Source organism: Amblyraja radiata, chromosome 22 (genome assembly GCF_010909765.2).
Source record: "Amblyraja radiata isolate CabotCenter1 chromosome 22, sAmbRad1.1.pri, whole genome shotgun sequence".
In the NCBI taxonomy this organism is placed as follows: Eukaryota; Metazoa; Chordata; class Chondrichthyes; order Rajiformes; family Rajidae; genus Amblyraja; species Amblyraja radiata.
This window is the reverse complement of record NC_045977.1, coordinates 34,788,314-34,855,430: the sequence shown is the minus strand read 5'-3', so window position 1 is coordinate 34,855,430 and position 67,117 is coordinate 34,788,314. Positions and strand designations below refer to the sequence as shown.

Here is a 67,117-nt window from a genome sequence, read left to right as displayed (position 1 = left end):
ACTTATCCCCAACCAGTCTGAAGAAGGGTCTCGACCCGAAACGTCTCCCATTCCTTCTCTCCAGAGATGCTATCGTTGACCCATTATAAGGAGGTCTGTAATAATGCAGGTAGACTGTATATTAAATACACAGCATGCAGTGAGGGTTTATCAGTGGCAGCGGAGTGGTTAAACCATCCTAAATAATGCTGGCCACTTCTCCATCTGACATTTGTGTTTTGTTGAAGTCAGTTTTCACAATTACCTTTCACATTGGTGTCACAAAGAACTGTGTGGGGATGGTGACAGTGATCCAACAGGAACTAAATCACTATCTTGATGTGAAGCTTTAGCCTTTAGAGAGACAGTGCAGAAACAGGCCCTTCGGCCAACCGAGTCCGCGCCGACCAACAATCACCCCGTACACGAACACTGTCCTACACACTAGGGACAGTTTACAGTTTTACCGAGGCAATCAACCCACAACCTTGTAATGCCCCTGTCCCACTTAGGAAACCTGAACGGAAACCTCTGGAGACTTTGCGCCCCACCCAAGGTTTCCGTGCGGTTCCCGGAGGTTGCAGGTGGTTGCCAGAGGTTGCAGGTAGTGGAAGCAGGTAGGGAGGCTGACAAAAACCTCCGGGAACCGCACGGAAACCTTGGGTGGGGCGCAAAGTCTCCGGAGGTTTCCGTTCAGGCTTCCTAAGTGGGACAGGGGCATAACTCTTTGGAGTGTGGGAAGAAACCGGAGCACCTGGGGAAAACCCACGCAGTCGCGGGGAGAACGTAGAAACTCTGTATAGACAGCACCCATAGTCGGAAGCGAACTTGGGTCTCTGGTGCTGGAAGGCAGCAGCTCTACCGCTGCGCCACCGTGCCCCCCAAAGCAGTGAAGTAGTTCTACTAAATGCACAATTGGTGGCCACAATCTATGACTCGATTCACCTGGAAATGTGATGAAGGGCCATTAATTTTATTTTTAGTGCCACCTTTCACAACCGCTGCGCTGTTGCATTTACATTACGAATATGTTACTGACTGTAAACTAATTTCTTGAACCGAGATACAGGACATGACTTGGGCTGTGAGCAACCTTCCTAATACACAATGATTAAAAGAACATGACCTAACTCCCAGATATGAAGAGAAGTGGTAGGCCAAATATAAACAATTCCAATAGAAATAAGATAACCTCTTGTTGTCTGAGTGATGTTGCAATATTCGTTTTTTAATATATGTTGTATATTAAAATGCTTCTGAATGTCATTCACTAATTTACTCATGTTGGAAAATATGGCTCTAACTGTATGTAAGATTTCATTTTTAAGATCTTTTTGCCTACAAGTGCAGTCTTGTAATTTAAATTATTTATTCTTTACATAAGCGATTATCATTTTGTTATTACAGTTTTACATAAAAAGCACTATGAAATAATATTCAAAACTGAGCATGTTGCAAGATCATAGACTTTCTCCCATGCTACCATTTAGGATGTGTTTCACCTACAGTATGTCGTTGAAGAAACCAAAAAGGCACTTTATGATTAAAATATTAATCGAATAACTATTTATTCATGCAGTGTATATTAAATTTGATTATTGTAGGTTAATTTTGAAAGGTTAAGCATGTTCTGGACCTGTAACATATAGGAATTTCAACTCTTCTCACTTCCATGTTCAGTAGCAATTATTCCATGTCTTATTTAATGGATAGTTTTTTCTTTATTTGTGATTTCAACATAGGTAAATAAATACGAGAAGTGATAACAGCCCTAAGTATTGGATGGCAATGTTTTTAATCTTTGTATTTATCATATTTTTAAAAGTATATGTTATTGCTTGCATGGACGATATCTCATGACACAAAGTGAAAATAGGTATTCCAGGCAGCCACATTAGACAGGCATATAGATGTGTAGGGAATTGATGGGTATGGATCATGCATAGACAGATGAGATTAGTTTATCTTGGCATCATGTTCTGCATGGTGGTTGTGGGCCGAAGGGCTTGTTCCTGTGCTGTACTGTTCCATGTTTAGTTATGATTAGTTTAGTTTAGAGGTACAGCACGGAAATAGGCCCTTCGGCCCACCGAGTCCGGGCCAACCAGCGATCCCCGCACATTAACACTATCATACACAAGGGACAATTTTTATATATACCACCAAGCCAATTAACCTACAAACCAGTACGTCGTCTTTGGTGTGTGGGAGGAAACCGAAGTTCTCGGGGAAAACCCACGCGATCACGGGGAGAACGTACAAACTCCGTACAGACAGCACCCGTAACTAGGATGGAGCCTGCGTCGCTAGCATTGTAAGGCAGCAACTCCACCGTGCAGTATATATATATACACAGTAATAGTATATATTCATAATCAGGAGAGAGGATCCAACTGGATATACTTTGTGACCTGTAAATGTCCTACCAATCTGGTGGCATTCTCATGCCCATTTTATTCCACTGCACTTAATTCCACACTCAGATTTTTTTCTGGTAAGTTCTGTGTTATCGTGCTATTATCTATTATCATGTGTTATCAAACTAATATCCTGCAATTTATTGTCGCGTGTACCAAAGATACAGTGAAATATTTTTTTACATTTAGAACAGTTTGATTATTACCGTACACAAAGACAATCGCATATAAAGTGCCCCTTGCTTGGTAATAGCCCACTGAGTCCATGTGCAATAGTTACCAGATTTTGGCATCATTTTGCACAGTCCAGGGTATGATATTTTAGTTCTCGAGCTACTACCTGCTGTTGGCCAATATATTCTTGCGGGGATGAGATTCCGCCCTCACCCTTCTAAACACCACCGGGTACAGGCCCAGTAACGTCAAACGCTCATCATATGTTAACTCAATCATCTCTGGGATCATTCTCGTAAACCTCATCTGGACCCTTTCCAATGGCAGTAGGTGTCCAATAATCCCTGCGCTTGCTCATTACTAATGGCTGCACTCTCACAATACTTCCATTCTGAATTGTTTAGCTTAGTTTAGAGATTCAGCGTGGAAACAGGCCTTTCGGCCCACTAGGTCCGCGCCGACCAGCGATTCCTGCATATTACCACTACCCTACACACACACACACACACACACAAGGGACAATTTTTACATTTGCCAATTAACCTACAAACCTGTACGTCTTTGGAGCGTGGGAGGAAACCAAAGATCTCGGAGAAAACCAACGCAGGTCACGGGGAGAACGTACAAACTCCGTACAGACAGCACCTGTAGTCAGGATCGAACCCGGGTCTCCAGCGCTGCAAGCGCTGTAAGGCAGCAACTCTACCGCTGCGCCACCATGCCGCCACTGTGTTCATGTGTGCTGTGTTCAGATCCCTCTAGGGATTCAGCTGAGTTTTATGGCCATAAAGGCATGATTTAGTTTCAAATTATTGTTGTGTGATTTGCTGAAAGCCGATATTAGTATATTAGGATGTTCTTTTAAGTAGGAGATGAGGATAATTTTTTTTTCGTCAGAGGGTGGTAAATCTGTGGATTTTTTTGACACAGAAGGCTGTGGAGGCCAAGTCAGTGGATATTTTTAAGGCAGAGATAGATAGATTGTTGATTAGTACAGGTGTCAGAAGTTATGGGGAGAAGGCAGAAGAATGGGATTAGGAGGGAGAGATAGATCAGCCATGATTGAATGGCGCAGTAGACTTGAAGGGCCGAATGGCCTAATTCTACTCCAATCACTTATAAACTTACGAAACCTGCATCTGGGAGTTCTTTGCTTCTACATAGTTGTACTTCTTCAGTGTATACTTAAAGTGAACATACAGATTTTCTTTTAAACCTTAGTGGTTTGGGGGTAGGGAGTATCATGGCAGTGCTGTAAAAACACTATACCATCCAATATACAATCAGATTAAAGTTCAAGGTAAAAGAAGTTTAAAAGAAAGTAAAATGTTCAAAAGACGTAATATTGTTATCTGGCCTTTTAATTAAATAAATGGAAATTGGAATATTTGGATCGTTATCTCTCCCAGCCAATCTGACCCAGAAGGTCAGACTTAGAGCAGGTTATCCACTAATTTGAATGAATTTACACAAAGTCAACTGTGAGAGTTCTTTGCATTTTTTATGGTGATAAGGGTTATGATGGTCACAGCTGGCTGATTGGGTGTTGAAAGACTTTCATGACGTTTATGAGAGGCTGTGCGCCAAGGCAAATACTTGCCTGTTTCGTGTTTAGTTTAGCTTCAAAGATACAGCGCGGAAACAGGCCCTTCAGCCCACTTAGTCCGTGCCGACCAGCGGTCCCACACTACACTAGCACTATCTACACACACTAGAGATAATTTACAGAAGCCAATTAACCTACAAACCTGCACCTCATTGTAATGTGGGAGGAAACCGAAGCACCTGGAGAAAGCCCACATGGTCGCGAGGAGAACGTACGAACTCCGTACAGACAGCACCTGTAGTCAGGATCGAACCCAGGTCTCTGACGCTGTAAGGCAGCAACTCTACCGCTGTGCCACTGTGCCACTCAGTGACTACCACTAATCCAAAGGCTTGCTGAGAAATTTCCCTGTTTTGTTATCTTGCCCAAAATGACACATGCTAGTAGTTTAGAAATAGTTTTGTGTTGAAACCCCAAAATAGAGCATTTTCACCAGAAATCCATGAGAGGAGCTGATTTGGCCCATCTAGTCCATGCCACCCCAAATTACCTATTTATAGATAATATTGGTAACAATTTGGGCTCCAAAGGGATGGTTGCAACAACATAGACCATCTGTCTCCATCTACACTATAGATCACGCTATACTGATGCAGGTATCACTGGGCTGGAATTCATAGAACTGATCACTCATTGAAACCTCAGTAATTCTCAGCTAACAGAATCAAGGTCACCCAGTCATTCCCTCTTTTCCCTGTTCCCATTGGGCAAAAGATACAAAAATCTTGACAGCACACACTAACGGACTCAGGAACAGTTTCTTCCTCTCTATTGTCTGGCTTCTGTACAGTCCTTCCATAAGCTGGGATGTCGTCCTGATCTTCCAACCTACCTCAATGCGAACATAGCACTTTTTCTCTGGAACTGTTACACCACAGTGCTGAGAAACTATATGTTCTGCACTCTGGTATTTTTCTCTTTGCTCTTCCTGTCGTACATGTGTATGGCTTGGGCTTGATATATTGTATTATCTGATCTGGCTTGCCACCCAGTTCACTCCCAACACGTTTCTCGCTGTACCTCAGTACTGGTGACAATAATACACCGATGTACTAATACACCTCTACACTGCTGAACAGGTGAGTCTTACGGAGTAACTGGCAAATCCCCACTCTGACCCGTTATATAGAATACAACACCAGGGTCAATGTTGCTGGGAATATCCCACATTAAGGCTGGGAAATCACCTCACTAACCCAATGCCAAGTGCGAACCAGAGCAAGATGCGAGACCCATTGATAAAATATGTCTTCTAACCTGCAAACGTGGCACGCCAAATGGAATGTTTATTCATTATTTGGCCACAGTTTCCTAAATGTCAGAGACTCAGGTATAGAAACATAGATAGAAACATAGAAAATAGATGCAGGAGGAGGCCATTCGGCCCTTCGAGCCAGCACCGCCATTCATTGCGATCATGGCTGATCGTCCCCAATCAATAACCCATGCCTGCCTTCTCCCCATATCCCTTGATTCCACTAGCCCCTAGAGCTCTATCTAACTCTCTCTTAAATCCATCCAGTGATTTGGCCTCCACTGCCCTCTGTGGCAGGGAATTCCACAAATTCACAACTCTCAGGGTGAAAAAGTTTTTTCTCACCTCAGTCTTAAATGACCTCCCCTTTATTCTAAGACTGTGGCCCCTGGTTCTGGACCCGCCCATCATTGGGAACATTTTTCCTGCATCTAGCTTGTCCAGTCCTTTTATAATTTTATATGTTTCTATAAGATGCCCCCTCATCCTTCTAAACTCCAGTGAATACAAGCCTAGTCTTTTCAATCTTTCCTCATATGACAGTCCCGCCATCCCAGGGATCAATCTCGTATCTGACGCTGTGAGGCAGTAGTCCTACCAACTGTGTCAATCATTTATATACTGAAATTAAAGTTAGCTGCCTGTTTCTTCACAGGTCCAGCCTAAAAGATATCTTAAAGCAGTAATGAGGGATGGATTAGCTAAAGACTTGCGATTGCCATGGATTCTTATTTTAATATCAAAGTGCAGTGAGTTCTTCAATGTGGACATATCCATGACAGTGGTGAGTCACATACATCAGCCTGAAGAAGGGTCCCAACCTGAAACAACCTCTCACCTATCCAGGGATGCTGTCCAACCTGCTGAGTTACTCCAGCACTTTGTGTCTTTCCATGGTAAACCAGCGTCTCCAGTTGCTTGTTCCTGCACAAAATAATCCCTCTGCTGTTGCGACACTGTATTGCAAGAAAGCTGTATTCAGCATTGCAACGATTAGTTTACCCCTAAAATGCATGTGGAATGCCTTTCACGATTCCTTCCAAACACAAAGACATCAATTTTAAACATGCAATGAGAACGTAAACATTTTGAGTAAACATCAATCAAAATCTTGTTAAGATTTTTTTTAAATGTAAGTCTTAAGGGCCTGTCCCACTTTCACGAACTAATTCTCGACCTTTTTTACTCGTGGACATTTTTCATCAGGCTAGAAAAAACGCCCCGACCTACTTGATGCCACGAGTACCTACGACTAGCATCACGACCTACCTACGACCTCCTATGACCTCCTACGACCTCGTGACGACCATGCTGCGAGTATGAGTCAAGGGCAAACTCGGCAGAGGTCATGAATTAGGTTGTGAGAGTGGGACAGGCCCTTTAGGCTCCTGTCATGAACTTTCAAGACAAAGTCAACCTTTTACATGCAGGGCAGCACAGCAGCGCACCGGTAGAGTTGCTGCCTTACAACGCCAGAGGCGCGGGTTCGATCCTGACTACGGGTGCTGTCTGTACGGAGTTTGCATGTTGTCACTGTGACCATGTGGGGTTCCTTCCATATTCTAAAGACGTGCAGGCTTGTAGGTTAATTGGCTTCTGTAAATTGTCCCTATTATGTATGATATGGGTGATTGTTGGTCGGCGTAGACTCGGTGGGCCGAAGGACCTGTTTCCACGCTATAGCTCTAAACTAAACTAAACACAATGTATTTAAGATTATGAGGAGACACACGAACTGCAGATGCTGGAACCTGGGTTTCAAGGACCTGTTTTTATCATCATCCTGTACTCTAGATCCTACAAATTCCACCAAGAAATGGCCTCTTTGTTCCCTCGCCAGATTAAATGAGGCAAAGGATCAGAAACACCCAATTCACTTAAACGGGGATTCCTGGCTGTGGATGAGGAAACAAAGAGTTTCAAAGATATATATTTTTTAATTTCAGAACAGTTCATTGTTTTTTTTAGTACTTAAATATGTTTTCAACCAACTTGCCTTTTGCACTATTTTTGTTATTGCCCATCAGTTTTAATAGGTTGTAAATCTTTCTGGATGTCAAAGATATTTTAAAACTGGTGAAATCAATTGTTGGTTTTAACACTGGAGAAACTTTGTCCACTGTCAATGGACACAAAAGCTGAAGTAACTCAGCGGGACAGGCGGCATCTCTGGAGAGAAGGCATGGGTGACGTTCAGGTCGAGACCTTTCTTCAAACTCGATACTTGGCCACTGTCAAAGCAGGTAAGGGCTGCTCTTGAGGCAGGAACTCTGCTCTCAGCCATGAGCCATCCAAGGCCAGAAAGAAAACCTGGATCTGGATCCAGTGTGTGTGGGTGTGTGGATGAGAGGGATTGCAAAGCCTGACTCCAGGAGGCAGAGATTCCCTTTGAACCATGTGTTTTTTAGATTGAATTTAGCTTCTAAACAAAAAAAAAGTGAATAGCACTCCACGAATTGTGGGGAACGCACGGTGGCGCAGAGGTAGAGTTGCTGCCTTACAGCGCTAGAGATCCAGGTTCGATCCTGACCACAGGCACTGTCTGTACAGAGTTTGTACGTTCTCCCTGTAACTGCGTGGGTTTGCTCAGGTGCTCCGGTTTCCTCCCACATTCCGAAGACGTGTAGGTTTGTAGGTTAGTTGGCTTCCGTAAATTGTCCCCAGTGTGTGTAGGATGGAACAAGTGTACGGGGTGATCGCTGGTCGGCGCGGACTCAGTGGGCCAAAGGGCCTGTTTCCACGCTGTATCTTTAACCTAAACTAAACTAAAAGTAAATTGTGGTTACAGCTCTGATACCATAACAATACGGGTAGAGCGGGAAATGGATTTAGCTGGAAACAAATTCCAGATGCTGGAACCTTAAGCAAACACAAAGTGTTTATGAAATCCGTCCCCCTTCAACCCCATCCTCCACCACACCCCCCCCCCCCCCCCTCCCCTCATTCTATTCCTCCTCTCTTCCCTGTGCCCCATTTGCATGCATGCTCATTTAATGAATAAGTTTATTGGCCAAGTATGTACACATACAAGTAATTTGCCTTGGTGCTCCGCTCGCAAGTGACAACACGACATACAGTAACAATTAAGAATGACAATATAAAACATTAAACATCAATAATAAAACATTATCGTTTAAACATGTGAATGAAATAAAATACCGGAGCAAAAGGTGGCTACAGACTTTTGGTTATTGAGTAGAGCTACTGCTCGTGGAAAAAAGGGTTTTTTATATCTAGTTGTGGCAGCTTTGACCTATATTCCTTCCTCTGGCTTCATATTTTGCACATCTTCTATCCTCATTTCCTTATCTCACATTTTTTGCCTTTTCATCTGCAGCCTTTGTCCAACCATCTGCCTATCAAAATCTTAAACTCCCCTCAATTGTATCCACCAGACTTTGTCCTGTCTCTCCCTCTCTTGGAGCTCTCTGCCCCCCCCCTCCCCCCCCACCACAATCTGTCTGAAGAAAGGTCCCAACCCAAAATGTTGCCTATTCATGCGCTCCAGAGATGCTACCTGACCCATTGAGTTACTCCAGCATTTTATGTCTTTGATAAACCAGCATCTGCAGTTTCTTTGTTACTACTAGCTTTTGATTGTGATCCTTTCCAATAAACATTTTGAGCCAGTGTTGACGGTACGGGGGCGTAGTTGTAGAGCTACTGCCTTGCAGCGCCAGGGACCCAGGTTCGATCCTGACTACGGGTGCTTTTCCGTACGGATTTGTACGTTCTCCCCCTGACCTGCGCTGGTTTTCCCCGGGTGCTCCGGTTTCCTCCCACACTCCAATGACATACAGGTTTGTAGGTTAATTGGATTGGTATAAATGTAAATTGTCCCTAGTGTGTGTAGGATAGCGTTAGTGTGCGGGGATCGCTGGTCGGTGCGGACTCGGTGGGTCGAAGGGCCTGTGTTCGCGCTGTATCTCTAAACTAAACTAAACGGAACTAAAAGTGTCTATTGTCCTGGTGCTTGACTTCACTTACAATGGTGCGTTCTGTTAGTCGCACCAATGCTTCTTGCAATACATTTGAACTGGCTGGGTATTTTAAATCCTAAACAGTGTCTTTTTTTACATAAATTGTCAGCCTGCTCGTCCCCACGAGTGATGCTATCTCTCTCCACAGCTACTGCCTGACCTGCTGAATATCTCCAACATTTTCTTTACATTGTTTAATTTTTAACTTGACCTGTGATTTGAAAAGACACTATCCCATCTTGACATCCACCAAGTAATATTGATAGATTCGGTAATGTGTATTATTTTTTTTCATTCTTTCCAGTAGCTCAGGATAATCTTCTTTGAAAAGGGCAGTCTTCACTTTCCATTTAGATCAGTGCACTTTGCTTTACCATATGGCTGTTGTGATCGCTTTATGCTTTCACGAAGCTTTGGTTACCAAATTTGCCGTTTTAGTATTATTCATCAGTTGCGATTTTCATTTTGAGTTGATGTGTAGTTAGTGAGGTTTAGTTTAGAGATACAGCAGAGAAACAGGCCCTTCGGCCCAGCGAGTCCACTCTGACCATTATTTACCGTTCACCCAGTTCTGTTATCCCACTTTCACATCTACTGTCTACACTCCAGGGGTCATTTCCAGAACCAATTATCCTACAAACCTGCATGTTGTTTTTTGAGATGTGGGAGGAAACCGGAGCACCCCAAGGAAACCCACGTGGTCACAGGGAGAACATGCTAACTCCACACAGACAGCACCTGAGGTCAGTATTGAACACAACTATTCGGCGCTGTGAGGCAGTAGACTTTAGACTTTTGAGGCACCGCGTAGAAACATGCCCTTTAGAAACATAGAAAATTGGTGTAGGAATAGCCCATTCAGCCCGTCGAGCCAGCACTACCATTCAATATGATCATGGCTGATCATCGAAAACCAGTACCATGTTCCTGCTTTCTCCCCATATCCCTTGATTCTGTAGCCCAAAGAGCTGTATCTAACTCTCTCTTGAAAACATCCAGTGAATTGGCGTCCACTGCCATCTGTGGCAGAGAATTCCACAGATTCACAACTCTCTGGCTGAAAAAGTTTTTCCTCATCTCAGCCTTAGATGGCCTTCCCCTTATATTTAAACTGTGACCACTGGTTCTGGACCCCCGACACGGGAACATTTTTCCTTCATCTAGCCTGTCCAATCCCTTAAAAATGTTTTATGTTTCTATAAGATCCTCTCTGTTCCTTCTAAATTCCAGTGAATATAAGCCCAGTCGACCCATTCTTTTGGCCCACGAGTCCTTGCCACTCAGCGATCATCCCATGTATCGGCACTACCCTATACACTAGCGACAATTTACAACTTTCAGAAGCCAATTAATATACAATCCTGTACGTCTTTGAAGTGTGGGAGGAAACCCGGAGCAAACTTCTGGAGAAAACCCACGAGGCCACAGGGAGAACGTACAAACTCTGTACAGACAACACCTTTAGTCTGATTGAACTTGGGTCTCTGGCGCTGCAAGGCAGGAGTTCTACTGCTGCGCCACTGTGCCGCCCGACCAGCTGCGATAACTATTCATAAACTAAAAGTTAGCTGATGGTATTTATACTGTTTATTCACAGGTCCAGCTCAATAATGTCTGAATGCTTTAATGAATGACGAATTAGCTGAAGACTTGCAATTGCCATGGATTCATGCTTTAATATCAAAGTGCAGTGACTTCATCAACGTGGATATATCCATGACAGTAGTGAGCCTATATACTCCAGGACTCCCTTGCTCGCTAATTCGAGTGCATTCCAAAATTCCCATTCTCGGATTTGATAGCTGTACGACGGTTGCAATTAGATTTTGGTGTTCTCAATAAGAAAGGGGAAAATATACGCAGGCTATTTTGTTTTAAACAAAATATTCTAACAGCACACTGGTGCACAGTAGATCTGCTGACCTCACAGTGCCAGAGATCCGGGTTCGATCCTGACCCCAGGTGCTGTCTGTGTGGAGTTTGCACGTTCTCCCTGTGACCGAGTGGCATTCCTTAGGTTGGTCCCACATCTCAAAGATGTGCAGGTTTATGGGTTAATTGGGGAAAGATTCCAACAACTGCAGTTCCCTGTGTCTCCACTCACCTATTTTATCAACCTCATTTCAGATTTAAATATTTAATTCTCTGTGACCACACACTGTGACTCTGTCAACCCACACGTTTGAAGCACGTGGGAGGAGACCTGAATTCCCACAGAAAACCCACACCGTCACAGCAATAACATGCAAACTTCATATGGACAGAATCAAATCCAGATATTTGGAGCCACAAAGCTGCACTCGACTAACTACACCACTATGCTGCCCCTAAACTCCCCTGTTGACCTCATAGATAACATTCTTATTTTTATACAGCTTTCACAACGAACGTTAGGAGGACGCACAACTTTGTCTTAACAACAACAAAACACCATTAATAAGAATTCTAGACAGTCAGCAAGGTTTCGATTTTCCATTGTAGATCCAGAAGATGCAGGATTTAAATTTGCAATAGTCCTGTTCTGAACTAGCCTAGCACATTGATTGGTAGAAGCAAACAACTGCAGATGCTGGTTTACCAAGAAGAGAGACAAAGTGCTGGAGTAAATCAGCGGATCAGGCAGCATCCCTGGAGGACGTGAATGAGTGAAGTTTTGGGTCAGGAGAAGATTTGGATTGAAGAAGAAGGGACAGTAAATCCTGACCTTGAGGTCTCTCGACCTTGAAGGCTCCAAGCCAGTGAGATTTAGTTTAGTTTAGAGATACAGCGCGGAAACAGGCCCTTCGGCCCACCAAGTCCGCACCGACCAGCGATCTCCGCACACTAGCACTATCCTACACACACTAGGGACAATTTACACATACACCAAGTCAATTAACATAACAAACTTGTACGTCTTTGGAGTGTGGGAGGAAACCGAAGATATTGGAGAAAACCCACGCGGTCACGGGGAGAACGTACAAACTCCATACAGGCAGCGCACGTAGTCTGGATCGAACCTGGGTCTCTGCCGCTGCAAGCGCTGTAAGGCAGCAACTCTGCCACTGCCCCACCCTGGAGATGTCTCCAGAGATTCTCCATTTCCAGGGCTTAACGGTAATAAAAGGTAGATATTGAAATGGGCCTGACTTCCCACTGTCACTCCTAGATGGTCATCCTTTCAGTCCCAGGTGGAAAAAAACCCACCTTCCATGTGCCGAAGGAATATGAAACTTATTTCACTGAGTTCAATGTTATTGCTCAGTAACGTACGAAAATGCAGAATCAGGTAATCATGCAGAAAACTGTTAATGAGGTACTTCCATAAACAAATTAGATTCAATAGACAGGCAGAATTGCTTCAAATTTACTTAATTAGACACAAATTGAATTTTGATATGTTTATATTATGCGACATTTGAATTTCAAACAGCAGATAATTGTAAAAGATTATCCTGTCCTTGTGCCTTGGTTATTTCAATAGCATTAGCGCAGAAATTGGAAGATTTTTAGGTGGAAAAGTTTGATAACCCAAGAGAGAACCTAACTGTTTTGTCCCCTCGTTAACTTAAATAGATGGAGAATCAGGAAGGCTCCCACTGAAACCTTCGTAACATATTTTTTTGGTTTGTTTTTGTCAGGGGTTCCAGTTCAATATGGGTCACGGTAACGAGATAATCCATCTCTTTTGCACTGCATTGCTGACAAATCCAATTTCCATTTTAAGAAATGAACGGTGGCACCAGCGGCGCAGCGGTAGAGTTGATGCCTGAGCCCCGGGTTCGATCCTGACTACGGGTGGTGCCTGTACGGAGTTTGTACATTCTCCCCGTGACCTGCGTGGGTTTTCTCCGGGTGCTTCGGTTTCCTCCCACACTCCAAAGACGAGCAGATTTGTAGGTTCATTGGCTTCGGTAAAGATTGTAAATTGTCCCGAGTGTGCGTAGGATAGTGTTAATGTGCGGGGATCGCTGGTCGGTACGGTGGGCCAAAGGCCCCGTTTCCACGCTGTATCTCTAAACTAAACTGAACTAAGATGGAGAATCAGGAAGGCTCCCATTGAAATCTTCCTAACACATTTTTTTTTTTTAAGTTTTTTATTTTGACACAAAAACCAGTTCAAGATGGGTGGCAGAAAGGGGATAATCCATCTCCTTCGCACTACACTGTTGACAAATCCAATTTCCATTTTGAAAATCAACCATTGCTCTCACTCTGAATTATGGTGACTTCCAATCTTGAAGAATTGATTATGATTTAAAATGAGCTTTAAAAAGAATTCCTCTTCCTTTAACCTTAACAAATGTGACTCAGCCTTTTTAGTTGAGTTCAGCTTCGTTTAGAGATACAGCGCGGAAACAGGCCCTTCGGCCCACCTAGTCTGCAAAAACCAGCAAATCCACGCACATTAACACTATTCTATTACGCACTAGGGACTATTTACATTTATGCCAAGCCTATTGACCTACAAACCTGTACGTCTTTGTGTGGGAGGAAACTGAAGATCCCGGAGAAAACCCATGCAGGTCACGGGGAGAATGTACAAACTCCGTACAGACAGCACCCAAAGTCAGGATCGAACCCAGATCTCTGGCGCTGTAAGGCAGAAAATCTTCAGCTGCATCACCGTGTCACCCACGATTAATTGGCTGTTGAAAATGCGAATAATTAAAGATGAAAACAAGACCTTGCATAATTTAATTTTGACATGCCAACGTTATGGATTCTTTTTGAAACAAATTTCTGTGGAAGGGTTTCGGCCCGAAACGTCGTCTATTTCCTTCGCTCCATAGATGCTGCTGCACCCGCTGAGTTTCCCCAGCAATTTTGTGTACATTCTGTGGAAGGATGTTCAAGTAGCCCAGGTGAAGCGTGGTGAAAATGTAACTTGCGTTGTGCAGCGTGTGGGGCAGCAAATGTGTTCAGTTTAGTTTAGTTTATTATCACGTGTATCGAGTACAGTGAAAAGATTTTGTTGCGTGCTAACCAGTCAGCAGAAATACAATATATGATTACAATCGATCCATTTACAGTGTGTATAGATACATGACAGGGGAATAACGTTTAGTGCCGGGTAAAGCCAGCAAAGTCCGATCAAGGATAGTCCAAGGCTCATCAAAGACTTTCCCATCCATGCTGACTTGAGCAATCTGCCCAACATGCGCCTGAAGTCCCGCAAACCCTTCTGGTCTTCCGTAAAATCCCTGGAAGACTTTGACTCCAAGACTGAGTGGCGCAGAGCCTGGAAAGATGCCAACACCAACAACGGAGAGACCATCACAGACCCCACACTGAAACCACCGGGATTTGACCCCCATGGCTAACCCCGAACAGAATCCGCACCCTCCATGCAAGAACAGCCCATCACCTGCATAAGTGGGGGATGACAGACAGCCCTAGGGCTTGTGACTGTGGACATCCAGACCAGACCATCCCACACTTCGTGAATGACTGCCCACTGAGGCTTTTCCCTGGGGGCATCAAAGCCGGCCACATAGTGACTGATGCTGTCCTGGCCTGGATGTCTACCCTTGAGGCTTGGCACGCCATACGCAAGAAGATCAGGGGTAGATATCTGAACTACTATCTACCATCTTTGATAACCCTCAGTCTATCCTTGACCGGACTTTGCTGAGCAAAGACCACAACAATTGCCTGGCAGTCACCAAACTGTTGCAGGAGCAGCAATCTATAATGTCCAGAGGTTTTCCATTAGGATGTGAACGTGTCTGCGCCATTGTTCCCTTGAACTAGGTGCTCATTGATGGCCACATGGTGTCTGCTCTTTAAATGTCATTGTTACTTTTCACATAATAAATAGGTTGCAGCATTGAAGGGAAAGTTCAGAAATATCTTCAAAGAATGTAATGGGATCCAGCTGCTTATATTTTAGTTTGATTTTCAAAACATCTGTGCATCAGATTCCATGCTGCGGATAAATGTCTAAAGTGATTTAGAGATTTAAGGGGAAAAAACACAAATACATTAGCTCTTTGGCCTTACTCACCATCACCGGGTAAGGTCTATTCGCCTTATTCTATAACAATAAAATATATCTTGGTTGTTAATCGCGACACCTCATCATAGAGTTATAGAGTCATAGAGTGATACAGCATGGAAACAAGCCATTCGGCCCAACATATCCCAGCTAGACTAGTCCCACCTGCCAGCATTTGGTCCATATCCCTCCAAACCTGTCCTATCCATGTGCCTGTCTAACTGCTGCTTAAATGTTAAATAGTCCCTGCCTCAACTACACCTCTGGCAGCTTGTTCCATACATCCACCACCCTTTGTGTGAAAAAGTTACCCCCTCAGATTCCCATTAACTCTTTTCCCCTTCACCTTAAACCTATGTCCTTTGGTCCTCGTTTCACCTACTATGGGCAAGAGACTCTGTGCATCTACCCGATCTATTCCCCTCATGATTTTATACACTATAAGATCACCCCTCATCCTCCTGCGTTCCAAGGAATGGAGTCCCAGCCTACTCAACATCTGCCTATAGTCCCGACCCGCTGGTCCTGGCAACATCCTCGTAATGAATCTGAATCCCAAAAAGAAACTATTCCAACAGGAGATATTTCCTCCTGCTACATAAGACAAATGCAAATTAACCTGACCTCATAGAACACTGGAAGATAGACACAAAAATCAGGAGTAACTCCGCTGGTCAGCCAGCACCTCTGGAGAAAAGGAATAGGTGACGTTTTGGGTCGAGACCCTTCTTCATAGAACACTGCACCACCAACCCTCTCCTATTCTGGAAATCTGACAGGAACTAGTTCTTGAGGTAGCACCTCTAACATATAACACAAACAAAAGATGAAGATTTTGGGGCGGAACAGTGGCGCAGCAGCAGAGTTGCTGCCTTACAGCGCCAGGGACCCAGGTTCAATTCTGACTACGGGTGCTGTCTGTACGGAGTTTCTACGTTCTCCATGTGACTGCATGGGCTTACACTGGGCACTCTGTGGAATCCTCTGCCTCAGAGGGTGGTGGATGCCGGTTCTCTGGATACTTTCAAGAGAGAGCTAGATAGGGCTCTTAAAGATAGCGGAGTCAGGAGATTTGGGGAGAAGGCAGGAACGGGGTACTGATTGGGGATGATCAACCATAATCACATTGAATGGCGGTGCTGGCTCGAAGGGCCGAATGGCCTACTTCTGCACCTATTGTCAATTATCTCCAGTTTCCTCCCTCACTCCAAAGACACACAGGCTTGTGGGTTAATTGACTTCTGTAAATTGTCCCTAGTGTGTAGGATAGTGCTAGTATACGGGGTAATCCACAGTCGGCGCAGACTCAGTGGGCCAGCAGGATAATTTGATATTATCACAGTATAACAGATTATCTATTATATCTAATTCACTGCATGAACCAATATCCTACATGATGTGCTTGATGTATCACGGAAACTAATAGTCAAGAGTATTTTATCGTACCGACAATAGAACAATGAAATTCTTACAGACCTGTAAACACAATACTCGTAGATAACACGTAATAAACAAACAAACAATCTATAAATTAATAACCCCAATACCCAATGCAAAAAAAACAAACAAATTAATTAGTGCAACCAAGCCAATCTATTCTGAGGAAGGGTCTCAAACTGAAATGTCACCCATTCCTTCTCTCCAGAGATGCTGCCTTAGTTTGAATTGAATTGAATTTATTTGTCATTCAGACCTTTCGATCTGAACGAAATTTCGTTTCCCTGCAGTCATACATATAATAGTAGTTTAGTTAGTGTTTTGTAGTGTTCAAGAAACTGATGATTGTTGGGAAGAAACTGTTCTTGAATCTGGAGGTCATGGTTTTCCGATTCCTATACCTTCTTCCCCCTGGTAAGTGAATTGAGAGTGTGTCCAGGCTGGTACTTCTTTGACATTGCTGGCTGCCTATTTGAGGCAGTGTGTCTCATAGATGATCCCTTTGATGCTGGGGAGGTAATAGACCTATAGGCCACTGTGAATATTCCAGATGTCATGCAACCCAGAGTCAAGAAAGAGAGAGTTACCACCCTAATCAGTGAAAAACAGGAGATATGACAAAGTCAGATACATTTATCTACTTCGTCAGTCTAAATAGCTGCTTCAAATGTTAGAATAATGAATCATTCAATGGATCTGAATGGTGACTGATACAAAAAAAACACCATACTGAAAACAAAACTCATATTCAAGACAGTTTTTGCCTTCCAGCTATTTAGCTCCAAAACCTTGTGGAATGTGGAAAATGTACTAAATTTTAATAGATCCTTGAATCATCAGATGTCAAAATGTGTTCATTGGGCTCTGCTCCAATGAGTAGATTAAATCAAGTTAGTGCACCATCTAGTGGGGGAATCGTCACACTGCAAGATTGCACAGTATCTAAATGTACAGTTTAGGACTAGACTGAGGTGGACATAGGAACCTAGAAATTGGATCTATTAGTGCATATTTTCATATGCATATATTAGTGCATAAAAGCATTTTTTTTACATTAGTTTGAGGATACAACATGGAAGCAGTCCATGCCGATTCCACACCGACCATTGATCACTGGTTCACACTAGTTCTGTTTTATCCCACTTTCTCATCAACGTTTACACATCGGGGACAATTTACAGAGGCCAATTAACCTTGATTAGTACGGGTGTCAGGGGTTATGGGGTGATGGCAGGAGAATGGGGTTGAGAGGGAAAGATAGATCAAGTGTCGGGTGATCAATGGATAGCTTTAAGGGGCTGTCCCACTGTACGAGATAATTCTAGAGCTCTCCCGAGTTTAAAAAAAATCAAACTCATGGTAAGTACGTAGAATGTACGTAGCAGCTACGTCGGAGCTCGTGGATGTCTTGTAGCGCCTCGTAACGCTAACGGCAGGTACTCGGGAAACGCGGTAACTTGTGAAGTTTTCTCAGCACTGTGAAAAATGTCCACGAGAGCCCCGAGTACCTACGAACGGCTATTACCGTAATTCTCCGAGTTCGAATCAGGGGAAACTCGGGAGAACTCTTGAATCACCTCGTACAGTGGGACAGGCCCTTTACTGGAGATATTTCTGGATATCTTGACACTGATGGGGAGAATTATGTTTGTTCTTACTTGCATTTGTTGTTCTGACATAAACCTCTCCCAAATTATATTAATTCTAGGGCACCACAGAAATGTTTCTGCAGTCAGTATTTCATGCTATGAAAATGAGAGTTTGGAAATGTGTCTGTGTCATTTTCCTGCTGCTGTAATAGCTTTAACAATCTCTCAAACATTGATTCAAAGAACTCAAAAAATTGCATCCATATTTTTTAGTTTAGTTTAATAGATACAGAGCAAAACTAAGCTCTTTGGCCCACCGCACACTAGCACTATCCTGCACACTCGTGACAATTTACAATTTTACCGAAGCCAATTAACCTACAAATCTGTACGTTTTTTGAGTGCGGCAGAAAACCAGAGCTCCCGGGGAAAACCCACACAGTCGCGGGATGTACAAACTTCACACAGCCAACACCCGTAGTCAGGATCGAACCCGGGTCCCTGGTGCTGTGAGGCAGCAACTCTTCCTCTGCGTCACCCAATGAGTTGCAAAATAGCACGAGAGGGTTCTCTGTGTGCGTAACTCTGTTTCAGGAATGGTGTGACTTTGGGGTCAAGTTTGCAGCTATTGTAATTTCCAGCTGACAGCTCTGACCTTAGGAAGTTGTCCATAAATGACAACAAAAACCTCCGTCGAGTGAAGGGAAGGAATGAGTGCACACTATTAATGGTGGGAGGTGACGGGCTCCTCCCAGGGTAACAGAGGAACATCCAGGGAACTCTGAAGAACAGTGCGCAGACGAGGCGGCCTACATGTGCAATGAGCACTTATGTAGCAAATTACCAGACAGTCGGCTGTGAGGCCTTGAATGCACTCTATGAATGTCCACGCTTTTGAGAGTCTTGTACCAAGCCAAAGGATGAATGCAAAATCTACATTCGCCAAAGATTTATGTTTCCCCTCTTTGCCAGTTGAGTTTTTTTTTTGCCGGTGCGATGTTTGAACAGTGTTGTTTGTCGTCAAGAGAGAGATTCAAGAGTGTTTTATTGTCATAAGCCGCAGAAACGGAACATCGCAATTCTTGTCCACAATGGTGATTCTTAAACTGTTCTAAAGCTCCTTCCCCCATTCTATTCTGGACATGGAACACTTTTAAAATATTGTCGTTGCGATTATACTGAAAATACAATGACTACTTGGTGCTTTAAAAGCTCACACAAACAGCAGTCTGATAATAACCAGTTGGGGAACAAGGGGTAAATTTTGCCCAGTACACTGAGGAAAATGTCTTAGCTCTTTAAAACCGCACCAGGGAACCTTTTCCGACCAGCAGCGAAAGCAAACAAGATGTCAGTAATAACATCTTCTTCAAAAGTGACAGTGCACCTCACTTCAGCTCTGCACCAAATTCTCAACCTATACTTTTGCCAATGGTGTCTGGAGTTGGATTTAGATAGGATCATAGCAACAAACAGCATGAAAACAGGCCCTTTGGCCCCCTGAGTCCATACTGTTCCGAAGTCGGAGCACAAGCTCCACCAACTAAGCAAAATGAACCAATTTTACCAAATGAGCCACAGCAGTCGGTAAAAAAAAAAGTTTGACGTTTTTTTTTCATTTATAAATTATTTTAAATGCACCAATGATCATTTTCCAAAGCTGGCCTGTAAATGACCCTCTCAGACGCTGAGTGCAATCAATCACAAGTTGAGTTCTGATTCCTACTTTTTTAAAGTTTCAATGATAATAATAATATATTTTTTAGTGAATTGATACTCAGGCCCCGATATTTGCCGGGAGGGAGTTTAATGTAGTTTTTAGTTTAGGTTAGAGATGTGGCGTGGAAATAGGCTCTTTGGCCCACCGAGTCCGCACCGACCAGCGATCACCGCACACTAACACTGTTCTTCACACGTTAGGGACAATTTTACAATTGTACCAAGCCAATTAACCTACAAACCTGTACGTCTTTGGAAACAGAAACATAGATATTAGGTGCAGGAGGAGGCCATTTGGCCCTTCGAGCCTGCACCGCCATTCATTGTGATCGTGGCTGATCGTCCACAATCAGTAACCCGTGCCTTCCTTCTCCCCATACCCCTTGACTCCGCTTGCCCCTAAAGCTCTATCCAACTCTCTTTTAAATGTGGGAATGTGGGAGGAAACCGAAGATCTTGGAGCAAACCCACATCGGTCACGGGGAGAACGGCCAAACTCCGTACAGACAGCACCCGTAGTCAGGATCGAACAGGGTCTCTGACACTTCTTCCTCTTGTGTTTGAGGCAGCAGACGTCTGCAGCAGGGTGATGCCATCCGGTTCGACAACCGTAGGTGCCCGCCGTAAAAAGGGCGCATGCTCCGGGTTGGCGCCAAGCTGCGGCGCTGCTGCTGTCTCTGTTTGTTGTCGTTCGCCTGGCTGAGGTCAGTTGGCAGGGCTCACCACGGGGAGATCGACAACATGAGCCCCAAGGCAGTAACTCCACCGCTGCGCCTCTGTGTAGCTTAAAATGGAATGCCGTTCAGAGTAAGAAATGCTCAGAAACCCAGTTGGCGGATGTTAAATTTAAATTTTTCCACCAAATGTGCTCTAGAAACATAATTTAAAGACAAAAATGGAACCGGTAACCTCTCCTTAGCAGGACACTCCCAAGCCTTGTATCTGTGTATCACAAGCAAGACATTGGTTGCTTATCAGTGTTGGCAGCTCTCATGAGAAAGACAAGCAGTACTGCCTTACCTTCAAGTGTGCAGCACAGTTTTGGCAACGTTCCAGATGCTTTGCATCTTTTACAGTTCAAAAGATCCATTCCAGACTGCAAGAATACGTGCTGAGGGACGCACTGAAGCTTGGTGCCGCCAACGCAAAGGTTCTGGGGGACAACCACAGCCTAGGGTCCTTCCGCTGCTGGACACTGAGAGACATTGAGATTTATGAGTATGTTGCCAGGACGAGAGGGCCTGAGGGATGCGGAATGGCTGGGCGGGCTAGGACATTTACTCCTTGTGGCTCCAGGAGGCTGAGGGGTGATCTTAAAGAGGTGTGTAGAACCATGAGGGGAACAGATAGGGAGAATGCACAGAGTCTTTGCCCCAGAATAGGGGAATCAAGAGGGAGGAAAAATTTAATAGGAACCTGAGGGGCAACTTTATCACACAGAGCATGGGGGCGTTATGGAATGAGCTGCCAGAAGCAGTAGTTGAGGCAAGTACTATGACAATGTTTAAAAGACATTTGGACAGGTAAATGGATAGGAAAGGTTTAGAAGATTATGGGCTAAACGTGGACAGGCTGGTCGGAGTAGCATAGATGGGCCATCATGGTTGGCATAGGTAGGATGGGCCGAAGGGCCTGTGGTTATGCTGTATCACTTACTCTATTATGTGTCATGAAAAATTATTCACCATGATGTCTTATACAAGTGTGGTGGGAATAAAATGAAATTAGTGCAGGATTAGCATAATTAGGCATCTAATGGATAGCATGGACTCAGTTGGCCGAAAAGGCTCCTAAAAAAACTCGCCCATGCCATCCAAAAAACAGATTTAATGTGCCTTTTTAAGTTCTACATCATCACAAAATTATAATTTTCTTCCAGCTTTAGTAAATGTAAAGCCAGGATCTAAATTATCCTGCCAGTTCAAATGTATTGCAAGCATTTGTGGAACAGATAGAACGCACCATTGTACATGAAATTAAACACTGTGGCAATAAACACTTGTTCAAGATGTTTATTGGAAAATAAACATCACAATAAAAAGCTCATAGTAACAAAGAACTGCAAGTGCTGGTTTACCAAAGAAACGCACAAAATACTGGAGTATTTCAAAGGGTCAGGCAGCATCTCTGGAGAAAATGGATAGATAACGTTTCAGGTCGAGACCCTTTTTCAGAATATCTGAAGAATATCTGAAGAGTCCCAACCTGAAACGTCACCTATCCATGTTCTCCAGGGACGCTGCCTGTCTCGCTGAGTTACTCCAGCACTCCAGGCGGTCACGGTGGCGCAGCGGTAGAGTTGCTGCCTTGCAGCGAATGCAGCGCCGGAGACCCGGGTTCGATCCCGACTACGGGTGCTGTCTGTACGGAGTTTGTACGTTCTCCCCGTGACCTGCGTGGGTTTTCTCCGAAATCTTCGGTTTCCTCCCACACTCCAAAGACGTACAGGATTGTAGGTTAATTGGCTTGGTAAATGTAAAAACTGTCCCTAGTGGGTGTAGGATACTGTTAATGTGCGGGGATGGCTGGTCGGCATGGACCCAGTGGGCCGAAGGGCCTGATTCCACACTATATCTCTAAACTAAACACTGTACGTCTTCTTTTTGAAGAAGGGTTCCGACCTGAAATGTCACCTATCCACGTACCCCAGAGATGCTGCCTGACCCACCGAGCAACTCCAGCATTTTGTGTCTTCCACAATAAGAAGCCTGTAACTACCTTTAATTGTCATGTTGTTCAAATGTAATGCATAAGAGAATCCTGAATTTCCTCAGCATCCAAACTAAGTCTTCAGAGTCTTCTGCTTTGAAGAAAATGACAGATTCTTAAAGATCGTTGAATACCTTGTGACACAAGCAAATGGAATAAAAGGTGAAGATCAACCAGGAGGTTGGAATCTACATCCTGTATGTTTTTACCTGTGCTCACATATTGCAGTAAAGGTCACAGCCTGGAGCACAATTCTGCAACTATTGTCCTCTCTGGTCTCATACAGTCATTTCCACCTGTCAGAACCAAGAGGGCTCCCCCCCCCCCATTCAGATTTCCGCTTGCCGAGACCACATCTGCTGAACTGACTGACAAACAAAATAATGAGAGAAAAAATCTTCACTTTATGTAAAACGCAAAAAGAAAGTATCAAACCAAAACTTCAAAGATAGACACAAAGTGCTGGAGTAATTCAGCGGGTCAGGCAGCATCTCTGGAGTACATGGAGAGGTGATGTTTTACGTCAAAACCCTTCCTCATCTCGACCTGAAACGTCACCTATTCCTTTTCTCCAGAGATGCTGCCTGACCCACAGAGTTACTCCAGCATATTATGTGTCTATCTTACACCACTGCATTCGGCCCTTCGAGCCAGCACCGCCATTCAATGTGATCATGGCTGATCATCCACAATCAGTACCCCGTTCCTGCCTTCTCCCCATATCCCTTGACTCCGCTATCTTTCAGAGCTCTATCTTATTGGGATACGGAAGTCCCAATGAGATCGAGATCGGCTGCCTCACCCGGCCTAGGTGCCACATTTTCGGGGGGACGGTTAGGGGAGGATTTTGTCCAGATTAAAGGGGGGGTGGGGGGGGGGGGGGGGGGGGAATTCCACCTTTACCGGAAGATTAGTGGTAGATCTGTATCAAAAAAACACAGTAACATTCACTTAGCTTACTGTGTAACCAAAGAGACTGCTCGGTGTTGGATGTTATGTTTGCTTTGAAATGCAGTAATCCACTCTCTATAAAGTTGTAGATCAATTTGAAGGCTCTTTGACAACTGTTTTTCTGTTGCCAACAACAAAAAGCCAAAACTACACTCCCTCATTGCTTCATTTGGGGACATTGGTTACAACATTTCAAGTGCTCACTTGGGTCTTGTCCTTTCCTCTGGGAATCACTGATTTATACTGGAGTTCTACATTGTAAGTACTACCTGCATTGTTGTAGTCATAGAGTGTTGTTAGCTTTTTGTCAAATCAAATATGGGCAGTTAGAAGGTAAGGCCTGAATGATTGAATAATGACTGAATAAAGAGGGTAAAATCAAATATTTGGCCTTAACGCTCCAGAAAATGTGCATCATATTTTCTACCAGGGCAGCTTCCAGTCATAGTCATACAGTAATACAGTAAGGAAACTGGCCCTTCGGCCTGACGCCCATGTCAACCAAGATGCCCTATCTACACTAGTCCCACGTACCTGTATCTGGTCCCATATCCTTCTAAACATTTCCTATCCATGTACCTTCTCATGCTGTAATAGTATCTGCCTCAAATACATTTTCCGGCAGCTTGTTTCATATACCCACCTCCCTTTGTGTGAAAAGTAGCCTCTCGGGTTCCTATTAAATCTTTCCTCTCCTCTCACCTTAATTGCTCACCTTTGTCACCTCGCCTTTCCCATCTCAGTCCTAATTGCTATCTGCCCCACTGCATGGAAACAGAATGATCTGACCAAAATGCCCACACGACATTCCCCATCCGGAAGTGGCGGCGCTGCCTGGCAGCTGCGGCTCGCCTGCAATCCGTCTTTCTTTTATTTTGTTGTTGTTTTCTTTTGTCCTGTTTTAGTTAAATGTTAGTTTATTAGGTTGTGTATGTGTGTGTGGGGGGGGGGGGGGGGTGAAACATGGTTTTGGTCTATTCCTTCGGGGGGGTGCGACTTTTTCTTGTTGTATCCCCCTTCTCCGTCTCCGTCTGCGCTGAGGCCTAATGGCGGAGCTGGCAGCCTCCAACTGCGACCGATCTCGAGGCACCGGAGGCAGAGCCAGCCAGGACTTACCAGCGCGAGGCTGGCGACTTCGGGCTGTGGCGGCGTTCCAGCAGCGGCGACCTGAATTCGGGGCTCGGCCGCAGGCCCAGTGGACGACATCGTCAGGAGCTTGCAGGTCACAGGTTGGTGACCTGTTTTTACGGAGCTCCTGCAACTACAGCTGCGTCCGCTGGACTGGAGGGCGGCATCTTCGGCAGCTTCGACCACCCCGGGCCACAGAGCTTGAACCGACCCATTCGTGGAGCTCGGATTCAGCCGCGGGACTGACTTACCATCACCTGGCGGGGTCACAACAACAGAAGCCTGGATCGCCTCAGTGCAGAGGGAGAACAAGGAGGGAAGAGACAGAGACTTTAAGACTTTTGCCTCCATCACAGTGGTGCCTGGTGAACTCACTGTGGTGGATGTTAATTTGTGTTTATTGTGTGTTTTTGTTATTTATTATTACATGTATGACTGCAGGCACGATATTTCATTCAGACCGAAAGGTCTGAATGACAATAAAGGAAATTCAATTAAATTCACTTTTCTCATAGTAGATATAAAGAGATGCCATCAGCATCAGAACGGTATCCCAAAATTTGATGGCCCATCTTTGTTCACCTTTCTGAAACTTTCCTAAGCAGCGGTTTTGGAGAGAATGAAAAACACTGGAGTAAGCTAACTTAAAAATAGCGATTCTTTCCAATGAAAATACCCACACCCGAGAGAGTAGAGACTTTGCAGAAAATGGGCTGCTGGTAAAACTCAGTAGATCAGAGACAAAGCAATTGTTGACATTGTTCCAGATTCCCCCATCCGCAGTCTCGTGCATCTCCATACAGACTTTGCAGGTCTTCCCTAAGGTCTCTGCTATTTGCCACAATCTGAAGAAGGGACCCAACCCAAAATGCCACCTGTCCATGTTCTCCAGAGATACTGCCTGACCCGCTGAGGTACTCCAGCACTTTGTCGATAATTAATGCCACAGTCCTGGTAAATAATCACAGACCTGAAACCTTTGGAACGGGTGTCAGGAGTTATGGGGAGAATGAGGTTAGGAGGCAGAGGTAGAGCATGGCGGAGTAGAATAGATGGGCCGAATGGCCTAATTCTGCTCATATTACATGACCTTATGACCCATTTACTGCCCAACTAACTGAGCTTTTCCAGCATTTTCTGCTTTTGATCACAATGAATGGCGGTGCTGGCTCGAAGGGCCGAATGGCCTACTCCTGCACCTATTTTCTATTTTCTATGTTTCCATGTTTCTATGTTTTTAATCATGGATGTGTATCAGAGGAAGCATCATGCTAGATTGTCCAAAAAAGCTTTTTTTTTTAAATTGTAAACACATTTTTTTTAGTTTTGTGATACAGGGTGGAAACAGTCCCTTCAGCCCACCAAGCCCTCACTGACCGACAATCACTCCGACACTAGTTCTATCCTTCACACTGGGGACAATTTTACAGAAACCAAATAACCTACAGACCTGTGTAAGAAGGAACTGTAGATGCTGGTTTAAACCGAAGATAGACACAAAAAGCTGGAGTAACTCAGCGGGACAGGCAGCATCCCTGGAGAAAAGGAATGGTCGAGACCCTTCTTCAGACTGGGTAGGGATAAGGGAAGCAAGAGATTTAGACGGTGATGTGGAGAGATTAAGAACAACTAATGATATGGAAAGAAGTAACGATGATAAAGAAACTGGCCATTGTTAGCTGTTTGTTGGATGAAAATGAGAAGCTGGTGCGACTTGGGTGGGGGAGGGATAGAGAGAGAAGGATTGCCGGGGCTACCTGAGGTGAGAGAAATCAATATTCATACCACTGGGCTGTAAGTGCCCAAGCGAAATATGAGATGCTGTTCCTCCAATTTGCATTTAGACTCACTCTGACAATGGAGGAGGCCTAGGACAGAAAGGTCTGTGTGGGAAAGGGAAGGAGAATTAAAGTGTCCAGCAACCGGGAGATCAGGTTGGTTCGTGAGGGCAGAGCGAAGGTGTTCCGCGAAACAATCGCCCAGTCTACGTTTGGTCTCGCCGATGTATAAGAGTCCACATCTTGAACAACGGATACAGTAGATGAGGTTGGACAGACCTGCATGCGTTTGGAATGTGGGTGTAAACCAGAGCACTTGGAAAAAACCCATGCAGTCACGGGGAGAACATACAAATTCCATACAGACTGCACCCGTAGTCAGGATCGAACCCGGGTCTCCGGCTCTGTGCCATTCTACTGCCCGAAATATTTTAATTGATGTTATATTCATGAAAGTTTCTGCTTCCTCAGCCTTGGATTAGTCCCGCGGGTAAACAGTTCACATGATTGACATGTCTATTTCAAAATAAGTAATCCTAAACAAATCCTCTCCGATTTTCAGGTACGAAACAGATCAATTATAATGGACTCCTCGTTAGAAATCTCAAAACTCAAAGAAAAGCTACTGCGGACAATGTACAACCTACAGGTTAAGTCGGGGGACACTCTTCAAAAGACAAGTCCACTATTAAACTGCCACAGAGGACTAGGCATGGTCACCGCTCAGCAACTGAATCAGCTGTCGCATGAAGCAACACAGATCTGTCAAGATCTTGAGAATATTGGAAATCTTGTTCGTTTTCGTCAAAATGAGCTCCTGTTTAAGATCGCATACCCATATGGTGATAATTCTAATGGGCCGAGTGGTATCCACTGTGGGCTGGATGGCACCATTTACATTGTCAGTGACAGCTGGCCAAGGGTCCACGTGTTAAAGCAGTCTGGTCAAGTATTCAAATCCGTGTACTGCTTTCAGAACCAGGGAGGAATTAAAGAGCCTTTTCTACCAGAAGACATAACCCTTACCAGGAGTGGAATGGTGGCTGTAACTGACATGGTGGGTGGAGCCATTCGGATCTTCAATCCCCATTCAAACTTCTCCGGTGAATGGATAAGTATTGGGAAAATCGATTGTCCCAAAGGAATTGGTGTGGACCCGTCCGGAAAACTCTTGGTGGCCGACTACACAGCAGGGGAGGTTCACATTTTTGCCATTGATCATGCCTTCAGGCTGCTGAGTACGCAGACCATCACAGGTCTAAGGGGGCCCAGATACGTATGTTCAACATGTGATGAGAAGATAGTGGTGAGTGAAGAATGTGGCGACGTGAAGGTGTATGGGAGGAACCTACAACTCATGTATTCGCTCAGCGTGAAACACCGTCGCCCGTTTGGCAATCCCGCTGGGATATGTGTCGACAATGAAGGGAACATCATGGTAGTGGATGAGCAGAAACGTAACGTCATGCTTTATCCAAAGATTGGATACCCCATCTGCATTGTGTCCGAAGGCCTCAAGAAGCCCACGACCTTGGCTTGCTGGACCAATGGTCAAGTGTTTGTTGTGGATACTGGAGACAACTGTATTAAAGTTTTCAAGTACAGAGTTAATCCATACTACGGTTCAGCAAAAAATTAGATCATTTAGCTATTCTCATAAAAAACAGCAAGCGAAAAGGATGGATAGACAATAACCTGCTTTGGTAATTTGTAGCAACATATGTATGAAAATTATTTCAAATCCCTTTTCAAGACGTTATTAAAAACCAATTGAGATTAAAATATATATATATATATGTATTTTAATATGTGTGTGTGGCACACATTATAACATTAATACATGCATTAAATTTCATGTGAACAAATATCAATGCCAATTCAGAAATTAGCACATCAAATATTTTCTCTGCAGAAATAGTTATAGAATTAATCATACAGTTTAGAAACAGCATATTTAGCCCAACTCATCCCTGCTGGCCAACTTGCAAATGGCCAACTGCAAATTCTAATCCTTTTAAGGCTTACAATAACCTATCTTGAAATGTCCTTAAATGTACTCTATTTTCCAATTCACATTGAATTAAATCACAAAGTCAATTTAATTCTTGAAGTCTATGCATGGTGATCCAAACGCATACCACTGGAGAAACGTAGAAAAAGAACACAAAGTCTTCGAGTAACTCAGCAGATCAGGCAGGATCTCTGGAGAACATGGATAGGTGACGTTTAGGGTCATAGAAATATAGAAAATAGGTGCAGGAGTAGGCCATTCAGCCTTTCGAGCCAGCACCTCCATTCAATATGATCATGGCTGATCATCTAAAATCAGTAGCCCGTTCCTGCTTTCTCCACATATCCCTTGATTCCGTTAGCACTAAGAGCTAAATCTAACTCTCTCTTGAAGACATCCAGTGCATTGGCCTCCACTGCCTTCTGTGGCGGAGAATTCCACAGATTCACAACTCTCTGGGTGAATTTTTTTTCTCTCATCTCAGTCCTAAATGGCCTACCCCTTATTCTTGAACAGTGACCCCTGGTTCTGGACTCCCCGAACATCGGGAACATTTTTCCTGCATTTCCGGGATTGCCAAAGCTGTATCCTGAGATGAGAGTTGGTCTTAGCATCATGTTGAGCACAGACATTGTGGGCCGAAGGGCCTGTTCCTGCGCTGTACTATTCTATATTCTACATATGTTTAAAAGATAAACCTAGTCACTACATATCAACACCAGCAGAAGTAGATTGGCTAGTCATTTACCCCATTCTTTGTATGACATTGCTGCCTGACCTGCTGACCTGCTGAGTTACTACATCCAGCATTTTGTGTCCTTTTGCTGTCTATAAACTCATTGTCACCTTAACCCATATAATAGAAGAGTCTTCACTTCACAAGCATCTCAACCTCAGTCAGTAGTGCCAAGTTGGGCTCATTGCTCTATGCCTTTTAGTTGTTGCAGCAGCAAGCATTATTCTTTTGAGAATAATTTCTACTCGATGCACTACAACGTGATGTACACTAGATGGCAGTATTTATTCACAAATGGAATTAATCCACTTTTAATTTCCATAGGGTAGTAAAATTCCTTTAACTTTCATTAATTTGGAAAATAAACAATTGCTGATGAGTTATTCATTCTAGACCTTATGTATAATATGATTCTTCATCAAGACGAGTTATTTGGAATTTTGAACGGATTAAACCTCTTTTTAGCAAGAAGATTATTTCTAATTTCCAACTATGTTTTCATCAATACTTCTACATTGACCAATCATTTTCCAAACAAAAGCAGCTTGCTAAAAAAAAAAAGCCCCTGTCCCACTTTCCCGAGTTACTCACGAATTCTCCCGAGTTTTCTCCTTGATTCAAACTTGGAGAATGTCCGTAGCATCAGGTAAGTCGGGACGTTTTTACAGCATGTTGAAAAATGTCGAGTAAAAAAAATAGCCCCGAGCTCCGAGTTTGAATCAAGGGGAAAATTCGGGAGAATTGGTGAGTAGCTGGGGAAAGTGGGACAGGGGCTTAACAATGACGTGCGATATGGGTGATACTGAAAACTATTATCGTCAGTTTGAACATTTATTTTCCCCACACCCACGGCCAAAGAACATCCACAGTTAATGCTGCTCAAAATCAACAGCGCAAAACTCATGAATCAGAAAATGTTTTCTTCCAAGCCAGTGAAATGACACAGAAAGCAGCATGATTTTATAAGAGGAAAAAATATATATTAGTTGCAGAGTTTTGTAACGATCCAAGACTTGGTCGTAAAATTTTGACATCTCATCTTGTGTTATCATTTGCTATTCCACACACAAAATAACACCCATTCTATCTACAGCCAGCCCTAACTGCACAATCACCCTAACCCTGATATTAAAAACAGATGTAGATATAATTTCCTGACCAGACGTTATGTGTTTGATAAGACCGCTGCATTTTCAGGCTCAGCTTCCTTCATTTACGAAAGGTAATTGTGCATTCCAATGTCTTTATTACTATAGTCTTTAGTTAATGTATCAGAAACAAGCAGCAGAAATGTTCTGTAATATAATATCTTCAACTTAGTCAATTTGTAATTATTTATGTTTAAGAAGGAACTGCAGATGCTGGGAAAATCGAAGGTAGATAAAAATGCTGGAGAAACTCAGCGGGTGAGGCAGCATCTATGGAGCGAGTCTGGAGTCTGAAGAGGGGTCTCGACCTGAAACGCTCCATAGATGCTGCCTCACCCGCTGAGTTTCTCCAGCATTTTTATCTACCTTCCATTTGTAATTACTTAGATACTTTGCTACATTGCAGGATCAGAGCTGTATTTGGAATCTTCCTCGCACCCCCTTTCGTTAAATTATAGTGGACAATCCATGATAATGTATACTGAGAATAAATCAACTAATTTAAAATTAAATCACTGTTGGCATATGTTGCTTTCTTACGTTTAAGTTAATTTGCATTACCATTCAGCACTTTTTTATTTGACCAGACATTTTCAACAGTGGAATGTTTATTAATACATTGGACTGTTGTTAGTACAGGTCCACCACAAATTTTCCGGCTAATGGTGTTCCGGCAACCTCCTTTAATCCAGATAAAATTACAAGAGCACAATTGAAATCGCCCCGTAAATCTCCCCGAAAATGTGGCACTTGAGGCTGCCGATCTCAACCTCATCGGGTCTTCCACGCCGATCGGCGCGTCGAATTTGCCCCCTGCGGCCGGGGCTTTAGAACTCCAGCCTGGCCAGAGTTGGCAGATCTGTTCTATAGCCGACTTCCGAGGCCAAATTTGCGGCCCCCTGTATCTCGGTCCCCTCTGGAAAAATAAGCAAAATGAAGAGAGATTGGATAGGTTGGGTTGGTCTGGCAAAACGGTTAATACAGCAAGGCTTTAGAACTAAATGTGCCGGAAACTCGGTGGTGGACCTGTACAGAAAAATAAATCTTGTTACTAAGTCAAAGGTTTAAACAAACATGGATTAGATCGGTGAGTTTTCCCTACAGTGGTTCTTTAACTATCAATCTGTGATAGATAGACTTTGAAGTACATATTATTTCTCTGATTTCATAATGGTGAATAATTGACTGATTTAGATTACTTCGCTCTATTCGTTTGACCTTCCCCTTCACAACTCTGTTCTAGAAATTCATGCACAATAGTGCTTTATAGCCTGAGCTGATAACAGAGGCAACTAGGCACCTGGGACTGATGTGTAACGGAACAAACTACGGTACTTCCTCAGCCTACAATGACAGGACATGAGGAAGAAACAGAACAATGATGAAGATGGAAATTGGAAGAATTAGGATTAAAATCGGGCACAGAAAGAGGGAAAGAAAAAATAGAGTGGCAGAGAGGGGAAAAAAAGATAGCAAGGGAAAATAAGCAAAATGAAGAAAGAGTGGATAGGTTGGGCTTATTTTTCTTGTAGTCGAGGCCGAAAAGAGACATGATTAAGGTATATAACATGAGAGCATTGTTCTGAGTAGATAGTAAGACATTTTCCCTAATGCACAGATGTCTACACAGATGGAGGATAGAGGATTAATGTGTGTAGTGAGTGGGAATTTGAGGAAGAGTTATTTTCAACTTTGCGTTGGCAAACTGGAGCACATTGGGTGGTTCAGACAGATACACAATATTTAAGAAACACTTGAATTAATCAGCCAGGATCCAAATGCTGAGGGTAAAGGGATTAATATACAAAGATATTTGATAGTCGACTTAGATATACGTACACAACAAGTGTTCTGTACCTTTTCATATCTCTAGTTTTTCTCTCCCCTGACTCAGTTTGAAGAAGGGTCTTGACCTGAAACGTCACCTATCCTTTACTCCAGAGATGCTGCCTGACCCGCTGGGTTACCCCACCATTTTGTTTCTATATGTAACACAGAAATAGGTTTACTGATTCAGTGGTTCATAGGAAATCTTTGGGTTGCAACTATTTTATGAAAGGGTACAAAATGAACAGGCCATCAAAAATTGCAATTTTAATACCAATGAAGCATAAATATTATTTTATGTTATGGATAACTTGGTCAAAATTTATTTTTTATTCAAGATGCAAGATTCAAGAGAGTTTATTGTCATGTGTCCCAGATAGAACAATGAAATTTTTGTCATAAAATAATATGGAAAATTCTTGTAATAAAATAATATGGAGAATCTTTCCCTAAATTTATTCTTTCAGCTGATCCAGGGGGAACTAAATCGAAAAACATCCAGATAGCCAAAGAAACAGGTGGGGAATGTTGTAGCTGGTAGAGCTGCTACCTCACAAAGCTAGTAACACAGCTTTAATCCTTAATTCCACTGCTATCTATGTGGAGCTTTCTTTGGATGCTGTGGCCTCCAGTTACATCCCCAAGTCATGCAGGTTGGAAGGTTAGTTGCCACTATAGCTTGGCCTTTGTGTGTAGATGAGTTGATGGGAATGTGGGGCAAATATCCATTGACTTAGCTCAGACGACTGTGGAGGTCAAATCAATGGATATATTTAAAGCAGAGATTGACATTCTTGATTAGTAAGGGTATCAGAGGTTATGGGGAGAAGGCAGGAGAATGGGGTTGGGAGGAAAGGATAGATCAGCCATGATTGAATGGCAGAGTAGGCTTGATGGGCCGAATGGCCTAATTCTGCTCCTAGAACTTATACATAGGTTATAGTGCGAATTAGGAAGTGGGATGGCACTGCCCTCTGAGCTGATTTCAACTCAATGGGCCGAATGGCCTCCTCTAACGTACAGACAATAGAATTATCACCTTGATTATTTTCACCCAGAGGGTGTTTGCAACATCAAACGCATCACCTGAGAAAATGATTCAGATACTCTCACATTTAAGAGGAATCTGGATGAGCATTTGAATTGCTAAAGCATATTCATTTGCACAGGGGGACAGGAACGATATCGAGGGATATGGGCCAAAAACAGATTGATAGGACTAGTGTAGATGGGTTGGCATGGGCAAGTTGTGCCGAAGGGCCTGTTTCCGTGTTGTATGATTCTTTGTCTCATAGTAAGCTCTGCACCAAGTGCTGGGGGAAATGGGATCTATGTGTAAAAGCACTTAATAGTTGGCTTGGATTTATACAGCCTGGAGGCTTTCTAAGGATAAACCATTAGTTAGAATGACTACACCTCCTTAGCTCTGTGCCTCTGAGGTAGATCCTCTGCGGTGATGGTTTCTGAAGGTAGTCAACTCTCTTGGTGTCCGAAATGTCTGAAGAAAGTGTCTCGACCCGAAACATCACCCATTCCTTCTCTCCAGAGATGCTGCCTGACCCGCTGAGTTACTCCAGCAATTTGTGTGTCTATCCTCAGTGTAATGTAAACCAGCATCTTACAGTTCCAGCCTACAGAGAGTGAGGGCGAGAGTGGGGGGTTAGAGGGGAGGGGGGGGGGGGTGAGAGAGAGAGAGAGAGAGAGAGAGAGAGAGAGAGAGAAAGGGGGGAGGTAGAGAGAGGGGGGAGGTAGAGAGAGGGGGGGGGTAGAGAGAGGGGGGGATAGAGATTGGGGGGATAGAGAGAGGGGGGGATAGAGAGAGGGGGGGGATAGAGAGAGGGGGGGGGATAGAGAGAGGGGGGGGGATAGAGAGAGGGGGGGGGATAGAGAGAGAGGGGGGTAGAGAGGAGGGGGGGTAGAGAGGAGGGGGTGGGGGTAGAGAGGAGGGGTGGGGAGTAGAGAGGGGGGGTAGAGAGGAGGGATGGGGGGAGAGAGGGGGGATGGGGGTAGAGAGGGGGGGTGGGGGTAGAGAGGAGGGGGTGGGGAGTAGAGAGGGGGGGTTAGAGAGGAGGGATGGGGGGTAGAGAGGGGGGGAGGGGTAGAGAGGAGGGGGGTAGAGAGGAGGGGGTGGGGGTATAGAGGGGGGGGGATAGAGAGGGGGGGAGGGGGTAGAGAGGAGGGGGGTAGAGAGGAGGGGGGTAGAGAGGGGGGGGAGGTAGAGAGGGGGGGGGGAGGGAGAGAGGAGGGGGGGGGGTATAGGGGTAGAGAGGGGGGGGTGGGTAGAGAGGAGGGGGGGGGGGGGAATTGAGCGCTGCCCGGATACTGAGGTCGGGGACGAGGGGGCGGGCGGACGGGGTTCGCGTTGCACCATTTGATGGCGGCGGTGGCGACGATCAGGCCGCGGCCTTAGCGGAGAGGAACGGCCTTCCCGGCTGCAGTCCCCGACACAACCCCGAAGGCGAGAGTCGGCAAGTGACGCCGGCCATCAGCTCCAGGGGGGGGGAGAAGACGCTTCATGTCTCGGCGCCTGTGGCAGCGCCCGGCCCGGGCCGCCCCGTTGCCATAACGACCGGCCTCCCGCCACCAGGGCGGAGCGACCTTCACTCACCCTCCCCCCCCCAACACACACCCCCCACACACACACAGACAGCGCCGGCCGGCCGGGCCCGACAGACCAGACCAGACCAGACCAGACCACTACAAGCCGCAGCCCACGGAGAAGGGAGGTCATGTGGCTGGCGACCTGTCATCTTGTAAGTGGAGGAAGGAACTGTGTGTTGTGTGAAGTTGCTGCTTTATGACAGGTACACAAAAATGCTGGAGAAACTCAGCGGGTGCAGCAGCATCGATGATAGATTGTCACGAAAAACTGGTGGGACTTAGTCACTTACTATTAACACAAGATAGACACACAAAGCTACAGATAAGACTTTGCCTTCCATCACAGTGAGGAGGAGATTCACTGTGATGGATGTTCGTGTAAATTGTGTTGTGCCTTGGTTCTTCTTGTTTGTATGGCTGCAGAAACCAAATTTCGTTTGAACCTCTGGGTTCAAATGACAACAAATAAGTTGTATTGTATTGTATTGTGTTCAGAGGTTATGGGGAGAAGGCAGGAGAATGGGGTTAGGAGGGAGGGAGAGAGAGAGAGATCAGCCAGGATTGAATGTTGGAGTAGAATTGATGGGCCGAATGGCCTAATTCTACTCCTGTTCTTTAAGTTTGTGATATGCAGAGTACTGCCCTGCCGACTACAAAATGCAGAAGGTATGACCTCATGGGACTATTAATGCGGGGGCATCCACTTACAAGGTGGACACGAAAAGCTGGAGTAACTCAGCGGGACAGGCAGCATCTCTGGAGATAAGGAGCAGCCAAAATATGTACTGAACATGCGTCTGAAGAAGGGTCTCGACCCAAAATGTCACACATTCCTTCTCTCCAGAGATGCTGCCTGTCCCCGCTTAGTTAGTCCAGCATTTTTGTGTCTATCTTGTCAGTGGATGCTGCCTTAGTGACCGCGACCAGGATAGGATAAGGGTCTGAAGAATGGTCGCGACCCAAAACATCACCCATTCCTTCTATCCAGCAAGACACATAGTATTGGAGTAACTCAGCAATTAGCTAATCAACAATTAAGCTTGGGTCAGCAATTAGCAATGTTAATAATGCATAAATCATCTTTTAGCTGTCTATATAACTCGTTACCACTTTGCCCACAGCCAACAATAGACCATTGTGGGCTCCACCTTTCCCCCGATCATCGTTGCTGGCTTTGATTGGTCCTTTTGCATATCTTTCACTCATTTATTCTTTGTATCTCTTCATATCTCTAGTTTCCCTCTCCCCTGACTCTCCCCTGAACCAAAACGTCACCCATTCCTTCTCTCCAGAGATACTGTCTGCCTCGCTGAGTTACTGCAGCATTTTGTTCCTATCCATAAATGGTTTAGTTCAATATCCCGGGTACCGAGGTACAGTGAAAAACTTTTGTTGCGTGCTAACCGGTCAACGGAAAGACAATACATGATTACAATTGAGCCATCCACAGTGTACAGATACCTGATAAAGGGGATAACGTGAATAACATTTAGTATAAGGTAAAGTCCGATCAAAAATAGTCTGAAGAAGGGTCTTTACCCGAAACATCGCCTATTTCTTCTCTCCATAGATGCTGCCCCGCCCGCTGTGTTCCTCCAACATTTTTGTCTACCTTCGATTTTTCCAGCATCTGCAGTTCTTTCTTAAACAAAAAATAGTCCGAGGGTCTTCAATGAGGTAGATGGTAGTTCAGGACTGCTCTCTAGTTGTTGGTGGGATGGTTCAGTTGCCTGATAACAGCTGAGAAGAAACTGTCCCAGAATCTGGAGGTGAGCATTTCCACACCTATATCTTTCTGCCCGATGGGAGGGAAAAAGAGGGAGTCCTTGATGACAACATGCTGGAGTAATTCAACAGGTAATGCAACATCTCTGGAGGAAAAAGGATGGGTAACCTATTGGGTCCAGACGAACCGTTCTTCAGACCTATCCGTGTTCTCCACAGATGCTGTCTGACCTACAGAATTACTCCAGCACTTTGTGTCTTTTTTTTATTTGCAAGCCAGCATCTGCAGTTCTTTGTGTCACCACTTCTTTCAGTGTCTTGCTTTTGGCTGGTGATGTTACATAATTTCATAGCCACAAATAAGAATCATCCTCTGAACCATTTCAATGGGGCAATTCCGACTTCTCCAAGTAACAATCTTTTTCTCAATACCAATACACACAGTAATGTTCAGTTAGCTTACTGTGTAAACAAAGAAACTGCTTAAAGTGCTAGTGGTCATGTTTGCTGTGAAATGCAGCATCTACAGTTCCATGTTTCCATTCTGGTCTCTGTATTCCTGGAGAGCCTTGCAGTCGGGTTCAGGTTTATTATTGCTGCATGCACCGAGGGACAGTGAGAAACAGACAGAAGGAACTGCAGACCCAAAGTGCTAGAGTAACTCAGTGGATCAGGCAGCATCTCTAGAGAACTTGGAGAAGCAACTTTTGGGTTGAGACCCATCTTCAGACCTTCTGATCTCGCCTATTCATCTCTTCCATAGGTGCTGCCTGACCCACTGAGTTGCTTTTTTATAAACTATGCAAAGATTTATTTTCCATACTATCTGATCAAATCAGATAATACTATACATAAGAAAACCCAGAAGAAGGGTTTCGGCCCGAAACGTTGCCTATTTCCTTCGCTCCATAGATTCTGCTGCACCCTCTGAGTTTCTCCAGCATTATTGTGTACCCTAATACTATACATAAGATAATTCGACACAGGAGTAGAATTAGGTATTGGACTCATCGAGTCTGTTCTGTCATTCACAAGGCTGATTTTTTTCCCCTCTCAACCCCATTCTCCTGCCTTCTCCTTGTAATCTTTTACTAATCAAGAACATTTCAATCTCCACTTTAAAAACATGACTTGGTCTCCGCACTGTCTGTGGCAATGAATACAGATACGCCACTCTCTGGCTAAATACATTCTTCATCTCGAGTAACGGTACATGAATACAATCAAGCCAAACCCAAGTATAATAGGTAGAGACTCAAGAAAGACACAGATGGCATGATATTGTGTCTCTGCATTGTAGCGTACCAATTTCAGAGAAAATGTCCAATGTCCGCAATGAGGTAGATCGGGACTGTCCCCTAGTTTATGGGAAGGCCGACCGGAAGCCTGAAACAGAGGGGAGGAAACAATAGACAGTCTGTCCTGACAAACTGTTTCTGAGTGGTGATGGGTGCTTTTAAATTTCTCCTCAATGGAAGCAGAAAGAAGAAGGAATGACCAGAGTGGGAAAGATCTTGATTATGTTGGCTGCTCATTCATCCCACGCCAAGTAATACAGTAGCTAACACAGCCTAAGAATGGGTCCAAGGCAGACGTGCTGCAGTAGGAAATCGGTGTTCAGAGAGGTGAAAGGTGAACCTCTTTGGAAAAGCAATAGAAGAATGTTTTCTCTAGCTCTGTCAGACTAATGAAGAGAAGGCAATTTTTGAATAAAATGCTGTATTTGGCAAGAGCAATGGTTTTGGGGTGGTGGGAGGAAACAAATGCATTAATGGTACTTTTTTTAAACAAAGAAGCCTGTAAACTCAAAAGCAGAAACACTCAGCAGATCTGGGAGTGTTGAGAAAGATTTTGATTTTTCAATCCAATAAACTTGTATTTCCTTTTGTCAGTAGGATGTAGGAATGAAAAGATTATTTGGAAAAGGAATGAGAAATTTATCAGAGCTAAATCTTTCCCAACTGGGATGAATTTAGTACATTTGTAAGACTAAAATTGCTAGATGATTTGACATTGGCATCGCTAACAAAGGTTATCTTTGCTCTGTGTACGTACACACAGCGGCACGGATCATTGGATAGCAGACAAGAAAAACTGCCTGAACTGCTTTTCCTTCCCAAGGTATTGAGGCTAATTATATAAATTCCTGCTGCCCTCTAAAGACTTGTTCCACGTTTTGTTGGAAAGTAAGTCGGTAAGGAAACACGGCAATTTAATTGTGATTATTCAATAGAATGTTCTTCATTCATTCCGGCACGGTAGTGCAGCGGTAGAGTTGCTGCTTTACAGCACCAGAAACCGGGATTCAATCCTGATTAAGGGTGCTGTCTGTTTGTATGTTCTCTCTATGACCGTGTGGGTTTTCTCTGAGTGCGCCGGTTTGCTCCCACACTCAAAAGACGCACAGGTTTGTAGGTTAATTGGCGTCGGTAAAATTGTAATTTTTCCCTATGGTTGCGGATAGTGCTGGTGTATGGGTTGATCGATGGTTGGAGCAGACTCGGTGGGCTGAATGGCCTGTTTCCATGCTGCATCTCTAAAGTAAATTCTAGACTGAAGTGTTTGTTGAAGACTGGTATTTACATTGAAGACTTGTGTTTCGGTTTCATCAACTTCTCTGATTGTGCCTTTGTTCTATTTCACAGACACAGAGTGAAGAATTTGTGAAATCATAACATGGTTATCAAGGTGTTTTTTCCAAGTTGCTGCCCAGAAGCAGAGAGTGGCCTGCTGTTAGGTCGCTGGATTCCAGAGCAGAATGCTGCCGTGGTCCTGGCAATTATTCACTACCCTTTCATCCCTGGGCAAGTGAAGCAGTATCTCGAGCAGATTAAGAACGAGACTACGGTAAACGTCTCTGTGCTTGGATCCTGGAGCAGTCACAGTTCTCGGACAAAGGACAACATTGACCAGTTTCTGCAAGATCTGAGCTCCATCTTTCCGCATGATTTCTGGTTCCAGCTAACGCAGGAGAAAGAAAGCAGATCAGTATTCAAATGTCACGTGGTTCAACAATGCGACAGCAAGAACGACAAGGAAAATGTTATCTTAATCCACTACGATCAACGCAAGGTTATGCTGTCAAAGTTACATGATGTAGATTCTAAAAGCATCGGGTGCAACCACAACACTGGAGAGGAGGGAGAAGCAATTACCTCGGATTTTGCTGCAATTTTTGATATTGTCGCTAAATGCGAACTTTTGTTTATGATTGACAAATATGATGAAACTCCAATCAAATTTACTCACTGGCAGTCTGAAGGACGAGAGACTAGTATTATTGTGGAACTTGCAAAGCAAGCATCGGTGCCTGTGTGTATGGTCCTTTTGTTCCTGGTGACTTTTGTGTTGAATATCTGCAAAAGCAGGTAATTGATGTTAGAAAATTGGGTAACAAAACAATTACTATTCTTACAAACCTATTTTCCATATGAAACAAGACTAAAATAGTTTGTATTGCAGACTTTTGGAAGAATAAGGAATAGATTTGTTCAACCTTTGCACATTGGATTTGGTGCATAGGCTTTGCCAGGCAGCTACTATATTAAAGGTTTACTTACAAAATGCCCCTGGAGGTGTAGGGTGTACTGGCATGAACTGAAGGTGAAGGGTCTATTATTCATATGTTATTTTTGTTCCTTATGAAAGCGAATTGTAGCTTCTATATTTATCTCACTAGTGAAACTAGAATAAGCAGTGTTGTTTACAGTGAGAATGAAGGTTTAGCAAAACATAAAAACATTAAACCATTTTCAACCATATTTCATCTAAAACAGCGATGAATGCAAATATAGCATCCTTTTTCTAATAGAATTTTTTTTTTAATGTGGTGCTTGACAGGGATACCAAGGTACAAATTCCAAAATTGGAGAAAGGGAGAAATTTGTGGTAAATCAGGGAAGGTTTTACCTTGCACTTCATGTACTATGGCTAATCTACTTAAGATGTGACTGTTTCTCTCATTGCCCAAAATAAAAGATCTTGAGGCTTAAGGTGCCACTTGATGGCAGAGTGGTGCAGCTGGTAGATCCTGACCTTGAGTGCTGTTTGTGTGGAGTTTGCATGTACTCTTTGTGACTACGTGGGTTTCCTCCAGGTGCTCGAGTTTACTTCCACGTCCTAAAGACCTGTGGGTTTGTAAGTTAATTAACCTCTGTGAAATTGCCCCTAGAGTGTAAGGGGTGGATATATAAATGGAATAACATAAGAACTTTTGTGAACTGTTGAGCAATGATCGACGTGGACTCGGTGAGCCAAGGGTCTGTTTCCATGCTGTAACTAAACTAAACATGACATTTTGACATTGTCAGAGTGTTTACTAAATAATGAGGACCTTTGAATGGAACAGATTTATTGAGTTATCAAAATAAATTGCAATGTGGATGCTTAACTATATGACAGTTAACAAAATTGTTGTTAAAGAACCATACTTTGGTGAAGAAATCAGCAGTTGTTTTAATACATTGAAGAATATAGAGAGTCTGACTATTGATGATTGTCTTCTAACACAAAGTTGGTACTGCCTTTGTCACTATTACCAGTTTCCTTCGTATGAAACATAGAAACATAGAAAATAGGTGCAGGAGTAGGCCATTTGGCCCTTCGAGCCTGCACCGCCATTCAATATGATCATGGCTGATCATCCAAATCAATATCACATACCTGCCTTCTCTCCATACCCCCTGATCCCTTTAGTCACAAGGGCCACATCTAACTCCCTCTTAAATCTAGCCAATGAACTGGCCTCAACTACCTTCTGTGGCAGAGAATTCCACAGATTCACCACTCTCTGTGTAAAAAATGATTTTCTCATCTCGGTCCTAAAAGACTTCCCTCTTATTCTTAAACTGTGTCCCCTTGTTCTGGACTTCCCCAACATCGGGAATAATCTTCCTGCATCTAGCCTGTCCAACCCCTTAAGAATTTTGTAAGTTTCTATAAGATCCCCCCTCAATCTTCTGAATTCTAGCGTGTACAAGCCGAGTCTATCCAGTCTTTCTTCATATGAAAGTCCTGCCATCCCAGGAATCAGTCTGGTGAATCTTCTCTGTACTCCCTCTATGGTAAGAATGTCTTTCCTCAGATTAGGAGACCAAAACTGTACACAATACTCCAGGTGCGGTCTCACCAAGACCCTGTACAACTGCAGTAGAACCTCCCTGCTCTTATACTCAAAATGAGGAAGGCTTCCATTGATATATTGGCATTGATGGTGCTATGCTGATGAACGCTCTCAATTCATGGACCAGTCAACCGTCTGGACAATTATAAATAATCATATATTCTTGTGGCACTTTGGACTGAAAATGTGTGTGACTTTTAAGTGGAATAGTGAAACATAAATATTTAATTATCTCTTCATTATAATATATTGTAGCAGATCTCAATGCAGTTTAATGCAGGACATTAGAATAAAGATAAATCAAACTTGTGTTTTAAGTTTTAACAGGTATCCAATTCATGACTAAAACAAATAAGCTGCAGATACATATCTTGTGTGAGTATGTAAATTCTATTAAGCTTAATCACCCTTGTTTTTTCTCCCCATCTTTTCCTTTATTTTCTACAAATTCACCCATTTTGTTTCATGTTCCGTGGACTTTCCTTTTTCCTTTTTTACTTTATCAGCTGAATGCCCAAGAATTCATTTTGTCTCATTAGGATTAATATTTCTTATGGGATAGGGTAACACAACCTGGGTGGCACAGTGGTGCAGAGTGGCTGCCTTACAGCGCTAGAGAGCTGAGTTCGATCCTGACTGCAGGTGCTGTCTATATGGAGTTTATACGTTTTCCCTTTGACAACACAGGTTTTCTTCCTCCCGCACTTAAAGACGTACAGGTTTGGAGGTTAATTGGCTTCTGTAATTGTAAACATTGTCCGCCATGTCTAGAATGGTGCCAGTGTACAGGGTGGTTGGCGTGGGCCGAAGGGCCAGTTTCCACACTGTAGGTCTGAAGTCTATATGAACAAAACTTATAGCTTTTTAATAAAGTGAACAACATTCCTCTGAAATGTTATGGACAGGTAAATATTTTAGAGCTTTGTTGGTATAGAGATTATAGTGCAAGTAATATAGAGCTTTGGACTAATAACCTAAAATCATTAGTTGATATCCCTACCATGTAGCACAACAATTTATATTACTCATTTATTTATTTGGCTGAATTAAAAGCTAATATTAATGATCTAACTAATTTAAAAACAAAGTGTTTCTGTGTTGTTGTTTATGGAACAAATTTGGCCATCCTTGTCTTGCCTTGCCTGTGATGTGTTGATTATTAACTGCCCAGTTAGTGATCAGTCTTGTGTAAATGGAAAAAATGTAGCCCTATGTTGACCAAATATAACAGTTTAAGAAAACAGCTCACTACCTCCTCATGGGCAATTAGGGATAAGGAATAAATGCTGGCTTGCCATTGGTACCCATATACTATTAATCAGTTGCAGAAATTACTACATTCTTTACTTTATTGATATGACAATAGCAATGTTATTTTTGTTCTTGTGTTGTAGAGTATTAAACGTATGGCCTCTGCACATTTTATGGAGTAGGCTGACAACATGTGTGCAACTTGCACATCGCTTGGACCACTTGCAGACGATTGCAAGTTCTACAAAAGCACAGAGTCACACAGAATTTATGAGGTACAGTAGGTTCACCATGATTTGTCACCGAGAAGTACCGTATTTCCCGGCAATGAAGATGCACCTGCATCAAAGACGCACCCCATTTTGAGTTGCTAAATTTTGGAAAAAAGCCTAGCGGGACATAGAATTTCTCACGCTCAAAAAAAAAAGAAAAAAAAAAAGAAAGAAAGTAACAATTCAATTTGCCCAAGGCTTCCAGATCTCCTCCGTTCTGAATGACTGAATGGGTGGGGGGGTGGAGGGTGTTGGCAGGTGGGGAGATGGTGGGAAAAACGGGAGCACACCAAACAAATTGAATCAGTTGTGATCTTATTGAATAACAATACTAGTTCAAGGGACCAATTGGGGGGAGAGTTCCTTTCACAGCTTGTGGGTAGTCTGGCCCGGGTAAGCATGGGCGTTGAAAAGGAGGGGGTCGGGGATTCTGCCAGCAACTCACTCACCGCTTCCGCGGTGCTCCGAGCCACCTAATTGTGGCCGTGGAGGGAACTAGCTCGGGTGGCTGCGAGCGGCCGCCGGGACTGGACAGTGGAACCGGCCGCCACCTCAGCGCCTTCTGCCGGCCCACTCACCTCTGGTAGTGCTCTCCGTCTGAATACCTCTCCCCTGCCACTCACCGGCCTCGCTCATGCCAGCCGCTTCCCGCAAATCCTTACATTCCGACTGCCGCCGAGAGCAAGACATGGCCTCACTTGCTGCGCAGGGTGACACTGCATGGCATTCATTGCCCAGTCCGTGTCTTTCAATGTAGACCGGACAGTGAGGGGACCAGCTCAAGAGCAAATATCATAGAGCGGAGCGGGTCAGCGGGCGATGGACAACAGGACAGCGGGCGATGGAGCTTACTCCTGTGTCAGCGCGACTAACCTCAATTGGTCCCTTGATCGTGCTGACACAGGAGTAAGCTCCACCGCCTGCTATTAAAATGTTATTGCCAATTCTTCACATCGCAATGAATTGCATTTTAATTCAGCCCAAAACACTACTTTTGATCACTGTGTCTGATCAATATATAGCATTTGACCTATTATCCCTTTTCCCCTAATCATCCAGAGCTGCAGCAGTTCCAATTAGCTTCCTGGCCAAAATCAAATAGTCTCTCAATCTGGCTACAGGCAGCTGAAAAACTGAGATAGAAAATGTTCATCAAATACTTTCAGTAAATTGGGCAAATCTGAGGAGTAGCTCATTCATTGTATCCCCGCCACAGAGTGATCTTCTAGCCTTCCACCTACGTCAATGTACAGGCTCATGTGTCTGTTTTTATCAGTTAAAAGATACACACCGACCAATATGCCCCATCTACACTAGTCTCACCTGCCTGTGTTTGGCCCATATCCCCCTAAACCTATCCTATCCATGTACCTGTCTAAATATTTCCTAAACGTTGTGATAGTTCCTGCCCCATAGACCCACCACCCTTTGTATAAAAAGTTGTCCCTCAGGATCCCATTAAATCATTCCACCCTCACCTTAAACCTGTGTTCTCTACCTTCTCTACCTGTTCATTTCCTGTTCACCCACGGATCTTCTAACCACGGCAATATATTACTTTGCAATGTTTTGATGCGGCACCTTATCAAATGTACAGTGCCGAACTGTGGATAGTGACCTATTACATTTTATCTTTATGTTGATCATTTGCTTTACCATTAAGAATTTGTAAGATTTCTGGGAATCTATTTTAGAAACTCTGAACTCTTGTGCTATCAATCGTTATGAAGTTTATTGTGACCAAAGATCATTTGCCATTGTATTAAGGTTTTTGGTTATTGATGTGAATTAGGAAACATTTGCAAATGTGCTAGAAAACCTTTTTTAATTTAATTTCCAGAAAAGCCAACCTCTTTGTTTCATTCCTAATTGATGTGGGCCTTGGAATGTTGCTGATCTCATGGCTTTATCAGCAGAATCGTATTGGCCAGTTAGCGGATGCTCTCATCCCAGCTGCTGATGTAAGACATTTTATATCAATGAAGGATAAAATGTTTAATTGATGATCTGTTGAGAGAAAATTTGAGACCATTTATATTCTTATTGTTCTGGGGGCTAAAGAAACACAAACATTGGACATCACCTTTTGTGATCACTAATGGGCCTGTCCCACTTAGGCAATTTTTTGGGGCGACTGCCACAAAATTTTCAACATGTTGAAACATTTTCAGCGACAATGGCGACAATTTTTGCTGTCGTAGGTGTTGTAGGTTGTCGTAAGTGTTGTTGTAGGTTGTCGCCAGGTGTTGTAGATTAATTCCATTAAAACTAGTCCCTGGCAGTCGCCTAAAGAACCGCCTAAGTGGAACAGGCCCTTTACACTTTACATTCCTTCCTCTGGCTTCATAATTCGCAATCCTTTTGTCTCACACTTTTTTTCATCTCTGGCCTTTGTCCAACCATCTACCTATCAAACACCCCTCTCGCATGTGTTTACCTATTACCTGCAATGCCACCCCTCTCTTCTAGCTTTTTTTTCTCCTCCCTTCCCACAATCAATCTGATGAAAGAGTCCTGACCTGAAACACCAAAACATCACCTATCCATGTTCTCCAGGGATTCTGCCTGGCCTGGGTTACTCTAGCACTTTGTGCTTTCCCTCTTTGCTATTTACCCATATTCCTACAATCTTTTTTTCTTTCCAAATATTTATTCAATTTCATTGTGAAGTCTGTCATAGACTCAGCTATATGATGTGTGTAGTTAATAAAACGTTCATCTGTCTTTCTAGGGTTTTTTTACCAATAGCTTTTATGCCCTGTAGTAGTTGACTTAAACACTGGAAATAGCTCTTATTTATTTTTTTAAGCAATAATGATTTTGAACAAGTTTACTAATCTTCTTCTCATCCTAAGAGGAAGATTAACGAGGACAGTGTGGAGAAGTCCTCAAGGACTTTAGTCGGGCCTTTCAATCGGTACTGCTTGATAAGCTGGTCTGAAGGGTTAGAGCACATGGGATCCAGGATGGGATTGAAGGTACGAGATAGAGGGTGGTGGTAGAGGGTTTTTCTCCTGACCGTTGGACTGCAACAAGTTTTGTGCATAAGAGTTGGTTAAGTTTAGTTTAGTTTAGAGATACAGTACGGAAATAGGCCCTTCGGCCCACCGGCGATCCCTGCACATTAACAGTACCCTACATACACAAGGGATCAATTTTACATTTAATAAGCCAATTAACCTACAAACCTATACATCTTTGGAGTGGGAGCAAACCGAAGATCTCGGGGAAAACCCCCACAGGTCACGGGGAGAACATACAAACTCTGAACAGACAGCACCCATAGTCAGGATCGAACCTGGGTCTCTGGCGTTGCAAGCGCTGTAAGGCAGCAACTGTACCGCTGCACCACCATGCCGCCCTTGGTGCTGGGTTCTCTGTTATTTGTTATTTACAATAACAATTTGGATCTGAATTTAGGTGGTTTGCTTAAGACGTTTGCAGATGACACTACAGTTCGTGGTAGGGGACTGTGAAGAAGGTTATACTACAATGGGTTGATCAACTGGACCAGGAATGGCAGATATATGTGAGGTGTTGTATTGGCCCGTGGGAGCGTTGTAGAACATAGAGACCTGGTGATGCAGGTACATAATTCCATGAAAGTGGTGACACAGGTGGACAGGGTGGTGAACAAGGTGTTTAGTAGGCTTTTCTTTACTTGTAAGGATATTCAGTACAGGACATCATGTTACAGCATGCAAGACCAAATTTGGCCAAATTTGTAGTAGTGCGTACTGTTCTGGTTGCTCTGCTATGGGAAGGATGTTAAATCCATTAAATTGGAAAGGGTGGAAAAAAAAGATTTATGGGGCTATTACCAGGAACGAAAGGTTTTAAAGAAGATAAAGGCCTTTGAAGGCCATAAGGAGATAGGCTAGGACTATATTTCTGGAGCATAGCCGGCTGAGGGGTGATCTTGCATTGGTTTAAAACTCATGAGGAGCATAGATAAGGAGAATAGCTAAATGATCTTCACCAGGCTAGAGGAGCCTAAAGCTGGAGGGCATGGGTTTAAGGTGAGAAGAGAAAGATTGAAAAGGGATCTAATGGGCAACTTTTTCACATGGAGGGTGGTGCGTATATGAGATGGTAGTGCGAGGAAATGTTTGAGGCAAATATAATTACAACATTTCAAAGACACATGAACAGGTACTTGGATAGGGAAATTTTAGAGGGATATGGGCCAGATGCAGGCAAGTGGGTCTAGCTCAGGTCAGTTCACATGAACAAGTTGGGCCATAGGGCCTATTTCTGTGCGAAGACTCGTGTAATCCCTCAGCTCTGAAATCATTCACATAAAACTCCATTAACTCAAGCATTCTCACTCTTCCTAAATTGTCCTGCCCTGTATTGCACACAATACTCCAATTGGCGGTACTCCAAATTAGTATTTCATATAAGGTTAGTATATTGAGTTTCAATGTACCTTAATTGGTACACGTGACAATAAACAGACCTTTGAAACCTTTTATTTACAGTTTTGTTAACATTTCGAAGATTCGTGCTTCTTTAAAATTACACAGTGTCTATAGTTGTTCTCATTCTTTCCAACAAAATGTTTTCACATCACACATTGCTACATTAATATTTAACTGCTGTATCTGCCATGCCATCAGCCTTCTTTGGCATCTTGAATGGTAACATCATCTTTTTCCCAGTTTACTACATTTCCATGTTTTGTGCAACTCCAAGTTTTGGCAATGTGTCCTGTACCCCAACTCTAAGGCATTAATGTACATCAAAAACAGCAGTAATGTTAGTACTCATCTGTGGTAAACTCTACATATTCCTTCAGTATATTGAAAGGTCCTTCACTACAACTGTGTTTCATCATCCTTTATTGTCATCTTGCAAAGCAACAGTTGTACAGTGCAAAATGCAAAGTTTCATCTCTAAAGCAATTATATATCTGTGGTGTTACTGGCCCTTCCATCCCTCTGGCTTCTGTTTTGCTTCTGTGCTTTATCAAACCCCTGATGAAAGTCAAAACATTACAGTACATTTGTAAGGGACTCGAAAATATGATTAATCATTGGTTAAACTACATTTAAGCCAAATTGTATGGGTGGTGTGAATTGTGTTGTCGATATTGCTAGATTTAATTAAACCTGACATTATAAGTGGAATATATCACATAATAAGCAGGATACATCAAACTCAGCGGCAGATTTTGCTGCTTGGCTTACAGTAAAAAATGTTGAAAATATAGCAATAATTATTCTGGCTATATTAACTAATTATTAACTAATTATTAAAATATTGCATCAAAAGCTGGTGCTATGAAATGGGAAAACTTATTCCTGTGAGTGTTCAATATGCTTAAAAATGTGTGACAAGGTGACATGAATTAACAATTATATTTTGTGACAACAGCATATTGCGAAAGAGTTAGAGATACTGTTGGAGTGGCTGATGGGAGCTCCAGCTGGTTTGAAGATGAACAAAGCACTAGACGAAGTACTGGGACATTTTTTTCTTTATCACATCCATCTTTGGATAAGTAAGTTTCTTTTTGCATCAGCACCTCTGAAACTTTAAGTTGCCTGACATTTCAGCGAAGTGCAATATGGGTTAGTTTAGACCTGCGATTATCAAAGCACAAATAATCATTTGCAAACTTCTAAATGTGGATGACAAACAATACGCCTCAGCAGAGCCATCAGTCGCTTTGAAGTGGTTGCCTTTGTCTAGAAATTGAGTCATGCGTGTAGTTGCGCTCTTTCATGCAGTAATCGATCCATTTTCAATTATATATCAAAATATGAATGTCGCATAACAACCAGTTATTGTCCTATTTTAATGGACTAACGCAAATATGTCTATGCAACTAGGAGCCACTTCTTCAATTTTCGTTTGTTCATGCAAACATTGGAAGGCAATTTATAATTTACTTTTAGACTTTAGAGTTACAGTGCAGAAATCGTCCCTTTCGCCCACCGAGTCCGTGCCAACCAGCGATCACCCCATACAATAACACAATCCTACACATTAGGGACCATTATTTTACAAATTTCCAAAGTCAATGTACCTACAAACCAGCACGTCTTTGGAGTGTGGAAGGAAATTAGAGCACCCGGAGAAAACCTACGTGGTCACAGGGAGAACGTACAAACGCCATATAGACAGCACCCGTAGTCAGGATTGACCCTTACAGGTCTCTGGCACTGTAAGGCAGCAATACCACTGTGCCATTGTACCGCCCAAGATGCTGAGTGATGCTTCCAGTCATAGAGAGTCAGGCTTCCAGTAAAGCATAGGCCTGCTTTGAACATGACTAAGGATCTGCTGAGCAGATCCTAGCCATCTGTGAGAACCTGATTTGGGTCGATTGGAAGGTAGATGTTTACTCAACTGTCCTTCAGTGCCTGGCCTATCCCAGCTGAAGTTCATAGTCTAATCCTAATCCACTTCCACATCCCAACATCTCACAATCTTTTTTGATCTGGCATGCTAACGAAATCTTACTCCCTTCACCAAGCTTTGGGCTGCTGATCTTGCCCACTCGATGCCAATCCCCTGCAGCTGACTTATCCCAGATCCACTTTCTGAATCCTGTATCTGGCCTGGACTTGCCTTATTTTCTTCCTGTTTTCAACAATGGCAGATAATGCAAAGGTAAGACCTTGATTGAAACTGACTATTCATTAGCACACATATTTTGCCTTGTATGTACTAAATTGGGGAACAACAGATCTTTCAACAAAGCCACAATTGACAGCCCAATGGCTTAATGAGCCTCAACAGGAATTGGTCAATTGCTGGAAAAAGACACAAAGTCTGGAGTAACTCAGCGGGTCAGGCAGCATCTCTGGAGACGACGTTTCGGGTCTCCAGACTTCTCTAGTGATGCTGCGTGTCACTGACTTACTCCGGCACTATGTGTCTTTTTTTGCAAACCAGAGTCTGCAGTTCCTCCTGTCTACATGGGTCAATTATTGGATATCAGTTCTCCTTTGTCTGGTTGCTTAAGAGTGGTCAGTTTATTCATCTTTTATTGCACATTTCCCTGAACTAATTTGAATTATTTTTCTTTAATAAGTAATGTTCTAAACAAGTAATAATTTGATCAGTGTCATGATGCCAATTCAGCGTGTATTTATTCTACAGGTTATATCCATCTGATGTCACCATTTATTGAGATGATCCTGTGGTATGTTGGACTATCAGCATGTCTAGGCTTGACAGTGGCGTTATCCATTGGTTCTGACATTATTGCCTTGCTGACATTTCACATCTACTGTTTTTATGTATATGGGGCCAGGTAAGGTGTCAACCTTTTTCAAGAATTTCCAACAGATTTATAGTTAGGAACACAAAAATTGAAAATGAAAGACCAGAAAATTTGGACGTAGAAAATAATTATTTGTTATGTTCAGAGATGGTCATTAGTCTTATACATCCCAATTAGACAGTGATGTTTATTTCATGTCAAAGAATCAGGAGCATTCAGATCTGTATTTTACCAAATAAACTGGCCAAGATTGCCAGTATTTATTTAAAAAAAAGGTATTTATAGCCATTTCTTTAAATAATGTAAAATAATAAATGCTATTGAAATTATAATCCTAAACACTACATCAAATATTTTTGTATGGAACTTTAAAATCGGTTTTGAAGTCAGAAGTACTGCTGTGATGGAGTTTGTATTCATTATTCATGATTAGTTTTAATAATGCACAGGTTACAAATGGCTTTAACCTGCCTGGATTTAATTTTGAAACCGTTGCTTCTGAATAACTGGTTATTGTATTCACTAGATGGTGCTGTTGCTCTTCATTTTTCTCTCAGTGCTATGACGAGTACAGTTCAAAATTGATGCTGTTGCTTCAGAAACTACCGCACCTAAATATTTTGTGATGCTTCCTTTTTCTGCTCTTGCATCTTTAACATTAGTTCAAAGTATGATGTAGACTAATTTAATCGATTGTGATCGATAAACTGTGATCGAATAAGAACGGAGAGGTCAGTGTTGGATCAAAAATATATGTTGTTCTTCTGCTTTGAACATGAACCAAAAGTGATTTTTTTTTAATTTCCTATTTACAGTTCAAGACAAAACTGTTTCATTGAAAAAACAATTATTTGGTGGAAGGTTAGAACATTTAACAAATTGTGTATCAGACCAGCCTACTGCGTGCAGTACCTTGTCATTTACCTTCCTAAAGTCAATGCATTAGAATATTAACAAGTAATGTACAACAAGTATCATAGCTGGATCTACTGTTATTTAATATTTATATTAATGATTTGAATGTGACTGTAGGTGGCATTGTTAGTAAGTTTGGGGATGATGCTAAATTTGTTTGGTAAAGTGGACAGTGGAGAAGGTTATCTACCATAACAACAAAATCTTGATCAACTGGGCCAAGCGATGGTAGATAGAGTTTAATTCAGGTAAATGCGAGGTGTTGTATTTTGGGACAAACCAGTAAAGGACTTTCACAGTAAATAGCAGAGTCCTGGGGACTGTTGTAGAACAGAGGAAAATAAGGGCACATGTGCAAAGATCCATAAAGAAGATGTTTGTCACATTTGGTTTATTGGTTAAGATATTGAGTACAAGAGTTTGAATATATTTTTATACACAGTCACCTGTGGCAAGAGGTGCTATGTTATGTTTAAATTCAGCTGTTGGGTCAATATATTGTTTTATTGTTCTCAGTAATAGACTGACCTGCTAGGCCATTTCACAGGGGAGTTTAGAGTCAACTATATTGCTTTGGATCCAGAGTTACAAAGAGGCGTGATCAGGTGTGGTGCCAGATCTCTTGACCTGTAGTGTAGTGTATTAGTGAATCAAATGGGTTTTTAGAATTTTTTTTTTTTTTTAGAATTGTTTTACACTTAACTACATGTAACTTTATCAGCAGTCTTGGAGGGGATTCAAACTTGATTTTCTGGTTTGTCATTTCAACCAGCATTCATTTCCCGACCTCAAGATGACCAGTGTAGTAATCTAGTCACTGTGTTGGAATTGTCAGAAGTTGACAGAAGTAGTTTAAAGATAACTGGTGAGCCAGCATTACTCAATCTCTTTTTTAATTAAAAAAAATAAATAATACAACTCCTTGGGTAAATAGTTTATACTAGCCTTCTTTATCTCGTGTCACGGTTTTAGGCCATCTATGCAGGTATTTAAAATCCCAGATTTCTGTGTTTGTTTTAAAATGGCTGTTCTTACTGAGATGCAGTTGTAGAAGTGTCAGCACTCCTTCAGATACATTGATCATTCTTTACTTCTGAAACAAGACCATAAATATTAATATGCTACTCAAGTAAGCATTTCTGCTGAGCCTTACCCTGTCTGTCTTGTCTTCCCAACAAATACACACATATGCACTTTTCAGGGCAAACGAAGAAAAGCTTTTATATACAAGGTCATTTGGCTCAAGGAACTATCCTGTGAAACGTCTTTGTTTTTTTACATTACAGGTGCACAACCTTTTATCCGAAAGCCTTGGGACCAGACACTTCTCGGATTTCGGGATTTTTCGGTTTTCCGAACGGAAGGTTTTTAGCGTAGATTTTAACATGTGGCTCAGTGGTAGAGTGCTCGGCTCGTGGCCGCAAGGTCGCGAGTTTGCGCCTCGATCCCGGCAGTTACCCGGTCAGGGCCGGCCTTTAGCCGATAGGACCTATTTCTCCCAATTGGGCCCCGCGCCTAAGGGGGCCCCGCGCTAGAGTAATCAAATCAATTGGAACAAAGATCTTATAGCGCGCAAGATGGTCCACTCCTGCGAAATACAATGAACTGACGCGTAGTCCGCACCGGAGCGTAACCTCCGTCATTTCAGTAACCCCGACCCGACTTCAGTTATGCCTCTCGCAGCGTTGCGGGGGAACAGTTTAGGTGTTGTTAATCTTTTTGTTGTTGTACAGGGTCTTGGTGAGACCACACCTGGAGTATTGCGTACAGTTTTGGTCTCCAAATCTGAGGAAGGACATTATTGCCATAGAGGGAGTGCAGAGAAGGTTCACCAGACTGATTCCTGGGATGTCAGGACTGTCTTATGAAGAAAGACTGGATAGACTTGGTTTATACTCTCTAGAATTTAGGAGATTGAGAGGGGATCTTATAGAAACTTACAAAATTCTTAAGGGGTTGGACAGGCTAGATGCAGGAAGATTGCTCCCGATGTTGGGGAAGTCCAGGACAAGGGGTCACAGCTTAAGGATAAGGGGGAAATCCTTTAAAACCGAGATGAGAAGAACTTTTTTCACACAGAGAGTGGTGAATCTCTGGAACTCCCTGCCACAGAGGGTAGTCGAGGCCAGTTCATTGGCTATATTTAAGAGGGAGTTAGATGTGGCCCTTGTGGCTAAGGGGATCAGAGGGTATGGAGAGAAGGCAGGTACGGGATACTGAGTTGGATGATCAGCCATGATCATATTGAATGGCGGTGCAGGCTCGAAGGGCCGAATGGCCTACTCCTGCACCTAATTTCTATGTTTCTATGTTAAATGTTTTAAATGTTTTTTATCACTTTCTTTTTAAAGGGCACATGCCTTGTACTTTTTAAACGGCACATACTGCAGATGCTGATTAAACCGAAGACAGACACAAAAGGCTGGAGTAAATCAGCGGATCAGGCTGCATCTCTGATGAGGAATATGTGATAATAGGAGGAAATAGGTGATATTTCGGGTCGACTTTTTCATTAGCTGCCATGAGGGGAGAAGCGCCTGCACCAAGAGCGAGCGAAAGCGTGGAGAGACGGACAAAAGCAACGTTCATAGAGCGGCGTTGGTAGACATTTCGGGTCGAGACCCTTCTTCAGGCTGATAGTCAAGGGAAAGGGAAACGGGAGATATCGGCATATCTTCCATTCACTTGTCTTTAGTACCGTCCATAGCTCTTGCTCCTCTTTCCCCAGAGTCAGTCAGAAGAGGGGTCTCGACCCGAAATGTCACCTACAAAGATCTTTGGTCACCTATTTCGACCTATGATCGTTGCTTTTGTCCGTTCTGTCCGCGCGTTCTCTCGCTCTTAGTGCCGGCGTTTCTCCCCTCAGACTCCGCCAAACAAACACATACACACACAGCATGTCCGGCAGATCGCTGCGGGCCGAGAGAGAGTAGAGAGGTAGAGGGGGAAGAAAGGGATAGATGGGGAGGGGGGTGTGAGGGGGAATGGAGAAGGGGGAGGTGCCCTCACGCTCCCGGGGCAGCTCTCCCGTCCCTCTAGTCGCCGTGCTTCACGCACACAGCCCCGGCTCCTGCCCTCCCCCCTCTCTCCAGGAAGACGTGGTGAACAATACACGGAGGGCCGGGCCGGGGGTTGCAGCAACGTTTACAAACCTCGGACTCAGCTCACGCCCGTACCCAGGCATCCGTTCCCGCCGCTGGACCTCTCCCTCCCTTCCACCACTCCCTTCCCTTCTTCTCTCCCTTCTCTCCTTCTCCCCTCAGACTCCGCCAAACAAACACACACACACACACACACAGCATGTCCGGCAGATCCTTCCTCTCTCTTTTCCCTTCTCTCCCCTCCCTTTGCCGAAACTCTTCCTCAGACTGATAGGGGGGACTGATAGGACAGTCCGAGGAAGGGTTTCGGCCCGAAGCGTTACCTATTTCCTTGGCTCCATAGATGCTGCTGCACCCGCGGAGTTTCTCCAGCATTTTTGTGAATCCCTAGACCTAGTTCAGTGAGCGTCCACCGAGGGTCACCCGGAGAGGTGACCGCGGAACCTCTCCGGGCGACCCTCGGTGCACGCTCACTGTACTAGGTCTAGGGATTCCTACTCTCCTGGGCAATATACCCTCCCTTTTTTCCAGGACCGAAAATGTCCGATTTTCAGAGCTTTTCGGTTTCCGGAATTTCGGATAAAAGGTTGTGCACCTGTAATAGCTTTTTGGCAATCTGGAAATAGCAATGTTCACCGACCTCACCTCTATCCCATCTGAGAATACAAAAAAAATATTTTCAGTGAAATGCTCATCTTTCAATTTCCCCAGAGGAAATTTTCAGACATTTTTTAGGGAAAATGTCAATAAAATAAAACAATTGAACAGCAACTGATTTTATAGTTCAGCTGCGTACTGAAATATAAGGGAGGTGCATTGTACGAAGAGGAATAGATATTTTTCTTTTACTGATTTGTAATGTTAAATTATGAATGTTAAAGATATATGGCATTAGCTTTGGATCTTGGACAGTTCCCTTGCTCCTCCATACTTTGCTCTTGCCATCACTCTGATATGTTAATCTTCGTCTCATCTGTCCACAAGACCTTTTTCCAGAACTGTGGTTGCTCTTTTAAGTACTTCTTGGCAAACTGTAACCTGGCCATCCTATTTTTGCAGCTAATCAGTGGTTTGCATCTTGCGGTGTGGCCTCTGTATTTCTGTTCATGAAGTCTTTCTTCTTAATTCCAAACAGTTGATTTTGGTAAGCCTACGGTTTTGCTAACAGTTTTATTCTTGTTTCTCATTCTCATAATGGCACGACTTTGGTCCTCATGTTGATAAACAGCAATAAAAGTTTCCAAAGATGATGGAGAGACTGGAGGAAAGACTAGATGTTCCTCTTATACCTGCATTAAAGAGGCATTTAAACACACCTGAGCAATTACAAACACCTGTGAAGCCATGCATTCCAAACATTATGGTGACCTGAAATGGGGAGGGGACTGTATATAAACACAGCTGTAATTTCTATATGGTGAAACCAAAGTGTATAAAAATACCCTTTAATAAAATCTGACAATGTACATTTTAACCACAGGGTATTACAAATCTCATATTGTGGAGTACAGAGGCAAATAAATAAATGAAGGTACACAAAAAAGCTGGAGAAACTCAGCGGGTGCAGCAGCATCTATGGAGCGAAGGAAATAGGCAACGTTTCGGTCCGAAACCCTTCTTCAGACCTTTCGGCCCGAAACGTTGCCTATTTCCTTCGCTCCATAGATGCTGCTGCACCCGCTGAGTTTCTCCAGATTTTTTGTGTACCTTCGATTTTCCAGCATCTGCAGTTCCTTCTTAAACAGATAAATAAATTATGTGTCTTTGTCCCAAACATTATGGAGGGAACTGTATGTCAATAAACCTTTTGGCAATATCTGTTGCATCATTTTGATTGCATATTCTAAAATGCTACTCACATTTCCAATCCAGCTTGCTCATGCTTGTGAGAATGTTGCAACTGCAGCACTTTTGGCTTGTACTCTGTGACCTTTTGTAATTCTGACCACAAATTAATGATAACATCAGCCATTATGTACCATTCAATATTATTAGCTTTGTTGCCAGTATTAACATTTCTTGTGAATGCTACTGCTGTCTTTCGCTATCCTGATCTGGAAGGCTTATACTTGAGAGCAGAAGGCCATTGTTAGTTGTACACGGTTCAATCAATGTGTACCAATTGGAGTTTTTATTTCCCAAACAAAGGTACTTTTCAGTCACTGTTTCCAGGAAGAAAATATGTTCCTTACAAGCAATTTCTACATGGCATAAAGAAGCACTGTTTGACAGATGTTGCAGTGTTCCAAATTGTGTGCATGTTGAATATTGAAATGCTTTCTGGTACTTTATATTCTGTTTTCTCATGCTGACAGACATTATGAAATTGCAGAGGGCTGCAAATTTTGAGAATATGCGAATTTTGCGGATGTGTAAATGTCATACTGAATAGTTCAATAAAATGAAACTTTATCTTTGTATATTAGCCTTAGATTTTGCAGTTTATAACACAGATGGGAAGCGATTGAAAGTGATTAGGTTAGCCATTATTGCAATCAGAACTTTTTTGGCTTTCTTGTTCTTCGAAGCACTTTATATTGGAGATTCTCATATTTAGTAAAATTCTCTAAATTGCTTTATTTTCATTTCACTTATACTGTCTTTAGGTTTATGTTATCTGGCACTGTTTGATGGAGAAGGCGATTGAATCAGGGAGAGAAACCAAACACAGCACAAGATAATTGTATACCTCGTTGTCACCTTCCCCTCAACCAACAATGAACCATTCTACATTTCCTTGGATCATCGTCTGCTTTGATCTGTCCTTTTCACACCTTCCATTCACTTTGTACCCTTCCATATCTCTAGTTTCCCTTTCCCCTGACTCAGTCTGAAGAAGGGTCTAGACCCGAAACGTCACGCATTCTATCTTTCCAGAGATGCTGCCTGTCCCGCTAAGTTACTCCAGCATTTTGTGTCTACGAGAAAATCGAGGCTTATTCACAAATGAGGACCAAAAGACATAGTTCCTAAAATAAAAATAATGCAACAAATTCAAAGCAGCAATTATAGGCAATGGTTATTTTTTGTCAGTGTAGGTTCAATTTCTTCAAATGGGAACTCAATCCTCCTCTTAATGAATTACGGTTTATCTCCAGTGTGGGAATACTTTGAACATGAGTATTTTCTTCCATTGTACACCTTTTAAGCGAAGAAGAAAGAATATTTAGGTTTCTCCTTTTGCCAAATATTGTTCCGATTGAAAGTTGTTGTTCCCATGCACTTACAAATGCGACTTTAACGTTTTGAATGAAACATTGATCCTACTACTTTGAAAGATGGAAAATATTTTGAATTGCAAAACCCGAACCAACCTTTTGTTTGCGGAGCCTTGCCTGAATAAATATGCCAACACTTTAAAGGCCACGGTAATGATTTTTCACAAAATAAAGTTTGTTGGGAATGATTTGAACTTTGCTGAGAAATCAGTCACACTTCTGCCCCGCCTGCCCCACTTTTCGGCTGAGAGGCCAGATCCATTTTGATAGTCACGCATTATTTACATTGAAGGTCTCATTACCGAACAGTCAATCTCCGATGGCGGCTGAAGTAGCTAAATCAAAAAAGAAGTGCTGAAGAGTTAAAAGAGTATTTGGTCCAGTCAAAAGAAACTGAATGGATTATTGTAAAATTGCAAGCCAGAAAAATCATTCTGATCTCGAAGTGGGCCTGTTTCGAGCAATTCTGGAATCTCTGGCTTGGTTCCACTCCAGTTGAATGTATATGCATCCCTTTACCCATTGTATTGGGGAAATATATATCTTTATTTTCACTTCAGTCTGAAGAAGGGTCTCAACCCGAAACGTTACCCATTCCTTCTATCCAAAGATGCTGCCTGTCCTGCTGAGCTACTCCAGCTTTTTATGTCTATCTTTAGTTTACAACCTCAATGTCCCCTAGGTATCTCAAGGTTCCAAGCAAATGACAAGTGGTTGGAACAGTGGTAAAGTACTGCAGATATTCAATGGTGACTGTGAAAATTGGTGACAACTTTTTATTATTGATCCCATGCAGCATTATTATTGATATTTCTTTTATTGAAAAAAAATGCCCTGTAATTACTTTTGGTTATTTCTGTCCTCTTTTTAGTGCTCTCTCTGCCTTTGTCTCTACTGACATGTATTTAATTATCTGTATTTTGTCCAAAACTCTTGCTCACTGCCTTCCTTTATCTTTTAAAGCATCGGCATACAGTACATCTTAATCTTTTGTAGTGCTAATATTCTTGATTTTTATTGCTTCATCGCTGAATAAATCATCACGCATTCAGTACAGGTTTAATGGAAAAAGACAGCTTGGAATACAGGTTCAACATAATCATGATAATGTTTTAAAAATTACTTTGAAATGAAATAAAGGTCTTGGTTTGTCGCATAAAGATGTTTTAAAGTTGTTACGGCTGAATGGCACTGCATTGCATTTGAATAATAGTTTCCTGAAATATTTACAAGAAAATGACATGTAATAAACCGAGCTCACAACTGCTTTTCTGCACAGAGATGTAAAAGTACTTAGAGACTTGCTAAAATATTCACCAACAATCCATTCTTTAAGCATTTAAAATACATTTTACAATGTATTAGTGTGAAAGTGACAGCAGTTATGTGAACAGGGCGAATGGAAAAAAAAATTAAGTGCAGGACAAAAATATGAAAAAAAGATTTCAAGTTGAAATGATTGAGTTTTTAAGAGGTCAGAAGCATTTCTGCACACTGACTAAATTTCAGCCTGTTTCTGAGAATGTTTCTTTAATCTTGTAGCAGTGTCATCCATCAAAACCGAGGCTGTATGTTTGAAGGCTTGTAATAGAATTTCCGCAATGCCCATGTCTCTATCTCATGACAGTTTCAGAATACATGTTATACATGAACAAAACATTTTGCTTTCGAAAGGAAAATCTTGTCTTTTTTAAAAATATTTTTTTAGAATCTGCCCACATTCCATAAGGATATTTTCTCTCTGCTTTAAAGTCTCCATTTGTAAAGCATAACGTTTAATACATTCCTTGCATCTAGAATCTATTGTTTGAAGATCTATGGCTTGTCATCTCTCTGGCGGTTGTTCAGAGGGAAGAAATGGAATGTTCTGAGGCAGCGTGTGGACTCCTGCAGTTATGATTTAGATCAGGTAGAGTGTTTTTACGATATGCATAGTTCTTGAGTGATAGAGATACCAGAAAATGTTGGTATCTTTGTGTAATTATCATCAGCAAAATTTGTGCCATGATTTCTGGTTTATAGCATCTCATTCACGATACATATGGGATCATATGATATTTCCCAAAACATAAAAACAAGTGATCAAAGCATTCATAAAGTTGTAAATCTGTACAGATAGGCACAGCCAATACTTTACAACCTTTCTGCACATTAGACTTTGCATTTAATTGAAAATGACTTTCAAGCAGATTAAAGTGTCCTCTGCTGTAGCACATTGGACTTCAGATTCAGGGCTTAAAACACAGGGAGAAGGGCTAGAAGTAATCCATTGAACTATTTGCACCCGTCCACTGAAGTAAAGGCTAAATCCACTTAATCCACAAGCAGACTTTTCCTCAATTTCTGCATTCCCTTGGTCTGCAAGTGTCCAAATATATATTGATCTTAAGCTTGAATATCATATCAGAATTAGATAATTCTAAACTGGTGTTCTGCAGCCTTCTCCAGTGGGAACTTCAGCAGTCAGGGAGCTGTGGGGATTTAAAAATATTGTTTTTTTATATATAAAAATGGAAAATGGTGCATCATTTTTTAAAGCTACAAAATGCAGAATTTCATGTAACATTCATTCATGTCTTTTATTTTTGTTTTGTTTGCAGTTGTTTATTGGGACATTACTGTTCACAGTTCTTCTGTTCCTCTTGCCAACGACAGCGCTGTATTACCTCGTCTTTACACTGGTAATGAGCTTTGGTTGTACTTCAGTGAGCTTGAATGAGATATTAGTGATACAATTTGTGTGAAAATCCTCTTCCATGCTTTACATCATGCTGCAGCTGTGGTACATGATTCACGCTCTGTCAGACCATGGTTAGAAATGAAGTTATAATGTTGCTTCTTTATGTATTTATGGGGTAGGTTTTACATTCCTTCATAGGCAATCAGGATTGAGAATGAATGACCTCCATGCCATTTCTATGAGTTCTGAGGTGCCTGATGAAGCCCATGCAAGATCTACAGACCTTGGCAGGAAGTACTTGACATGATTAAACACAAAATGCCGGAATAACTCATCGGGTCAGGCAGCAACTGTGGAGGGAATGGACAGGCGATATTTTGGGTTGGCACTCTTCATTAGAGTCTGAAGAAGTTTCCCGACCTGGAAACATCATTTGTCCATTCCCTCCATAGATGCTACCAGTCCCGCTGACTTGATTCAAGATTCCAGCAAGTGCAGTTCCTTGCGTCTCCAGTACTTGACATCGTGCCTGGTAGTTTTCCCTTCCCTCATTTTTGTTTCCAAGAGCTCCTGACAGAAAGTGCAGGTTCTGAATGTCTCTCTGGATGTGCCTTTTCTCATTTGATTGGTCAGGACCAAGGAGTTCCATGAGTCAGTGAAAATGTTGCATTTATTTCCAAAGAGGCCTTAAGAACATTCTTGGAATGTTTTTTTTGTTCTTTTACTTATCTCATACTATGACAGACCTTGGGGTGTTTCTTCATGTGTCTATGGCCAAGCTCGTCAACAAATGTAGTCCTGGGTGGAGCTTGGACATTGCTTTGCTTAGCCTGCCAATGGTTTGGAGGGTTTTGCATGATTGGTGGTACCCATCCACTGCTTTGACTTGTCTATCTGTGTTCCTGAAGCATACAATAGGTCAAAGGACAGTTTAGTTTAGAGATACAGCGCGGAAACACGCCCTTCGGTCCATCAAGTCCGTGCCAACCAGCACACTAACATTATCCTACACACACTAGGGACAATTTACATTTATACCAAGCCAATTAGCCTGCAAACCTGTACGTCTTTTGAATGTGGTTGGAAACCGGAGCTTCCGGAGAAAACGCATGCAGGTCATAGGGAGAATGTACAAACTCCATACAGACTGTAGTCAGAATCGAACCGGGGTGTTTGGTGCTGTAAGGCAGCAACTCTACCGCTGCACCACCGTGCCACCCGTTGCCAATAAGTTTTACAGTAACCAAAAGGTTAGGTGAATTATAACCAATTTATGTTTGTGTCTTGTATTTATTGACAGACCTTCTGCCTTTATTTTCTTTTGTCAACAGCTACGATTGGTGGTGGTGGTAATTCAGGGTTTCATTCACTTGCTCGTGGACCTCATTAACTCTCTCCCATTATACGCATTAGGACTCAGACTGTGCCGTCCTTACGTCCTTGCAGGTATTGTTAAAAGCTGAATTAATTTGGTTTTAATCTGTTAGTAACATTGGCATTGATTATCAAGATGGCGCCCAACCCAAGCGAGTATTTGCCTGCCAGCCACAGAAGCAGATTTACAATCACTCATTACAATAGCTCCACACTTTTAAATCTCTCACTGTAAATGACTCGATTATAATCATGTATTGTCTTTCTGCTGCCTGGTTAGCATGCAACAAAAGCTTTCCACTGTCCTTCGGTACACATGACAATAAACTAAACCAAACTAATTTTGATCATTGTCAAAAGAACGGCATTTGCAAATTATTCCACGCATATTTTTGTCAACACACAGTGATCCATTTCAGTGCTATGCACCAAGAGGATCTACGGAATTCATGAGGTATCCATATCCTCCATATACTAGTCAGATTAAAGAATCCTTATTAAGAATCACCATCATCGAGAGGCACTGCTCAGCTAACCTAGAGTTCCTCTTGGTTAGATGCAGACCGTTCTATCTGCCCAGAGAGTTTACCTCCACTGTTGTGACTGCTATATTCCTCCTGATGCTAATGTTAAGCTTGCAATGAAAGAACTGCATACTGCCATTGGCAAACAACAGACTCACAACCCCGAAGCAGCCTTCAATGTTGCGGGTGACTTCATGACTACAGAGACTCAACACATCCATATTGCAGCGGGAGTTTTCATGCTGTTGAAGTTCCTGTCAGACTTTATCGATGAGATCACAAGTATAATAATAATAATAATAATATCTTTTATTGTCATTGCACGTAAGTGCAACGAGATTTAGTGTGCAGCTCCACTGATGTACAAGAAAGGTAAATGAACTATTGGCTCTTTTGGTTTTAAATTTTGGATGCTGTCGGGCTCATACAAATACCTCTGTTTAGTACATCTCTTGATACAGAAATAATGCAAATTGCAAGATTGGTGTATATATATATATAGATAGATAGATAGATAGATAGATAGATAGATAGATAGATAGATAGATAGATAGATAGATAGATAGATAGATAGATAGATATAGATATAGATATATATATATATAGATATAGATATAGATATATAGATATATATAGAACTCCAAAATTGGGAGTTCCCAATGAATCGGCTCCTGACTCACCAGGTGGTGTTTCCTGCATTCTCTTTCACACACCAGGGTCACGGTTCCTATGCTTCCGTTCATACACCAAGGACCAGTTCCTTCATTTTTACACGCCAGGACCAGTTCCCTCACTCATTTTTACTCGCCAGGCCCAGATCCTGCGTTCCCTTTCACTCACCAGAGTCCGATTCCCGCACTCCCTTTCAGTCACTGGGTTATGATGCCCATGCTGCCTTGAAATCGATCAGGTTCACTTATAAAACATATAAATTCCACCCCCCTCCAACATAAAGGAAGGGAAATCTCAGCACAGTGGAGCTGCAGCGGGTGGGGCCCATTAACAGTTAGCATTCCATAGCTGTCTGTAAATTCCACATTTGAGAACATAGTCAGGAACCTCCCAGACATTCATTTAAAGGAGTAACTACCAGGACTGCTGGCAATTACTGACAAGATGGGACCAAAGAGTTGCTTAGTTCCTGGCTTAAAATATATAATCTAAAAATAATTATTGTGTCCTTTTACTGTTTGGAGTGAGAAGATATTTTTCAGACATTTATCTCTATATGTTTTTGTGTTTTTATCTTCAGCTGGTGTAAAGTTTGACGTATTCCAGAAGGTTGCTGGTAAACCTCTTCACTTGTTGATGCAGGTAAGTTGTCCTGAATGGCCATATTCATCTATCTGTGAGTAAAGCAGAGATATCCTTTTAGAATGGCTCTTTCATGATACGTGTAAGAGGAACTGCAGATGCTGGTTTACACTGAAGATAAGACACAAAATGCTGGAGTAACTCAGCAGGTCAGGCAGCATCTCTGCCTGGGATGTTTGTTTAACTCTGGAACAATAGATGAGAGGGCTTCTGCAATCAATTGTTTTATATCGCAGGTACTATTATCTCCAAGTATAAGCAAAATTCATCCATACTCTCATTTTTGCTTTCTCCAAAGCCACAAACTGAGAAATATTAAATGACACAAAAGTAGACCTGACAATGTCAAGTGAAACAACCTTGTGCATTTGCTTAAGTAATGGCTGCTGTTCTCCACAGATTAATCCGTTGACCTATGGAATGATAATCAAACGCTACAGACTTCCAACCTACAGCTCTTATCCAAAAGACTCCTGGGCAGCGCTTTGTAAGAAGCTGTTTATTGGGAGACTGATTTATCCATGGAAACGCAGAAATGAGAAACAAGACTGAGGAAATGCAGTCAAAGAGGGGAGCAGTCTTAAAGTCCGTGTCCATTTTCCTGCATTACCCCTGGATTGCTCTTTGTTTTAAAAAATGATATGTTTTTTTCTTTTAAATAAGGTTGAATTGCCATATTTGTTTAAGAAAGAAAATCTTTAATATCAGATTTATTTTACTATTACCAAAATTATGGTGTCGAATTGCCAGTAGATAACATAATACTGCTGTTTTTTTAATAACATACAATAAAGATAAAATGTTAAAATATCCCTTAGGATATTAAATGTATCCATGTCTCAGGGTACCGTTCCACATTTTACCTCTTCCATTAGAGCAAACATGCTTTTTTATTTATTGGTTAGGTAGAAGATTTGAAATTTATAAGAATGCACTTCTGTTTGCTGTATGTATGCAACATTATTGCACTGTTTTTAGATAAAATCATGTTTCATTCATTAAGGGAATGTATTTCATTTTTGTATTTAGTAACATATTGGTACTTTAAATGCCCAACTGAATCCTAATTTTCTTTTACCAATTATTCTGAGCCATTTAAAAAAAAATCTAATTAACGCAATCATCTCTCAATTGAATACAGTGGTATAATCTGCATTAATTTTGGAGAAATTGAAAAGGGAAATTCCCCATTTAAAAAATGAAAACTAATATCTGTCAATCTGATATAATAACCATGTGTTTGCCTGCAATGGAACAATCTGACTAAATAGTTTTGCATTTTCCTCACTTCCTTGATTATGATGTTGTTTTCCAGATGTACAGAGAAGGACGACTTAAATGTTACCTTTCTCTACCCATCGCTGTGCCCAAACAATGTTTGTCTTTTTTTCGGGAAAAATACAATATTTTAATAATGCATTTTATAGCACAAACCTGTTACCATGCAATTGTTTAAAAATAACGTGTTCCTTCTCTGCACAACATGATGTCTATAGTTCTTCGCTCTTGCCTGAAAGCTATTTTCCTGGGCCAGTCATAACATTTTCTGGAAGGGGTTATATTGTCTTTTGATCTTGTGATGAATCTAACAGATTGTAATATGAATACTTTCATTGGCCTGGGATTTCCTGAAAGCTCACACTGAAACAATGACATCAGCAATGTTGCTTTTATAATATAAGAAATGTACATCTGAGTTTGCTGGCTTGTTTTTTTTTGTTTTTTTTACTAAAACTCTTCCATAATTCTCATTTGCTAATATACAAAATTGCATGTAAAATTATTGACTCCTAGTAACTATATATCTAAACCTGAAGATTTTGGTACAACAAATTTCTATTTCTAGTGTTTAATGGCTACTTATTTTTCACTTAGTCATACAACTTCAGTTCTTTATCAATGCATGCATCATTCATGTATCAGAATAATTTGTAATTGAAATTGATCATAGTCATACAGCACAGAAAACTATGTCCTCCTTAAACCTATGTCCTCTGGTTCTTGATTCTCCTACCCTGGGTTAAAGACTCAGATCTTCTCTAAGATCACCTCTTTAGGATAACACCTCATCCTTCTGCGCTCCAAGGAATAAAGTCCGAGCCTGCTAAATCTCTCTTAATAGCTCAGGCCCTCAAATGCTGGCAACATCCTCGTAAATCTTCTCTGCACTATTTGCAGCTTAACAACACCTTCCCTATAGCAGGGTGACAAGACTGAACCCAATACTCCGAATGTGGCCTCACCAATGTCTAGGACAACTGTAACAGAACATCCAACAATCAAATCCAACCTTTGTCTTTCCCTGTATGCCCTGGGACAGGAATTTGTTCTCAGTTCCTTATACTAAATGTACAATATAGCAGCTCTGTGTTATACTCCTCTGAGGAAGAATTGCTGTGTCCAATGTGCACAAGATGTTTTACAAACTTCAGTTTTCATAGACTGCGGGTCAGAGGGAATGTGGTACGTTTTGTAGTTTCCAATAGCCTAATTATTGATGATGATTTCCCTTTACCCCACTTATTACATGCCTGGTTGTAACTTCCAGGCAGATGGGAATGAGATTCTCTGGAGGTTTTAGGGTGCAACTCTCCAGTAGATAAATCAGTTTGAATTGTCTGATTTTGTGAAATTACTGACCACATATGTGATCAAATTGATTTTCTGCAGACAATATTACTTTCAGAATTGTACTACCTGGTTTTGTAAAAGTCAAATTGTTGATAAAAATGAAAATTGATTAGCATAGTGAATAAAATCTCTCAATGTCATCTGTATATATTTTATTCTGCGGAAACATATGCATGCACAGTTGTATTAACAGTTTCAAAGGAAATTCACACAACATCAATTGACTTGACACATAATAACTAGCTATTTGAAAGCAGAGTTAGCGTATAAAGCACATGATTTGCATTTTATTACTTTAATCTTGGGGGGGAAAGCATATTTCACATTTCCTTTATTCAATAAACTACAAACTTTTACAGCTTTTCCCACTCTACGATAATCAGTCTGAGGAAGAGTTCCGACCCGAAACATTGTCTCTCCATTCCCTCCATATCCTTCTATCCAGAGGTGCTGCCTGCCCCGCTGAGTTACTCCGGCATTTGTGTCCATCTTCGGTGTAAACCAGCATTCGCAGTTCCAACACATCCTTGTTCTGTCTGTGGAGGGGGTGAGGGGCGAGAACAGGACTGCAGGAATGGGGGAGACATGGGCGAGGGCTTCATCCACAACAGCAGAGGGTAAATAAACTGTTCCTGGATGATTTATATTTTAAATTAACATTTGAAAGTTTCCTTTGCACCAAAAGCTGCAAAACCATGTCAGCAATAAATCAAGTGTTTGCAATAACATTATCT

The 67,117-nt window shown here is 42.4% G+C and overlaps 1 protein-coding gene across 5 annotated transcripts; it reads left to right on the top strand.

Annotated features, from left to right (window-relative positions):
- The first annotated feature begins 30,629 nt into the window (after positions 1 to 30,629).
- pigq (phosphatidylinositol glycan anchor biosynthesis class Q) lies at positions 30,630 to 66,523 on the top strand. 5 transcript variants are annotated; one of them, XM_033041018.1, is made up of 12 exons: positions 30,630 to 30,668; positions 39,393 to 40,115; positions 43,264 to 43,395; positions 45,233 to 45,353; positions 46,248 to 46,370; positions 48,769 to 48,895; positions 50,503 to 50,656; positions 59,658 to 59,769; positions 60,461 to 60,541; positions 61,872 to 61,986; positions 63,691 to 63,752; positions 64,152 to 66,523. In XM_033041018.1, exons 2-12 carry the CDS (start codon positions 39,424 to 39,426, stop codon positions 64,302 to 64,304), a joined length of 1,872 nt encoding a protein of 623 aa, XP_032896909.1. In that variant the 5' UTR covers positions 30,630 to 30,668; positions 39,393 to 39,423; the 3' UTR covers positions 64,305 to 66,523. The 5 variants fall into 5 exon arrangements, 4 of the variants coding, with proteins under 4 accessions (XP_032896909.1, XP_032896908.1, XP_032896911.1 ...); XM_033041017.1 differs by lacking the exon at positions 30,630 to 30,668 and adding an exon at positions 35,063 to 35,174; XM_033041019.1 differs by lacking the exon at positions 30,630 to 30,668 and adding an exon at positions 36,773 to 36,791.
- Positions 66,524 to 67,117: the final 594 nt, after the last annotated feature.

Excerpts from the sequence above, each read along its gene's own strand:
- pigq (XM_033041018.1), top strand. The coding sequence starts at position 39,424 with ATGGTTATCAAGGTGTTTTTTCCAAGTTGCTGCCCAGAAGCAGAGAGT. Across the intron at positions 43,396-45,232 it reads AGTCACACAGAATTTATGAG|AAAAGCCAACCTCTTTGTTT; the intron begins GTACAGTAGGTT and ends TTTAATTTCCAG. Across the intron at positions 45,354-46,247 it reads CTCTCATCCCAGCTGCTGAT|AGGAAGATTAACGAGGACAG; the intron begins GTAAGACATTTT and ends TCTCATCCTAAG.